Source organism: Staurois parvus, unplaced genomic scaffold, assembly GCF_062004578.1.
Source record: "Staurois parvus isolate SC_StPar_1 unplaced genomic scaffold, SC_StPar_1.0 ptg003777l, whole genome shotgun sequence".
NCBI classification, from domain to species: Eukaryota; Metazoa; Chordata; class Amphibia; order Anura; family Ranidae; genus Staurois; species Staurois parvus.
Window position 1 is genome coordinate 53,185 of NW_028321573.1, and position 66,534 is coordinate 119,718.

General features: G+C 53.8%; 1 protein-coding gene across 2 annotated transcripts; it reads left to right on the plus strand.

Moving 5' to 3' along the window:
* The first annotated feature begins 16,797 nt into the window (after window positions 1-16,797).
* On the plus strand, window positions 16,798-45,133 carry LOC149427424 (vitamin D3 hydroxylase-associated protein-like). 2 transcript variants are annotated; one of them, XM_089668053.1, is made up of 15 exons: window positions 16,798-17,100; window positions 18,895-19,008; window positions 21,549-21,692; window positions 21,929-22,062; window positions 27,317-27,523; window positions 28,302-28,342; window positions 31,017-31,141; window positions 33,625-33,852; window positions 33,957-34,054; window positions 34,411-34,510; window positions 35,671-35,714; window positions 36,020-36,059; window positions 36,517-36,625; window positions 37,965-38,110; window positions 44,811-45,133. In XM_089668053.1, exons 1-15 carry the CDS (start codon window positions 16,867-16,869, stop codon window positions 44,934-44,936), a joined length of 1,890 nt encoding a protein of 629 aa, XP_089524179.1. In that variant the 5' UTR covers window positions 16,798-16,866; the 3' UTR covers window positions 44,937-45,133. The 2 variants fall into 2 exon arrangements, with proteins under 2 accessions (XP_089524179.1, XP_089524180.1); XM_089668054.1 differs by having other exon boundaries at window positions 16,813-17,100; window positions 33,727-33,852.
* Window positions 45,134-66,534: the final 21,401 nt, after the last annotated feature.

Genomic DNA, 66,534 nt, shown 5'->3' on the forward strand with positions numbered 1-66,534 from the left:
ATTCCAGGTGAGTGCAGTGTGGGGTTGGGTTCCTCTGTGTATTCCAGGTGAGTGCAGTGTGGGGTTGGGTTCCTCTGTGTATTCCAGGTGAGTGCAGTGTAGGGTTTGGTTCCTCTGTGTATTCCAGGTGAGTGCAGTGTAGGGTTGGGTTCCTCGTTGTATTCCAGGTGAGTGCAGTGTGAGGTTGGATTCCTCTGTGTATTCCAGGTGAGTGCAGTGTAGGGTTGGGTTCCTCGTTGTATTCCAGGTGAGTGCAGTGTGAGGTTGGATTCCTCTGTGTATTCCAGGTGAGTGCAGTGTAGGGTTGGGTTCCTCGGTGTTTTCCAGGTGAGTGCAGTGTAGGGTTGGATTCCTCTGTGTATTCCAGGTGAGTGCAGTGTAGGATTGGGTTCCTCGTTGTATTCCAGGTGAGTGCAGTGTAGGGTTGGATTCCTCTGTGTATTCCAGGTGAGTGCAGTGTAGGGTTGGATTCCTCTGTGTATTCCAGGTGAGTGCAGTGTGAGGTTGGATTCCTCTGTGTATTCCAGGTGAGTGCAGTGTGGGGTTGGGTTCCTCTGTGTATTCCAGGTGAGTGCAGTGTGGGGTTGGATTCCTCTGTGTATTCCAGGTGAGTGCAGTGTGGGTTTGGGTTCCTCTGTGTATTCCAGGTGAGTGCAGTGTAGGGTTGGGTTCCTCTGTGTATTCCAGGTGAGTGCAGTGTAGGGTTGGGTTCCTCTGTGTATTCCAGGTGAGTGCAGTGTGGGTTTGCATTCCTCTGTGTATTCCAGGTGAGTGCAGTGTAGGATTGGATTCCTCTGTGTATTCCAGGTGAGTGCAGTGTAGGGTTGGGTTCCTCTGTGTTTTCCAGGTGAGTGCAGTGTAGGGTTGGGTTCCTCTGTGTTTTCCAGGTGAGTGCAGTGTAGGGTTGGGTTCCTCTGTGTATTCCAGGTGAGTGCAGTGTGGGGTTGGGTTCCTTTGTGTATTCCAGGTGAGTGCAGTGTAGGGTTGGGTTCCTCTGTGTATTCCAGGTGAGTGCAGTGTAGAGTTTGGTTCCTTGGTGTATTGCAGGTGAGTGCAGTGTAGGATTGGGTTCCTGGGTGTATTCCAGGTGAGCGCAGTGTGGGGTTGGGTTCCTTGGTGTATTCCAGGTGAGTGCAGTGTAGGGTTGGGTTCCTCTTTGTATTCCAGGTGAGTGCAGTGTAGGGTTGGGTTCCTCTATATATTCCAGGTGAGTGCAGTGTAGGGTTGGGTTCCTCTATATATTCCAGGTGAGTGCAGTGTAGGGTTGGGTTCTTCAGGGTATTCCAGGTGAGTGTGATGTAAGAGGTTGCTCAATGTCATCCAAGGTGAGTGCAGTGTAGGGTTGGATTCCTCGGTGTATTCCAGGTGAGTGCAGTGTAGGGTTGGGTTCCTTGGTGTATTCCAGGTGAGTGCAGTGTGGGGTTGGGTTCCTTGGTGTATTCCAGGTGAGTGCAGTGTAGGGTTGGGTTCCTCTGTGTATTCCAGGTGAGTGCAGTGTAGGGTTGGGTTCCTCTGTGTATTCCAGGTGAGTGCAGTGTAGGGTTGGGTTCCTCTGTGTATTCCAGGTGAGTGCAGTGTAGGGTTGGGTTCCTTGGTGTATTCCAGGTGAGTGCAGTGTGGGGTTGGGTTCCTCGGTGTATTCCAGGTGAGTGCAGTGTAGGGTTGGGTTCCTTGGTGTATTCCAGGTGAGTGCAGTGTAGGGTTGGATTCCTCGGTGTATTCCAGGTGAGTGCAGTGTGGGGTTGGATTCCTCTGTGTATTCCAGGTGAGTGCAGTGTGGGGTTGGGTTCCTCTGTGTATTCCAGGTGAGTGCAGTGTAGGGTTGGATTCCTCTGTGTATTCCAGGTGAGTGCAGTGTAGAGTTGGGTTCCTCTGTGTATTCCAGGTGAGTGCGGTGTGGGGTTGGGTTCCTCTATATATTCCAGGTGAGTGCAGTGTGGGGTTGGGTTCTTCAGGGTATTCCAGGTGAGTGTGATGTAAGAGGTTGCTCAATGACATCCAAGGTGAGTGCAGTGTAGGGTTGGATTCCTCTGTGTATTCCAGGTGAGTGCAGTGTGGGGTTGAGTTCCTCTGTGTATTCCAGGTGAGTGCAGTGTAGGGTTGGGTTCCTTGGTGTATTCCAGGTGAGTGCAGTGTAGAGTTTGGTTCCTTGGTGTATTCCAGGTGAGTGCAGTGTAGGGTTGGGTTCCTCGGTGTATTCCAGGTGAGCGCAGTGTGGGGTTGGATTCCTCTGTGTATTCCAGGTGAGTGCGGTGTGGGGTTGGATTCCTCTGTGTATTCCAGGTGAGTGCAGTGTGGGGTTGGGTTCCTCTGTATTCCAGGTGAGTGCAGTGTGGGGTTGGGTTCCTCGGTGTATTCCAGGTTAGTGCAGTGTGGGGTTGGGTTCCTCTGTGTATTCCAGGTGAGTGCAGTGTGGGGTTGGGTTCCTCTGTGTATTCCAGGTGAGTGCAGTGTAGGGTTTGGTTCCTCTGTGTATTCCAGGTGAGTGCAGTGTAGGGTTGGGTTCCTCGTTGTATTCCAGGTGAGTGCAGTGTGAGGTTGGATTCCTCTGTGTATTCCAGGTGAGTGCAGTGTAGGGTTGGGTTCCTCAGTGTTTTCCAGGTGAGTGCAGTGTAGGGTTGGATTCCTCTGTGTATTCCAGGTGAGTGCAGTGTAGGATTGGGTTCCTCGTTGTATTCCAGGTGAGTGCAGTGTAGGGTTGGATTCCTCTGTGTATTCCAGGTGAGTGCAGTGTAGGGTTGGATTCCTCTGTGTATTCCAGGTGAGTGCAGTGTGAGGTTGGGTTCCTCGTTGTATTCCAGGTGAGTGCAGTGTGGGGTTGGATTCCTCTGTGTATTCCAGGTGAGTGCAGTGTGGGTTTGGGTTCCTCTGTGTATTCCAGGTGAGTGCAGTGTAGGGTTGGGTTCCTCTGTGTATTCCAGGTGAGTGCAGTGTAGGGTTGGGTTCCTCTGTGTATTCCAGGTGAGTGCAGTGTGGGTTTGCATTCCTCTGTGTATTCCAGGTGAGTGCAGTGTAGGATTGGATTCCTCTGTGTATTCCAGGTGAGTGCAGTGTAGGGTTGGGTTCCTCTGTGTTTTCCAGGTGAGTGCAGTGTAGGGTTGGGTTCCTCTGTGTTTTCCAGGTGAGTGCAGTGTGGGGTTGGGTTCCTCTGTGTATTCCAGGTGAGTGCAGTGTGGGGTTGGGTTCCTCTGTGTTTTCCAGGTGAGTGCAGTGTAGGGTTGGGTTCCTCTGTGTATTCCAGGTGAGTGCAGTGTGGGGTTGGGTTCCTCTGTGTATTCCAGGTGAGTGCAGTGTAGAGTTTGGTTCCTTGGTGTATTGCAGGTGAGTGCAGTGTAGGATTGGGTTCCTGGGTGTATTCCAGGTGAGCGCAGTGTGGGGTTGGGTTCCTTGGTGTATTCCAGGTGAGTGCAGTGTAGGGTTGGGTTCCTCTTTGTATTCCAGGTGAGTGCAGTGTAGGGTTGGGTTCCTCTATATATTCCAGGTGAGTGCAGTGTAGGGTTGGGTTCCTCTATATATTCCAGGTGAGTGCAGTGTAGGGTTGGGTTCTTCAGGGTATTCCAGGTGAGTGTGATGTAAGAGGTTGCTCAATGTCATCCAAGGTGAGTGCAGTGTAGGGTTGGGTTCCTCTGTGTATTCCAGGTGAGTGCAGTGCAGTGTAGGGTTGGGTTCCTCTGTGTATTCCAGGTGAGTGCAGTGTAGAGTTTTGTTCCTTGGTGTATTCCAGGTGAGTGCAGTGTAGGATTGGGTTCCTCGGTGTATTCCAGGTGAGTGCAATGTAGGGTTGGGTTCCTCTGTGTATTCCAGGTGAGTGCAGTGTAGGGTTGGGTTCCTCTGTGTATTCCAGGTGAGTGCAGTGTAGAGTTTGGTTCCTTGGTGTATTCCAGGTGAGTGCAGTGTAGGATTGGGTTCCTCGGTGTATTCTAGGTGAGCGCAGTGTGGGGTTGGATTCCTCGGTGTATTCCAGGTGAGTGCAGTGTGGGGTTGGATTCCTCTGTGTATTCCAGGTGAGTGCAGTGTAGGGTTGGGTTCCTCGGTGTATTCCAGGTGAGTGCAGTGTGGGGTTGGGTTCCTCTGTGTATTCCAGGTGAGTGCGGTGTGGGGTTGGGTTCTTCAGGGCATTCCAGGTGAGTGCAGTGTAGAGTTTGGTTCCTTGGTGTATTCCAGGTGAGCGCAGTGTGGGGTTGGGTTCCTTGGTGTATTCCAGGTGAGCGCAGTGTGGGGTTGGGTTCCTTGGTGTATTCCAGGTGAGTGCAGTGTAGGGTTGGGTTCCTCGGTGTATTCCAGGTGAGTGCGGTGTGGGGTTGGGTTTCTCGGTGTATTCCAGGTGAGTGCAGTGTAGGGTTGGATTCCTCTGTGTATTCCAGGTGAGTGCAGTGTGGGGTTGGATTCCTCGGTGTATTCCAGGTGAGTGCAGTGTAGGGTTGGATTCCTCGGTGTATTCCAGGTGAGTGCAGTGTAGGGTTGGGTTCCTTGGTGTATTCCAGGTGAGTGCAGTGTGGGGTTGGGTTCCTTGGTGTATTCCAGGTGAGTGCAGTGTAGGGTTGGGTTCCTCTGTGTATTCCAGGTGAGTGCAGTGTAGGGTTGGGTTCCTCTGTGTATTCCAGGTGAGTGCAGTGTAGGGTTGGGTTCCTCGGTGTATTCCAGGTGAGTGCAGTGTAGGGTTGGATTCCTCGGTGTATTCCAGGTGAGTTCAGTGTAGGGTTGGGTTCCTTGGTGTATTCCAGGTGAGTGCAGTGTGGGGTTGGGTTCCTTGGTGTATTCCAGGTGAGTGCAGTGTAGGGTTGGGTTCCTCTGTGTATTCCAAGTGAGTGCAGTGTAGGGTTGGGTTCCTCTGTGTATTCCAGGTGAGTGCAGTGTAGGGTTGGGTTCCTTGGTGTATTCCAGGTGAGTGCAGTGTAGGGTTGGATTCCTCGGTGTATTCCAGGTGAGTGCAGTGTGGGGTTGGATTCCTCTGTGTATTCCAGGTGAGTGCAGTGTGGGGTTGGGTTCCTCTGTGTATTCCAGGTGAGTGCAGTGTAGGGTTGGATTCCTCTGTGTATTCCAGGTGAGTGCAGTGTAGAGTTGGGTTCCTCTGTGTATTCCAGGTGAGTGCAGTGTGGGGTTGGGTTCTTCAGGGTATTCCAGGTGAGTTTGATGTAAGAGGTTGCTCAATGACATCCAAGGTGAGTGCAGTGTAGGGTTGGATTCCTCTGTGTATTCCAGGTGAGTGCAGTGTGGGGTTGAGTTCCTCTGTGTATTCCAGGTGAGTGCAGTGTAGGGTTGGGTTCCTTGGTGTATTCCAGGTGAGTGCAGTGTAGAGTTTGGTTCCTTGGTGTATTCCAGGTGAGTGCAGTGTAGGGTTGGGTTCCTCGGTGTATTCCAGGTGAGCGCAGTGTGGGTTTGGGTTCCTTGGTGTATTCCAGGTGAGTGCAGTGTGGGGTTGGATTCCTCTGTGTATTCCAGGTGAGTGCGGTGTGGGGTTGGATTCCTCTGTGTATTCCAGGTGAGTGCAGTGTGGGGTTGGGTTCCTCTGTGTTCCAGGTGAGTGCAGTGTGGGGTTGGGTTCCTCGGTGTATTCCAGGTTAGTGCAGTGTGGGGTTGGGTTCCTCTGTGTATTCCAGGTGAGTGCAGTGTGGGGTTGGGTTCCTCTGTGTATTCCAGGTGAGTGCAGTGTAGGGTTTGGTTCCTCTGTGTATTCCAGGTGAGTGCAGTGTAGGGTTGGGTTCCTCGTTGTATTCCAGGTGAGTGCAGTGTAGGGTTGGATTCCTCTGTGTATTCCAGGTGAGTGCAGTGTAGGGTTGGGTTCCTCTGTGTTTTCCAGGTGAGTGCAGTGTAGGGTTGGATTCCTCTGTGTATTCCAGGTGAGTGCAGTGTAGGATTGGGTTCCTCGTTGTATTCCAGGTGAGTGCAGTGTAGGGTTGGATTCCTCTGTGTATTCCAGGTGAGTGCAGTGTAGGGTTGGATTCCTCTGTGTATTCCAGGTGAGTGCAGTGTGAGGTTGGATTCGTCTGTGTATTCCAGGTGAGTGCGGTGTGGGGTTGGGTTCCTCTGTGTATTCCAGGTGAGTGCAGTGTGGGGTTGGATTCCTCTGTGTATTCCAGGTGAGTGCAGTGTGGGTTTGGGTTCCTCTGTGTATTCCAGGTGAGTGCAGTGTAGGGTTGGGTTCCTCTGTGTATTCCAGGTGAGTGCAGTGTAGGGTTGGGTTCCTCTGTGTATTCCAGGTGAGTGCAGTGTGGGTTTGCATTCCTCTGTGTATTCCAGGTGAGTTCAGTGTAGGATTGGATTCCTCTGTGTATTCCAGGTGAGTGCAGTGTAGGGTTGGGTTCCTCTGTGTTTTCCAGGTGAGTGCAGTGTAGGGTTGGGTTCCTCTGTGTTTTCCAGGTGAGTGCAGTGTGGGGTTGGGTTCCTCTGTGTATTCCAGGTGAGTGCAGTGTGGGGTTGGGTTCCTCTGTGTTTTCCAGGTGAGTGCAGTGTAGGGTTGGGTTCCTCTGTGTATTCCAGGTGAGTGCAGTGTGGGGTTGGGTTCCTCTGTGTATTCCAGGTGAGTGCAGTGTAGGGTTGGGTTCCTCTGTGTATTCCAGGTGAGTGCAGTGTAGAGTTTGGTTCCTTGGTGTATTCCAGGTGAGTGCAGTGTAGGATTGGGTTCCTGGGTGTATTCCAGGTGAGCGCAGTGTGGGGTTGGGTTCCTTGGTGTATTCCAGGTGAGTGCAGTGTAGGGTTGGGTTCCTCTTTGTATTCCAGGTGAGTGCAGTGTAGGGTTGGGTTCCTCTATATATTCCAGGTGAGTGCAGTGTAGGGTTGGGTTCCTCTATATATTCCAGGTGAGTGCAGTGTAGGGTTGGGTTCTTCAGGGTATTCCAGGTGAGTGTGATGTAAGAGGTTGCTCAATGTCATCCAAGGTGAGTGCAGTGTAGGGTTGGATTCCTCTGTGTATTCCAGGTGAGTGCAGTGTAGGGTTGGGTTCCTCTGTGTATTCCAGGTGAGTGCAGTGTAGGGTTGGGTTCCTCTGTGTATTCCAGGTGAGTGCAGTGTAGAGTTTTGTTCCTTGGTGTATTCCAGGTGAGTGCAGTGTATGATTGGGTTCCGCGGTGTATTCCAGGTGAGCGCAGTGTGGGGTTGGATTCCTCTGTGTATTCCAGGTGAGCGCAGTGTGGGGTTGGATTCCTCTGTGTATTCCAGGTGAGTGCAGTGTGGGGTTGGGTTCCTCTGTGTATTCCAGGTGAGTGCAGTGTAGGGTTGGGTTCCTTGGTGTATTCCAGGTGAGTGCAGTGTCGAGTTTGGTTCCTTGGTGTATTCCAGGTGAGTGCAGTGTAGGGTTGGGTTCTTCGGTGTATTCCAGGTGAGCGCAGTGTGGGGTTGGGTTCCTCGGTGTATTCCAGGTGAGTGCAGTGTAGGGTTAGGTTCCTCGGTGTATTCCAGGTGAGTGCGGTGTGGGGTTGGGTTCCTCGGTGTATTCCAGGTGAGTGCAGTGTAGGGTTGGATTCCTCTGTGTATTCCAGGTGAGTGCAGTGTAGGGTTGGATTCCTCGGTGTATTCCAGGTGAGTGCAGTGTAGGGTTGGGTTCCTTGGTGTATTCCAGGTGAGTGCAGTGTAGGGTTGGGTTCCTTGGTGTATTCCAGGTGAGTGCAGTGTAGGGTTGGGTTCCTCTGTGTATTCCAGGTGAGTGCAGTGTAGGGTTGGGTTCCTCTGTGTATTCCAGGTGAGTGCAGTGTAGGGTTGGGTTCCTCGGTGTATTCCAGGTGAGTGCAGTGTAGGGTTGGGTTCCTCGGTGTATTCCAGGTGAGTGCAGTGTAGGGTTGGGTTCCTTGGTGTATTTCAGGTGAGTGCAGTGTAAGGTTGGGTTCCTCTGTGTATTCCAGGTGAGTGCAGTGTAGGGTTGGGTTCCTCTGTGTATTCCAGGTGAGTGCAGTGTAGGGTTGGGTTCCTCTGTGTATTCCAGGTGAGTGCAGTGTAGTGTTGGGTTCCTTGGTGTATTCCAGGTGAGTGCAGTGTGGGGTTGGGTTCCTTGGTGTATTCCAGGTGAGTGCAGTGTGGGGTTGGGTTCCTTGGTGTATTCCAGGTGAGTGCAGTGTGGGGTTTGGTTCCTTGGTGTATTCCAGGTGAGTGCAGTGTAGGGTTGGGTTCCTCTGTGTATTCCAGGTGAGTGCAGTGTAGGGTTGGGTTCCTCTGTGTATTCCAGGTGAGTGCAGTGTAGGGTTGGGTTCCTTGGTGTATTCCAGGTGAGTGCAGTGTGGGGTTGGGTTCCTTGGTGTATTCCAGGTGAGTGCAGTGTAGGGTTGGGTTCCTCTGTGTTTTCCAGGTGAGTGCAGTGTAGGGTTGGATTCCTCTGTGTATTCCAGGTGAGTGCAGTGTAGGGTTGGATTCCTCTGTGTATTCCAGGTGAGTGCAGTGTAGGGTTGGGTTCCTCTGTGTTTTCCAGGTGAGTGCAGTGTAGGGTTGGGTTCCTCTGTGTTTTCCAGGTGAGTGCAGTGTAGGGTTGGGTTCTTCTGTGTTTTCCAGGTGAGTGCAGTGTGGGGTTGGGTTCCTCTGTGTATTCCAGGTGAGTGAAGTGTGGGGTTGGGTTCCTCTGTGTTTTCCAGGTGAGTGCAGTGTAGGGTTGGGTTCCTCTGTGTATTCCAGGTGAGTGCAGTGTGGGGTTGGGTTCCTCTGTATATTCCAGGTGAGTGCAGTGTAGGGTTGGGTTCCTCTGTGTATTCCAGGTGAGTGCAGTGTAGAGTTTGGTTCCTTGGTGTATTCCAGGTGAGTGCAGTGTAGGATTGGGTTCCTCGGTGTATTCCAGGTGAGCGCAGTGTGGGGTTGGGTTCCTTGATGTATTCCAGGTGAGTGCAGTGTGGGGTTGGGTTCCTCTGTGTATTCCAGGTGAGTGCAGTGTAGGGTTGGGTTCTTCAGGGTATTCCAGGTGAGTGTGATGTAAGAGGTTGCTCAATGTCATCCAAGGTGAGTGCAGTGTAGGGTTGGATTCCTCTGTGTATTCCAGGTGAGTGCAGTGTAGGGTTGGGTTCCTCTGTGTATTCCAGGTGTGTGCAGTGTAGGGTTTGATTCCTCTGTGTATTCCAGGTGAGTGCAGTGTGGGGTTGGGTTCCTCGGTGTATTCCAGGTGAGTGCAGTGTAGGGTTGGGTTCCTCGGTGTATTCCAGGTAAGTGCAGTGTAGGGTTGGGTTCCTCTGTGTATTCCAGGTGAGTGCAGTGTAGGGTTGGGTTCCTTGGTGTATTTCAGGTGAGTGCAGTGTGGGGTTGGGTTCCTTGGTATATTCCAGGTGAGTGCAGTGTAAGGTTGGGTTCCTCTGTGTATTCCAGGTGAGTGCAGTGTAGGGTTGGGTTCCTTTGTGTATTCCAGGTGAGTGCAGTGTAGGGTTGGGTTCCTTGGTGTATTCCAGGTGAGTGCAGTGTGGGGTTGGGTTCCTTGGTGTATTCCAGGTGAGTGCAGTGTGGGGTTGGGTTCCTTGGTGTATTCCAGGTGAGTGCAGTGTAGGGTTGGGTTCCTCTGTGTATTCCAGGTGAGTGCAGTGTAGGGTTGGGTTCCTTGGTGTATTCCAGGTGAGTGCAGTGTAGGGTTGGATTCCTCGGTGTATTCCAGGTGAGTGCAGTGTAGGGTTGGGTTCCTCGGTGTATTCCAGGTGAGTGCAGTGTAGGGTTGGGTTCCTCGGTGTATTCCAGGTGAGTGCAGTGTAGGGTTGGATTCCTCTGTTTATTCCAGGTGAGTGCAGTGTAGGGTTGGATTCCTCTGTGTATTCCAGGTGAGTGCAGTGTAGGGTTGGGTTCCTTTGTGTATTCCAGGTGAGTGCAGTGTAGGGTTGGGTTCCTTGGTGTATTCCAGGTGAGTGCAGTGTGGGGTTGGGTTCCTTGGTGTATTCCAGGTGAGTGCAGTGTGGGGTTGGGTTCCTTGGTGTATTCCAGGTGAGTGCAGTGTAGGGTTGGGTTCCTCTGTGTATTCCAGGTGAGTGCAGTGTAGGGTTGGGTTCCTTGGTGTATTCCAGGTGAGTGCAGTGTAGGGTTGGATTCCTCGGTGTATTCCAGGTGAGTGCAGTGTAGGGTTGGGTTCCTCGGTGTATTCCAGGTGAGTGCAGTGTAGGGTTGGGTTCCTCTGTGTATTCCAGGTGAGTGCAGTGTAGGGTTGGATTCCTTTGTTTATTCCAGGTGAGTGCAGTGTGGGGTTGGGTTCCTTGGTGTATTCCAGGTGAGTGCAGTGTAGGGTTGGGTTCCTCGGTGTATTCCAGGTGAGTGCAGTGTAGGGTTGGGTTCCTCGGTGTATTCCAGGTGAGTGCAGTGTAGGGTTGGGTTCCTCGGTGTATTCCAGGTGAGTGCAGTGTGGGGTTGGATTCCTCTGTTTATTCCAGGTGAGTGCAGTGTAGGGTTGAGTCCCTCTCTGTATTCCAGGTGAGTGCAGTGTGGGGTTGGGTTCCTCAGGCTGTTGGGGGTCCCCGGGTGTCCTCAGGCTGTTGGGGGTCCCCGGGTGTCCTCAGGCTGTTGGGGGTCCCCGGGTGTCCTCAGGCTGTTGGGGGTCCCCGGGTGTCCTCAGGCTGTTGGGGGTCCCCGGGTGTCCTCAGGCTGTTGGGGGTCCCCGGGTGTCCTCTGGCTGTTAAGGGTCCCCGGTTGTCCTCAGGCTGTTGGGGGTCCCCGGGTGTCCTCAGGCTGTTGGGGGTCCCTTGGTGCCCTCAGGGGGTCCGGAGTATGTAGAAGGGAATTCGTTCAGCTCCAGTCATACTTTGTACATACATGGAATGGACATGCTGGTAGGACGATCCGTGTGGAATGTCGGGAGGCGCCATTGGAGGAAGATGTATGAGGGTCCCCCGTTTGAACCCCCAGAGATCCCTCCATGGTAGGGATGAGGTTCAGGTTCCCCTCACAGGTTGGTGGTTCCCGTCACATTTGTGTGCAGATTCCCCCCGGGTGAAATTCCCTGAATCTGCATCGTGGGCTTCAGTCTGCGACCAGCGGCCTCGGGTCACATGATGGCGGACGGTGGCTAAGGCACACCCCTCACTCAGGGGGCTCAGAGGGAGAGCCGGGCACACCACGCGGGGAGAGATCAGAGTCTGTCGGGAATTGTATTCCGATTGTCAGCTCTGTGGTCCAGCCAGCCCCTCTTTGTGGTCGTATGATTGGTGGATTCTCAGCTTTGATTTCAGTTTTTGGTTCTGAGGTCAGAGGTCACGCCGTGACGTCCATTACACGTGTGTTTGAACCCTTTGCTGTCAGAGCATTATTTACATGTATGTTAACAAATCATTGTGAGCCTGAAGGGGTCAGGAGTATGTAACATACTATGTAATGTACAGGGTGCGGGGGTGGGGAGTATGTAACATACTATGTAATGTACAGGGTGCGGGGGTCAGGAGTGTGTAACATACTATGTAATGTACAGGGTGCGGGGGTCAGGAGTGTGTAACATACTATGTAATGTACAGGGTGCGGGGGTCAGGAGTGTGTAACGTACTATGTAATGTACAGGGTGCGGGGGTCAGGAGTATGTAACATACTATGTAATGTGCGGGGGTCAGGAGTGTGTAACATACTATGTAATGTACAGGGTGCGGGGGTCAGGAGTGTGTAACATACTATGTAATGTACAGGGTGCGGGGGTGGGGAGTATGTAACATACTATGTAATGTACAGGGTGCGGGGGTGGGGAGTATGTAACATACTATGTAATGTACAGGGTGCGGGGGTCGGGAGTATGTAACATACTAGGTAATGTACAGGGTGCAGGGGTGGGGAGTATGTAACATACTATGTAATGTACAGGGTGCGGGGGTCAGGAGTGTGTAACGTACTATGTAATGTACAGGGTGCGGGGGTCAGGAGTGTGTAACTTACTATGTAATGTACAGGGTGCGGGGGTGGGGAGTGTGTAACATACTAGGTAATGTACAGGGTGCGGGGGTCAGGAGTGTGTAACGTACTATGTAATGTACAGGGTGCGGGGGTGGGGAGTGTGTAACATACTAGGTAATGTACAGGGTGCGGGGGTCAGGAGTGTGTAACATACTAGGTAATGTACAGGGTGCGGGGGTGGGGAGTATGTAACATACTATGTAATGTACAGGGTGCGGGGGTCAGGAGTGTGTAACGTACTATGTAATGTACAGGGTGCAGGGGTCAGGAGTATGTAACATACTATGTAATGTGCGGGGGTCAGGAGTGTGTAACATACTATGTAATGTACAGGGTGCGGGGGTCAGGAGTATGTAACATACTATGTAATGTACAGGGTGCGGGGGTCAGGAGTATGTAACATACTATGTAATGTGCGGGGGTCAGGAGTGTGTAACATACAACATACTGTAGAGTGCGGGGGTCATGAGTGTGTAACATACAACACAATGTAGAGTGCGGGGGTCAGGAGTGTGTAACATACAACACAATGTAGAGTGCGGGGGTCAGGAGTATGTAACATACAACACAATGTAGAGTGCGGGGGTCAGGAGTATGTAACATACAACATACTGTAGAGTGCGGGGGTCATGAGTGTGTAACATACAACACAATGTAGAGTGCGGGGGTCAGGAGTGTGTAACATACAACACAATGTAGAGTGCGGGGGTCAGGAGTATGTAACATACAACACAATGTAGAGTGCGGGGGTCAGGAGTATGTAACATACAACATACTGTAGAGTGCAGGGGTCAGGAGTATGTAACATACAACACAATGTAGAGTGCGGGGTCAGGAGTATGTAACATACAACACAATGTAGAGTGCGGGGTCAGGAGTGTGTAACATACAACACAATGTAGAGTGCGGGGTCAGGAGTGTGTAACATACAACACAATGTAGAGTGCGGGGGTCAGGAGTGTGTAACATACAACACAATGTAGAGTGCGGGGGTCAGGAGTATGTAACATACAACAGAATGTAGAGTGCGGGGGTCAGGAGTATGTAACATACAACACAATGTAGAGTGCGGGGTCAGGAGTATGTAACATACAACATACTGTAGAGTGCAGGGGTCAGGAGTATGTAACATACAACACAATGTAGAGTGCGGGGTCAGGAGTATGTAACATACAACACAATGTAGAGTGCGGGGGGTCAGGAGTGTGTAACACACAACATACTGTAGAGTGCGGGGGTCAGGAGTGTGTAACATACAACACAATGTAGGGTGCGGGGGTCAGGAGTATGTAACACACAACATACTGTAGAGTGCGGGGGTCAGGAGTGTGTAACATACAACACAATGTAGGGTGCGGGGGTCAGGAGTGTGTAACACACAACATACTGTAGAGTGCGGGGGTCAGGAGTGTGTAACATACAACACAATGTAGGGTGCGGGGGTCAGGAGTATGTAACACACAACATACTGTAGAGTGCGGGGGTCAGTAGTATGTAACACACAACATACTGTAGAGTGCGGGGGTCAGGAGTATGTAACATACAACATACTGTAGAGTGCGGGGGTCAGGAGTATGTAACATACAACATACTGTAGAGTGCGGGGGTCAGGAGTATGTAACATACTGTAGAGTGCGGGGGTCAGGAGTATGTAACATACAACATACTGTAGGGTGCGGGGGTCAGGAGTGTGTAACATACAACATACTGTAGAGTGCAGGGGTCAGGAGTATGTAACATACAACATACTGTAGGGTGCGGGGGGTCAGGAGTGTGTAACATACAACATACTGTAGAGTGCGGGGGTCAGGAGTATGTAACATACAACATACTGTAGAGTGCGGGGGTCAGGAGTGTGTAACATACAACATACTGTAGGGTGCGGGGTCAGGAATATGTAACATACAACATACTGTAGAGTGCGGGGGTCAGGAGTATGTAACATACAACATACTGTAGAGTGCGGGGGTCAGGAGTATGTAACATACAACATACTGTAGGGTGCGGGGGGTCAGGAGTGTGTAACATACAACATACTGTAGAGTGCGGGGGTCAGGAGTATGTAACATACAACATACTGTAGGGTGCGGGGGGTCAGGAGTGTGTAACATACAACATACTGTAGAGTGCGGGGGTCAGGAGTATGTAACATACAACATACTGTAGAGTGCGGGGGGTCAGGAGTATGTAACATACAACATACTGTAGAGTGCGGGGGTCAGGAGTATGTAACATACAACAGAATGTAGGGTGCGGGGGTCAGGAGTATGTAACATACAACATACTGTAGAGTGCGGGGGTCAGGAGTATGTAACATACAACATACTGTAGGGTGCGGGGGTCAGGAGTATGTAACATACAACATACTGTAGGGTGCGGGGGGTCAGGAGTGTGTAACATACAACATACTGTAGAGTGCGGGGGTCAGGAGTATGTAACATACAACATACTGTAGGGTGCGGGGGTCAGGAGTGTGTAACATACAACATACTGTAGAGTGCGGGGGTCAGGAGTATGTAACATACAACATACTGTAGAGTGCGGGGGTCAGGAGTATGTAACATACAACAGAATGTAGGGTGCGGGGGTCAGGAGTATGTAACATACAACATACTGTAGGGTGCGGGGGTCAGGAGTGTGTAACATACAACATACTGTAGGGTGCGGGGGTCAGGAGTATGTAACATACAACATACTGTAGAGTGCGGGGGTCAGGAGTATGTAACATACTGTAGGGTGCGGGGGTCAGGAGTATGTAACATACAACAGAATGTAGGGTGCGGGGGTCAGGAGTATGTAACATACAACATACTGTAGGGTGCGGGGGTCAGGAGTATGTAACATACAACATACTGTAGAGTGCGGGAGGTCAGGAGTATGTAACATACAACATACTGTGGAGTGCGGGGGTCAGGAGTGTGTAACATACAACACAATGTAGGGTGCGGGGGTCAGGAGTATGTAACATACAACATACTGTAGGGTGCGGGGTCGGGAGTATGTAACATACAACATACTGTAGAGTGCGGGGGTCAGGAGTATGTAACATACAACATACTGTAGGGTGCGGGGGTCAGGAGTATGTAACATACAACATACTGTAGAGTGCGGGGGTCAGGAGTATGTAACATACAACATACTGTAGAGTGCGGGGGTCAGGAGTATGTAACATACAACATACTGTAGAGTGCGGGGGTCAGGAGTATGTAACATACTGTAGGGTGCGGGGGGTCGGGAGTATGTAACATACAACATACTGTGGAGTGCGGGGGTCAGGAGTGTGTAACATACAACACAATGTAGAGTGCGGGGGTCAGGAGTATGTAACATACAACATACTGTAGAGTGCGGGGGTCAGGAGTGTGTAACATACAACATACTGTAGAGTGCGGGGGTCAGGAGTATGTAACATACAACATACTGTAGAGTGCGGGGGTCAGGAGTATGTAACATACAACATACTGTAGGGTGCGGGGGTCAGGAGTATGTAACATACAACATACTGTAGAGTGCGGGGGTCAGGAGTATGTAACATACAACATACTGTAGAGTGCGGGGGTCAGGAGTATGTAACATACAACATACTGTAGAGTGCGGGGGTCAGGAGTATGTAACATACAACATACTGTAGAGTGCGGGGGTCAGGAGTATGTAACATACAACAGAATGTAGGGTGCGGGGGTCAGGAGTATGTAACATACAACAGAATGTAGGGTGCGGGGGTCAGGAGTGTGTAACATACAACATACTGTAGGGTGCGGGGGTCAGGAGTATGTAACATACAACATACTGTAGAGTGCGGGGGTCAGGAGTATGTAACATACTGTAGGGTGCGGGGGTCAGGAGTATGTAACATACAACAGAATGTAGGGTGCGGGGGTCAGGAGTATGTAACATACAACATACTGTAGGGTGCGGGGGTCAGGAGTATGTAACATACAACATACTGTAGAGTGCGGGGGGTCAGGAGTATGTAACATACAACATACTGTGGAGTGCGGGGGTCAGGAGTGTGTAACATACAACACAATGTAGGGTGCGGGGGTCAGGAGTATGTAACATACAACATACTGTAGGGTGCGGGGTCGGGAGTATGTAACATACAACATACTGTAGAGTGCGGGGGTCAGGAGTATGTAACATACAACATACTGTAGGGTGCGGGGGTCAGGAGTATGTAACATACAACATACTGTAGAGTGCGGGGGTCAGGAGTATGTAACATACAACATACTGTAGAGTGCGGGGGTCAGGAGTATGTAACATACAACATACTGTAGAGTGCGGGGGTCAGGAGTATGTAACATACTGTAGGGTGCGGGGGGTCGGGAGTATGTAACATACAACATACTGTGGAGTGCGGGGGTCAGGAGTGTGTAACATACAACACAATGTAGAGTGCGGGGGTCAGGAGTATGTAACATACAACATACTGTAGAGTGCGGGGGTCAGGAGTGTGTAACATACAACATACTGTAGAGTGCGGGGGTCAGGAGTATGTAACATACAACATACTGTAGAGTGCGGGGGTCAGGAGTATGTAACATACAACATACTGTAGGGTGCGGGGGTCAGGAGTATGTAACATACAACATACTGTAGAGTGCGGGGGTCAGGAGTATGTAACATACAACATACTGTAGGGTGCGGGGGTCAGGAGTATGTAACATACAACATACTGTAGAGTGCGGGGGTCAGGAGTATGTAACATACAACATACTGTAGAGTGCGGGGGTCAGGAGTATGTAACATACAACATACTGTAGAGTGCGGGGGTCAGGAGTATGTAACATACAACATACTGTAGAGTGCGGGGGTCAGGAGTATGTAACATACAACATACTGTAGAGTGCGGGGGTCAGGAGTATGTAACATACAACATACTGTAGAGTGCGGGGGTCAGGAGTATGTAACATACAACATACTGTAGAGTGCGGGGGTCAGTCATATCTATCCTCACTGTGAATTTCTTGCAGATTACGGAGCGCCTTGTGGGATTGGTTCCCGGATCGAACATCTGACGTTCCAGTCTGCGTGATAGAAGAGTCGATGTCTCCCCTGCAGCAAATTGACGTCATGAAGGAGACGCTGGCCCATCTGCTCTCTGAGCGCTCATTAGAGTGCAAGCTCTTGGCCACCCTGGGGTGCCTCCTGGCTGCCTCGGCGTACGGCCTGAGATGGAGGAGGAGACGTGGGATCCGCAGGAGGATGGAGGAGGAGAGGACGAGGAGGGAGGACAGTGTGCGCCTCATGCAGGAGGCTCTGCGCACATTTCACCAGCAGGTACAGCAGCTCCCCTCCAATCAGATCACTGAACAGCCTCCCTGACAAGGCCCCGCCCCCGAATGTATACACTCATTATTATTGGACACAAACACAATCCTGCTAAATCTCTGTGTGTGGGCGGGGCCACGGGGCTCATTCACATGGGCACTGTGTCTTCTACAGTGTGATTCACCTGTCAGTTTATGTGGCTGGAGCTGTGGGGGCCACGGGTTCCAAACTGTACGAACACGGCCAGGGGGTCCTAATCTGTACCAACACGGCCGGGGGTCCTAATCTGTACCAACACGGCCGGGGGTCCTAATCTGTACCAACACGGCCAGGGGGTCCTAATCTGTACCAACACGGCCGGGGGTCCCGATCTGTACCAACACGGCCAGGGGGTCCCGATCTGTACCAACACGGCCGGGGGTCCCGATCTGTACCAACACGGCCAGGGGGTCCTAATCTGTACCAACACGGCCAGGGGGTCCTAATCTGTACCAACACGGCCGGGGGTCCCGATCTGTACCAACACGGCCAGGGGGTCCCGATCTGTACCAACACGGCCGGGGGTCCCGATCTGTACCAACACGGCCAGGGGGTCCTAATCTGTACCAACACGGCCGGGGGTCCTAATCTGTACCAACACGGCCGGGGGTCCTGATCTGTACCAACACGGCCGGGGGTCCCGATCTGTACCAACACGGCCGGGGGTCCTAATCTGTACCAACACGGCCAGGGGGTCCTAATCTGTACCAACACGGCCAGGGGGTCCTAATCTGTACCAACACGGCCGGGGGTCCCGATCTGTACCAACACGGCCGGGGGTCCTAATCTGTACCAACACGGCCGGGGGTCCTAATCTGTACCAACACGGCCGGGGGTCCCGATCTGTACCAACACGGCCGGGGGTCCCCATCTGTACCAACACGGCCGGGGGTCCCGATCTGTACGAACACGGCCGGGAGTCCCGATCTGTACCAACACGGCCGGGGGTCCCGATCTGCACCAACACGGCCGGGGGTCCCGATCTGTACCAACACGGCCGGGGGTCCCGATCTGTACCAACACGGCCGGGGGTCCCGATCTGTACCAACACGGCCGGGGGTCCCGATCTGTACCAACACGGCCGGGGGTCCCAATCTGTACGAACACGGCCGGGGGTCCCGATCTGTACCAACACGGCCGGGGGTCCCGATCTGTACCAACACGGCCGGGGGTCCCGATCTGTACCAACACGGCCGGGGGTCCCGATCTGTACCAACACGGCCGGGGGTCCCGATCTGTACCAACACGGCCGGGGGTCCTAATCTGTACGAACACGGCCGGGGGTCCCGATCTGTACCAACACGGCCGGGGGTCCCGATCTGTACCAACACGGCCGGGGGTCCCGATCTGTACCAACACGGCCGGGGGTCCCGATCTGTACCAACACGGCCGGGGGTCCCGATCTGTACCAACACGTCCACGAGGAGGGGGGGGGGGAGGAGGAGAGGGGGTGGAGCTAGAACCACAGGGGATGGGTTTCAGTAATGAAGCGGTGCCCCCGGCCCTCCTACTCATTAGATGTTGGACTGGAGGGGCCCCGGGATCCGTGTCCATGTCTATGATCATTCTGCATGGACTCTCCATGGACAATTGTCTTCCCGGGTGGGCCGGCACCGTTTGGGGGTCATATCATCCGTGTCATGTCCATGGAGGTTGGGTTCAGCTTCAGACTTGAGGACAGATCCTCGTAGACCCGGATCCTGTTATTGGTGGAGCAGTCAGTAGGGGTGTTCCCAGTCCTCACCGCTCCGTGTCTTCCTGTAGAACCCCGGCCTGGACCAGCAGAGGATTCTGGATCTGACGTTGGTGGAGTTGGCTGAGGAGCTGAAGGACGGCGCTCTGTCCCCGGAGACGGCGCTCTACGTCTATGTCCAGAAGGTGAGTGAGAACCATCAATATCTACACCCACGTGACCCCCAGTAGATGCAGGAGGTGGGACCCAGGTGACCCCCAGTAGATGCAGGAGGAGGGACCCACGTGACCCCCAGTAGATGCAGGAGGCGGGACCCAGGTGACCCCCAGTAGATGCAGGAGGAGGGACCCACGTGACCCCCAGTAGATGCAGGAGGAGGGACCCACGTGACCCCCAGTAGATGCAGGAGGCGGGACCCAGGTGATCCCCAGTAGATGCAGGAGGCGGGACCCAGGTGACCCCCAGTAGATGCAGGAGGCGGGACCCACGTGACCCCCAGTAGATGCAGGAGGAGGGACCCACGTGACCCCCAGTAGATGCAGGAGGAGGGACCCAGGTGACCCCCAGTAGATGCAGGAGGCGGGACCCACGTGACCCCCAGTAGATGCAGGAGGTGGGACCCACGTGACCCCCAGTAGATGCAGGAGGAGGGACCCACGTGACCCCCAGTAGATGCAGGAGGAGGGACCCACGTGACCCCCAGTAGATGCAGGAGGCGGGACCCAGGTGACCCCCAGTAGATGCAGGAGGCGGGACCGACGTGACTGGCAGTTCTGGGACTGGTGGCAGTTCTCGGAGGGCCGGGCGACAGTTCTTGGAGGGCGGCAGTTCTCATGGGGGCGGCAGTTCTGGGACGGGCGGCAGTTCTGGGACGGGCGGCAGTTCTCATGGGGGCGGCAGTTCTGGGACGGGCGGCAGTTCTCGGAGGGCGGCAGTTCTCATGGGGGCGGCAGTTCTGGGACGGGCGGCAGTTCTGGGACGGGCGGCAGTTCTCGGAGGGGCCGACAGTTCTCGGAGGGGCCGACAGTTCTGGGACGGGCGGCAGTTCTGGGACGGGCGGCAGTTCTGGGACGGGCGGCAGTTCTGGGACGGGCGGCAGTTCTGGGACGGGCCGACAGTTCTGGGACGGGTGGCAGTTCTCATGGGGGCGGCAGTTCTCATGGGGGCGGCAGTTCTGGGACAGGCGGCAGTTCTCATGGGGGCGGCAGTTCTCATGGGGGCGGCAGTTCTGGGACGGGCGGCAGTTCTCATGGGGGCGGCAGTTCTGGGACAGGAGGCAGTTCTCGGGGGGCCGGCAGTTCTCGGAGATCCTTCTTAATGTACGGCACAGCAGTAAACCAACCCTCTGGGTTGCCGGGATACCAGTCCCACCACTTGCTGGCTGTCAGGGGAAGATATGGAATATTATTGATGGATGTTTCATATTAATATGGCGCTGCCCCTTTAGGGGCCGCTCTGTGGTGCTGGTCCCTAGTGGTTGCCCTGACCTTGCAAGCCCAGCGGCACCTCTGACTCTCGGGGTTCAGTCGTATTTCAGTAGTACAGAATAAGCGGCACGATTCGTTCCTAACACCTCGATATTCGATTTGTCCAGCAGAGGAGAGCACAAGAACGTTGGGTTTGGGGTACAGAACCCCCCATCATGCATGGAAGCAGAACTTCGGTACGACAGGAACAGGCAACAGCAAAGCTGAACAGATAATACAGTCATTAGTAATACGCTTCAACTATATAAATCCAACCGGCAGTAAGAGGGGCAAGAGAAGACTTGTTGGCTTGTCGGCTCCCTCTGGGCCCCTCAGGGCCACCGGCGGTACAAGGGGTGGGCAGAGAATTCTGTCTGCTCCTGAATAAACATACGTACGTTCTCGGTTCGAGTAACAACGGCCTTAGAAAGGAAAAGGCCCCTTCAATCAGAGATTGCAGCATAAGTCCTTTGATTTTAGAAGGTCCTAAAATGATGGTATCCGCACTCTTCTGCTAGCAATGGTGGGGCCCATAAACATGAGTGAATACTGGTCATTCAATGACGATAACAGGCTGTGGTAAAGGTCAAAGCAAAGGTCTCCTGATACTGAGGTGTAAAGGTGTTGGCATGGAGTGTCTCTAGAGTGATGGCAGAGAGGTTGGGCATCCGCCGGCTCACCAATCCTATGGATAGAGTTCTCTCCCGGGCTCTTGACTGTCCGCATAGATGTGTAGAGTTACCACCACCCAGCCTGTCAGCATGGGGAGCAGCAATGTCCGAGCGAGGACCGGACAGAGACAGTCCCGGTGCAACGATCGGTGTCACCACTGTGCCGAACTACTGTGCAGAGTCCCTCCGCTTCCTCTGGAGGAGAACGGCAGTCGCCCTGTGTCCAGCTCTGGATCCCATGCCAAGAGAGCGAGCCAGTCCCATGCTCTGGAATATATCTGCTCTCCCAGCATCCTCCTCATTCCCCAGCTCTCTGGTAGTTGTAGTTCAGCCAGCACTCAGGAATACGGGATGTATTGGTTATAGGACTACAAGTCCCAGGATCCTCTGCTGTTATTAAAACTGGATCCACTCTGCTAACAGGAAGTGATGTAGCCGTCCTGGTACGGGGGGGGGGGGTGGAGGAGTAGCCAAAGTCTCATCCGTAAATGTCCCTCAATGGCAGAATGATAGAGCCGGCTACACTGCCCCCAAAAGCACACATACACCTTTACCAGGAGACTAACGGGAGTGCCATCCTCTCCGCAGGCTCTTGAAGTTCACAAGACTCTGAACTGCGTGACTGTTTTCCTGTCCGACTGTGAAGATCAACTGAAGAAACTACGAGAGAGTGAAGTGAAGGGCCCCTTGTATGGGGTCCCAGTGTCCATAAAGGAGCATGTTGGCTATCAGGTAATTATACTGATGTGTGTTTCAGATCTTTTATCTGGAGGTCCAATCGTCCAATCGTAGAGCCTCCAGGTCATGGACCGGGCCCTGGACTGGACATAGAGAGCCATTTATCCAACCGTCCAATCACAGCTCCATCCACTGGTGTTCAATTCAGAATCTGATTCCCGTATTCAAATATCCTCCTGACTGACCTCTCCTGGCATGGAGGGTCCTAACCGTCCTCTCTGGGATTCCAGGGTCACCCCTCCACATGTGGCCTGGCTCAGTATCTGGATGTTCTGGAGGAGGAGGACAGCGTCATCGTCAAAGTCTTGAAGAAACAAGGAGCCATTGTGTTCGCCAAGACCAACGTGCCGCAGAGCCTGATCTGGTGAGGACCCCTTCTTCCTCCACTCCATCCTCCACTCCATCCTCCACTCCATCCTCCATCTCACCACCCAACTCATCCTCCACTCCATCCTCCACCTCATCCTTCATCTCACCACCCAACTCATCCTCCACTCCATCCTCCACTCCATCCTCCACCTCATCCTTCATCTCACCACCCAACTCATCCTCCACTCCATCCTCCACCTCATCCTTCATCTCGCCCCCCCCCCCTCTTCCCCCACTCCATCCTCCACCTCATCCTTCATCTCACCACCCATCTCTTCCTCCACTCCATCCTCCACCTCATCCTTCATGACACCACTCATCTCTTCCTCCACTCCATCCTCCACCTCATCCTCCATCTCACCACCCACCTCTTTCCCCACTCCTTCCTCCACCTCATCCTTCATCTCGTCCCCCACCTCATCCTCCACTCCATCCTCCACCTCGTCCTTCATCTCACCCCCCACTTCATCCTCCACTCCATCCTCCACCTCGTCCTTCATCTCACCCCCCACCTCATCCTCCACCTCATCCTTCATCTCACCACCCACCTCATCCTCCACTCCATCCTCCACCTCAACCTTCATCTCACCCCCCACCTCTTCCCCCATTCCATCCTCCACTTCGTCCTCCATCTCTTACTTCACCCCACCCTCCACCCCATCATCCACCCTTCCTTCACCTCACCCCCCACCTCTTCCTCCACTCCATCCTCCACCTCTTTCCCCACTCCATCCTCCACCTCGTCCTTCATCTCACCCCCCACCTCTTCCCCCATTCCATCCTCCACTTCGTCCTCCATCTCTTACTTCACCCCACCCTCCACCCCATCATCCACCCTTCCTTCACCTCACCCCCCACCTCTTCCTCCACTCCATCCTCCACCTCTTTCCCCACTCCATCCTCCACCTCGTCCTTCATCTCACCCCCCACCTCATCCTCCACTCCATCCTCCACCTCATCCTCCACCTCATCCTTCATCTCACCACCCACCTCTTTCCCCACTCCTTCCTCCACCTCATCCTTCATCTCGTCCCCCACCTCATCCTCCACTCCATCCTCCACCTCGTCCTTCATCTCACCCCCCACCTCATCCTCCACTCCATCCTCCACCTCGTCCTTCATCTCACCCCCCACCTCATCCTCCACCTCATTCTTCATCTCACCACCCACCTCATCCTCCACTCCATCCTCCACCTCATCCTTCATCTCACCCCCCACCTCTTCCCCCATTCCATCCACCACTTCGTCCTCCATCTCTTACTTCACCCCACCCTCCACCCCATCATCCACCCTTCCTTCACCTCACCCCCCACCTCTTCCTCCACCCCTCGCTTCACTCCATCCCCCACCTCATCCTTCATCTCACCACCCACCTCTTCCTTCACCTTACCCCCCCCCCCTTCCTTCACCCCACCCTCCACCCTTCCTTCGCCTCACCCCCCCACCTCATCTTCCACTCCATCCTCCACATCTTCCTTCACCCCATCCTCCACCCTTCCTTCGCCTCACCCCTCCACCTACTCCTTCACCCCACCCTCCACCTCTTCCTGCACCTCCCCCCCCCCACCTCATCCTCAAGTCCATTCTGCACCTCTTCCTCCACCCCATCCTTCACCCCACCCTCCACCTCTTCCTTCACCCCACCCTTCCTTCGCCTCACCCCCCCACCTCATCTTCCACTCCATCCTCCACATCTTCCTTCACCCCATCCTCCACCCTTCCTTCGCCTCACCCCTCCACCTCTTCCTTCACCCCACCCTTCCTTCGCCTCACCCCCCCACCTCATCTTCCACTCCATCCTCCACATCTTCCTTCACCCCATCCTCCACCCTTCCTTCGCCTCACCCCTCCACCTCTTCCTTCACCCCATCCTCCACCCTTCCTTCGCCTCACCCCCCCCCCCTCATCCTCAAGTCCATCCTCCACCTCATCCTTCATCTCACCACCTACCTCTTCCTTCACCCCATCCTCCACCTCTTCCTTCACCCCATCCTCCACCTCTTCCTTCACCCCATCCACCACCTCTTCCTTCACCCTATCCTTCACCTTTTCCTTCACCCCACCCTCCTCCTCTTCCTTCACCTCTCCCCTGACCTCTTCCTCCACCCCACCCTCCACCTTTTTCTTCACCACATCCTCCACCTCTTCCTTCTCCCTACCTTCCACCTCTTCCTCCACCTCACCCCCCACCTCTTCCACAACCATACCCTCCACCACCTCTTCCTTCACCCCATCCTCCACCTCTTCCTTCACCCCATCCTCGTCCTCTTCCTTCACCCCATTCTCCACCTATTCTTTCACCCCATCCTCCACCTCTTCCTCCACCTCACCCATTACCTCTTCCTCCACCTCACCTCATCCTCCACGCCATCCTCCACCTCGTCCTTCACCCCATCCTCCACCTCGTCCTTCACCCCATCCTCCACCCCGTCCTCCACCTCGTCCTTCACCCCATCCTCCACCTCGTCCTTCACCCCATCCTCCACCTCTTCCTTCACCCCATCCTCCACCCCATCCTCCACCTCGTCCTTCACCTCATCCTCCACCTCATCCTCCACCTCGTCCTTCACCCCGTCCTCCACCTCGTCCTTCACCCCGTCCTCCACCTCGTCCTCCACCCCGTCCTCCACCCCGTCCTCCACCTCGTCCTTCACCCCATCCTCCACCTCGTCCTTCACCCCATCCTCCACCTCGTCCTGCACCCCATCCTCCACCTCTTCCTGCACCCCATCCTCGTCCTCTTCCTTCACCCCATCCTCGTCCTCTTCCTTCACCCCATCCTCGTCCTCTTCCTTCACCTCATCCTCCACCTCGTCCTTCACCCCATCCTCCACCTCGTCCTTCACCCCTTCCTCCACCTCGTCCTTCACCCCATCCTCCACCTCATCCTTCACCCCGTCCTCCACCCCGTCCTCCATCTCGTCCTTCACCCCATCCTCCACCTCGTCCTTCACCCCATCCTCCACCTCGTCCTTCACCCCATCCTCCACCTCGTCCTTCACCCCGTCCTCGTCCTCTTCCTTCACCCCATTCTCCACCTATTCTTTCACCCCATCCTCCACCTCTTCCTCCACCTCACCCATTACCTCTTCCTCCACCTCACCTCATCCTCCACGCCATCCTCCACCTCGTCCTTCACCCCATCCTCCACCCCGTCCTCCACCTCGTCCTTCACCCCATCCTCCACCTCGTCCTTCACCCCATCCTCCACCTCGTCCTTCACCCCATCCTCCACCCCGTCCTCCACCTCGTCCTTCACCCCATCCTCCACCTCGTCCTTCACCCCATCCTCCACCTCTTCCTTCACCCCATCCTCCACCCCATCCTCCACCTCGTCCTTCACCCCATCCTCCACCTCATCCTCCACCTCGTCCTTCACCCCATCCTCCACCTCGTCCTTCACCCCATCCTCCACGTCGTCCTTCACCCCGTCCTCCACCCCGTCCTCCACCTCGTCCTTCACCCCATCCTCCACCTCGTCCTTCACCCCATCCTCCACCTCGTCCTTCACCCCATCCTCCACCCCGTCCTCCACCTCGTCCTTCACCCCATCCTCCACCTCGTCCTTCACCCCATCCTCCACCTCTTCCTTCACCCCATCCTCCACCCCATCCTCCACCTCGTCCTTCACCCCATCCTCCACCTCATCCTCCACCTCGTCCTTCACCCCATCCTCCACCTCGTCCTCCACCTCGTCCTTCACCCCGTCCTCCACCCCGTCCTCCACCTCGTCCTTCACCCCATCCTCCACCTCGTCCTTCACCCCATCCTCCACCTCTTCCTTCACCCCATCCTCGTCCTCTTCCTTCACCCCATTCTCCACCTATTCTTTCACCCCATCCTCCACCTCTTCCTCCACCTCACCCATTACCTCTTCCTCCACCTCACCTCATCCTCCACGCCATCCTCCACCTCGTCCTTCACCCCATCCTCCACCCCGTCCTCCACCTCGTCCTTCACCCCATCCTCCACCTCGTCCTTCACCCCATCCTCCACCTCTTCCTTCACCCCATCCTCCACCCCATCCTCCACCTCGTCCTTCACCCCATCCTCCACCTCATCCTCCACCTCGTCCTTCACCCCGTCCTCCACCTCGTCCTTCACCCCGTCCTCCACCTCGTCCTCCACCCCGTCCTCCACCCCGTCCTCCACCTCGTCCTTCACCCCATCCTCCACCTCGTCCTTCACCCCATCCTCCACCTCGTCCTGCACCCCATCCTCCACCTCTTCCTGCACCCCATCCTCGTCCTCTTCCTTCACCCCATCCTCGTCCTCTTCCTTCACCCCATCCTCGTCCTCTTCCTTCACCTCATCCTCCACCTCGTCCTTCACCCCATCCTCCACCTCGTCCTTCACCCCGTCCTCCACCTCGTCCTCCACCCCGTCCTCCACCCCGTCCTCCACCTCGTCCTTCACCCCGTCCTCCACCTCGTCCTTCACCCCATCCTCCACCTCGTCCTGCACCCCATCCTCGTCCTCTTCCTTCACCCCATCCTCCATTTCTTCCTTCACTCCACCCCCCACCTCATCCTCCACCTCTTCCTTCACCCCACCCTCCACTGTGACAGACCCAACTAGGGGACTAGGGGCTAGCCTTCTACCACTGATTCTGGCCCATGCAGAGAGCAGATCATTCTGTAATGATGGACAACAACGTGATCTCTGGGAGGGAGGCTGGGATGACTTACAGACAAGACCGCTTCCCTTCTGGGTGGATGGAAGGTGTAATGTTCATCTTCTACGGGTTAATGGTCAGGAAATATGGTGGTCCTCCTGCAGACTGGGTTGGAGAAGGTTCAGGAGATGGAGCAGCCAGATGCAGTTCAAGGTCCCGGGAGATAAGGAAGCCCTCACTCCCCAGGCACAGATCCCAGAAAGCATTCCTTACCTTCTCCAATAACTATCTTTATCTGCCGATCATCACACTGCATGGCCAGGAGAGTGACCAATCAGGAACAATGGGGGGATAGAGATTGTGGAGGATGACTCTACCTCACCTCTGCCACACTGTATATCCAGGAGGTGACAACACTTTTTCCAGGTTCAGCTTCTTGTGGAGGTGGAGAGATGATGCTGCACCAGGAAGTGGTGGTGTCACCCTCTGGTAATGCGATGTATGGGATGAGATGGTGAGAGATATATTTATATATTTATTTCTTTGTTTGAAATTCAACTTTATGTGAATATCAAGTTTCAGATTCTCGATTATGATGCAGGAAAGCCATTATAATGTCTTCCGCTCTCCACAGCTATGAAACCAGCAACACAATCTACGGATACACAAGGAACCCACATAACACAGCCAAGGGGGCTTCGGGGTCCACAGGTGGAGAAGGTGCTCTGATTGGAGGTGGAGGTTCGATTCTGGGCTTCGGAACTGACCTCGGTGGCAGCATTCGTCTCCCATCCAGTTTTTGTGGGATTTCCGGGTTTAAGCCAACATCTCTACGGCTGAGGTGAGCAGTACATGCCCATGGTTCCTCCATTCTCCTGTCGCCCCCCATAGATTCACACCTGATTTAGGGTTGCCTAAGGTTTTGTCTGGTTAATGAGGCAGAATGTGTAATTTGTCTTTTATAACATTGTATTGTTCTGTAATATCTGAGAGGGGTCATCATTTAGACGTATTTAGAGAAAAGTCTCTTCTTTGAATGTGAAAACCTCCTGGGACTTGGTCTCTATGGAGAATGTGGCGGATGGTCTGACCAGACTAGGGGCGGACTGACCATTTGGAAACTCGGGCACTGCCCGAGGGCCCCGGGTCAGTAGGGGGCCCCATGAGATGCCCCTAGTACCTTTTTTCATAGGCTTTTTTGAGTTTGGGCAAGGACACAGGGGCCCCATGATCCTCTATTGCCTGGGGGCCCCATGAGTTGTCAGTCCGCCCCTGGACCAGACCTACAGCAGGAGATAACATGGGATTCGGTGTAGTATGCTGCAGGTCTTCAGCTCATGATGGATGATATTCTGGTCCTGAAATCCTAGTTTGTGTGCTCTCTGAGGGTGGGAAGTGGGTGGAGCAGGTCGGTACTGCGGGGGAGTGGCTATCATACAACAAAGTATAGGTAGGGGATTCGCAGAGGAACATTGCAGCTGTACAATATGACAACTGGCTGCTCTGACAACCCAGAAGGACATTTTCCTGTACCGCAGGACCATGTAAAGTACGTAATTGTCTTTCGGGGGGGAAATTGTCAGAATTAGGAAAATAACACATTTCTGTTTATTCCGCAGCATGCGTGGGGTCCGGCCCTGTATCGATGGGATGACTGCAGGTAAAATGGAGATGATTGAGGTCCCTTCATGTGAACTGACTTGAGTTGTGATCTTTTCTAAATGACCGAAAGCCAGAAGAGATCAAAAACGGGTTATTTGACTGAAGCCACCACAAATAGAACTGACAATCCCTGCCAATAGAGGACCCCGGGGTCTTTACATAAGGACCTTCTCTGAGGGGTCACATAACGATCTCTGATCTGGGGAGGTCACATGACCATCATCCATCGCATGACATGTAGCCCTCTCATCTGTCAGAATCTGTGAGATCAGATTTAGTGCAGATATCGGTCAATTTGCTCTGGAAAATCATTTGTGTCCTAAAAAACCTTTAAGCAGGTGGAATCTAGATCATCTTGATGTAAAGAATCTTCCCCATGAAGGTGAAGGAAGTATTGTGTATCTGGTAAAAGAAAGGGGTGCAGGGGTGACCTCTCTTGCTCCTCCTGCACTAGAGGTGAGACGGGAAGCTGCAGCTCAGGAGGCGAAGGAATGCTGAAAATGAATGTTGGTGATGGCTTGAGCCTCCAGCTTCAGCAGAGAAGAACTGGCCAGTGGCAGAATGATGATGGATGTCCAGCCATCCTCTGGAGGCTCTGTATCCCCAGAGCGCAACCCATGGAGTTCATGTGTAGAGGCTAAAGTGGAACTCTGGAACAACAGCAGGACTGTGGTGGGAGGCAAAGTCAGGGTCACTAGCAGATGAACAGGAGAAGACCTCATAGAATAGGTCAGCAGCGGGGTAGTGAAGTAGGCCAAGGTCATCTCTAGGTGGACAAGAAGGTACCAGGTTATCAGCAAAGGCAGAGTCTGGAGAAGACTGAGATCATCACTAGGTTTGCAGGAAGGTACTAGGTCATCAGTGGAGACAAAGTGTGGGACAGGTTGAAGTCATCACTAGGTGGGCAGGAAAGTACCAGGTCATTGATGGAGTCTGCAACAGGCTGAGGTCAGAAGTAGGGCAGAAGGTACATCAGCAGAGGCAGAGTCTGGAACAGGTCAAGCTAATCACTAGGTGGGCAAAAAGGTACCAAGTCATCAGGAGAGGGATGACTGGAACAGGTCAAGCTAATCACTAGGTGGACAGTAAGGTACCAGGTTATCAGGAAAGGGGGGTCTGGAACAGGCTGAGGTCCTCACTAGGTGGGTAGGAAGGTACCAGGTCATCAGGAGAGGGGGAAGTGGAACAGGCCAAGCTAATCACTGGATGGGCAGAAGGTACCAAGTCATCAAGAGAGGGGAGTTTGGAACAGGCCAAACTATTCAATAGGTGGGAAGGAAGGTATCAGGAAAGGGGGGTCTGGAACAGGCTGAGGTCCTCACTAGGTGGGTAGGAAGGTAGCAGGTCATCAGGAGAGGGGTCTGGAAAAGGCTGAGGTCATCACTAGGTTTGCAGGAAGGCAGAGTCTGCAGCAGGTTGGGGTCATCAACAGGCAGATGAACCAGCTAGTGACCAGATGAAATCAAAACCAGATCATCAAGAATCCAAGTCAAAGGTACATGAAAGCGCAAAGAGAGGGTCAGGAATGGAAGGTGGGTCAGTATAAACAATAAATCCACCAGATACAAGTCACTGAGAAGTAGCTGAAGATCTAGGAAATGGCAGGCCCTCTAGACATTTGGCACTACTGATACCAGGCGCATGAGCAAGAACTTACATCTAGAGGTCTTCCAACTGCAGAGCCACATGCCAGAAAATGCACACATGTGGATGTCCTTCTCAGTAAGCTCACAGGAATTCCCTGCCCAGTATAAAGCCAACCTCTCTGTATAATGATCAGTGCACACATGGGAAGACCTTCTCATCTCCTGCAGATGAGACACAACACACTCTCTGCAGTAATGATTGGTGGCCGGTGACCATCTGACCGACCCTGCCCAAGCTTTAGGTCACTGAGGGGGCTGGGAGAAGCGACCCTTGTACATGAGACCTTTAAAGTCAACGTTGGTAATAAGTGATTGGCCAACTAGGACTCAAGATCTCCAGGTTGAGTGTTCGGGCGTCCAAAGGATAATCTTTGGTATGAAATCCTGGAATCCACCAGCAGATTTGATCTGAACGATTCATCACTTTACTGTATATTGATTTGTATTTATTTAGAAAATCAAATCACCGATAATGAGTATGACAAGCCTTGTGTTAGTAGACATCACTGCAAATATCGGGGTGCCATCATCCTACTATAGGGGATTGAAGGGGAACGTACCCCCAATGAGGAATATGGACTCTCTTCACCTGAAGGACAACACAGTCATAAAAACAATGAATGTATTATTGATATACAGAAAAGGGTCCATTGTCCTCATTGGGGGTATGTTCCCCTTCATTCTCACCAATAATGGGGTATCTTTGTATATGAACATATAAACGTGGTGACAACAGACTAAACAAACATGATCCCTCCCGTCCGGCACTTTTTTATTTTTTTTGTCAGTATAGATCTGTTTGTCTAAAATGTGTTTAAATCCATTTCTTGTTGCCTGACTCCTCCTACAAGTTCTGAATCTTCCTCCTCTAGTTGGAGGTCTCCATGTTCTTCGTCTTCTCCTCATACTGAAAATCCTGCCATCCTGAACCTTCTTCACTTCCTTCATGTAATTGAAGGTTTCAGTCATGTCCATCCTTTCCCTTCTTTCCTCCAGAATGTATATACACTAATACTTTTCTTTCAGTGCCTCTTGTCATCGGTCCGATGGCACAAGATGTGGACGGTCTGGTTCTGGCTATGAGAGCTCTGCTGTGTGATGAGATGTTCCGCCTGGACCCCAATGTTCCCCCCATCTACTTCAATGAGGAGGTAAGGAGACACAACTATGCTGCTATCTACGCATCCCTCCTGCTGGGGCCTCTTCCCTGATCATTCCGGTCCTTGGCGACATTTCCTTGATCATTCCGATCCTTGGTGACATTTCCCTGATCATTCCCATCCTTGGTGACATTTCCCTGACAATTCTGTCTCTTGGCAACATTTCCCTGATCATTCCCATCCTTGGCAACATTTGCATGGCCATTATGATCATTGGCAACATTTCCCCGATCATTCCCGTCCTTGCCAACATTTCCCTGATTATTCCCATGCTTGCCGACATTTCCCTGGTCATTCCGGTCCTTGGCGACATTTCCCTGGTCATTCCGATCCTTGGCGACATTTCCCTGGTCATTCCGATCCTTGGCGACATTTCCCTGGTCATTCCGATCCTTGGCGACATTTCCCTGGTCATTCCGATCCTTGGCGACATTTCCCTGATCATTCCGATCCTTGGTGACATTTCCCTGATCATTCCCATCCTTGGCGACATTTCCCGGATCATTCCCATCCTTGGCGACATTTCCCGGATCATTCCCATCCTTGGCGACATTTCCCGGATCATTCCCATCCTTGGCGACATTTCCCTGACAATTCTGTCTCTTGGCAACATTTCCCTGATCATTCCCATCCTTGGCAACATTTGCATGGCCATTCTGATCCTTGGCAACATTTCCCCGATCATTCCCGTCCTTGCCGACATTTCCCTGATCATTCCCATGCTTGCCGACATTTCCCTGGTCATTCCGGTCCTTGGCGACATTTCCCTGATCATTCCGGTCCTTGGCGACATTTCCCTGGTCATTCCGGTCCTTGGCGACATTTCCCTGATCATTCCGGTCCTTGGCGACATTTCCCTGGTCATTCCGACCCTTGGCGACATTTCCCTGATCATTCCGACCCTTGGCGACATTTCCCTGGTCATTCCGATCCTTGGCTACATTTCCCTGGTCATTCCGATCCTTGGCGACATTTCCCTGGTCATTCCGACCCTTGGCGACATTTCCCTGATCATTCCGACCCTTGGCGACATTTCCCTGGTCATTCCGATCCTTGGCTACATTTCCCTGATCATTCCGACCCTTGGCGACATTTCCCTGATCATTCCGACCCTTGGCGACATTTCCCTGGTCATTCCGATCCTTGGCGACATTTCCCTGATCATTCCGATCCTTGGCGACATTTCCCTGATCATTCCGATCCTTGGCGACATTTCCCTGATCATTCCCATCCTTGGCGACATTTCCCGGATCATTCCGATCCTTGGCGACATTTCCCGGATCATTCTGGTCCTTGCTGACTCTGCTGCCCTGGGAAGTGGACTCTGCTTTGCCTTGAGATGTCGGTTTCTGGTGCCTGAGGTGACGATGATTCGGCGTGCCAGTGGCTTTGGATCAGTACATCTGGTTCTGGCACGGCATCATCCATGGCAATCACTTGGAGAACCCAACATTACAAGGTCCAGTACTGTGAGGACGGCAGCCTCTATTTGGACCTTATAGGACTTTTAACCCCTCCCCCAATCTTTCTAAAACTAAAAAATAAACGTTTTGGTTCTACGTGAACCTTAAGGTGGTCCCAGATATGGAAGAACAAAAGGATGATTGGATGATGATTGGATGATGATTGGATGACCTCTACAGGTCCCAGATATGGAAGAACAAAAGGATGATTGGATGATGATTGGATGATGATTGGATGACCTCTACAGGTCCTAGATATGGAAGAACAAAAGGATGATTGGATGATGATTGGATGATGATTGGATGACCTCTACAGGTCCCAGATATGGAAGAACAAAACGATGATTGGATGATGATTGGATGACCTCTACAGGTCCTAGATATGGAAGAACAAAAGGATGATTGGATGATGATTGGATGACCTCTACAGGTCCTAGATATGGAAGAACAAAAGGATGATTGGATGATGATTGGATGACCTCTACAGGTCCCAGATATGGAAGAACAAAAGGATGATTGGATGATGATTGGATGACCTCTACAGGTCCTAGATATGGAAGAACAAAAGGATGATTGGATGATGATTGGATGACCTCTACAGGTCCCAGATATGGAAGAACAAAAGGATGATTGGATGATGATTGGATGATGATTGGATGACCTCTACAGGTCCCAGATATAGAAGAACAATACGATGATTGGATGATGATTGGATGATGATTGGATGACCTCTACAGGTCCCAGATATGGAAGAACAAAACGATGATTGGATGATGATTGGATGATGATTGGATGACCTCTACAGGTCCTAGATATAGAAGAACAATATGATGATTGGATGATGATTGGATGACCTCTACAGGTCCTAGATATGGAAGAACAATATGATGATTGGATGACCTCTACAGGTCCTAGATATGGAAGAACAATATGATGATTGGATGATGATTGGATGACCTCTACAGGTCCTAGATATGGAAGAACAATACGATGATTGGATGACCTCTACAGGTCCTAGATATGGAAGAACAATACCATGATTGGATGACCTCTACAGGTCCTGCCGCCATATCACGTCTGCCCAATGAAATGTCTTCTCCTGGCCTCTTCCAGCTCTACTCCAGCCATACACCTCTTCGTATCGGATACTATGAGGAGGACGGCTTCTTCCTTCCTGGTCCTGGAATGAGACGTGTACTGCTGGAGACCAAGCAGCTTCTAGCAGAGGCTGGACACCAGGTAAGGGGGAATCTCTACTGTCTCCTGGGAGAGGGGTAAACGCCCATCTACTCCCCTAATAAACAGAGCCGGACTCCTGAAGGAGACATTATTTATCCTTTCAGCTCATCCCATTCCAACCACCTCGAGTAGATCATGCCTATGAGATGTTTCTGAAAACGGCACTCTTTGGTGATGGAGGGAAGACGTTGGCAGACAAGTTGTAAGTTGAAGGTCCCATTAGTGAGGGAGAACTTTGCATGGACCACCTTCATATATTGGAACTCGATTTCAAAGTGAACCGGGCTTAGCGTATAATGAAGCGAATCTGCTGACGCTCAGATTCGTTGTCGTCAGAATTTGTAATAATGCCGAGACTCAAATGGTGAATTTATTTGGTGCAAATTGTAACAAATGGGTAGAAGAATTTTGGATATTTACTGCGAATTACTAAGATTTTGCATTTGTTCTCCTTTATGCTCTTTTCTTTGAACATCAGTCCAATAGTTGGCCAACTGACCAGTTTGCATGGAGTTCCCTCCAGAGGACTGATGTTTTGTCTCTTCTGTTTGTTTCCAGTGAGGAGAACGTTGTGGACATCCACTTGGCTGAAAGTGTTTCCCGGTACAGCTTCCCATCTACGCTGACCAGGACCTACTCCTCCCTCCTCTGGCCCATAGTAAGCAGACAATCCATGGAGGAGCCCGTGGCTTTCAGCTTGGCTCTCATCACATACTGATTCATTCATTCTTTCATTCCTTCATTCTTCCATGCTGTGCCTCCCATCATTTTCTTTTGCTTAACATCCTAAATATCGAATATCCCGACCTAGAGAGCATTATCCAGTGTCAACGCTCTAACCTAGGAAGCGGTAAAAGCCACGAATTGTATGAAATGTTCAGAAGGACGACTTATAGTGATAGGAAGTTGCAGCAAAAGCAGAGAAGTTCGGCTGGAAGTCGTTGGGTGACATCTGCCGGGACAAGGCCACAGAGGCCCATGTGGGCCCCAAAATGCCACAGTGATGTCCCCCCTTTATAACGGGATTGGATCAGAGAACTTCAGAGAGCCAGTTGAAGCGATGGAACGCCCTGGATATCAGGAGAGTATGGAGCCGTCTACTTCCTCCGGTGACGCAGATATCCCACCTCTTAGAGATTCCTATTATTTCTGAGTGTGCAGATAATGGGAGTGTGAGAAATGAGAGACATGGGGAGGAAGGGAAGGGAGGAGGGGAGAGAAGGAGGGGAGGGAGGGAAGGAGGGAGAGAAGGAAGGAAGGGAAGGAGGGGAGGAAGGGAAGGAGGGGAGGGAGGGAAGGAAGGGAAGGGAAGGAGGGGAGGGAAGGAAGGGAAGGGAAGGAGGGGAGGGAAGGAAGGGGAGGGAGGGAAGGGAGGGAAGGAAGGGAGGGAAGGAAGGGAGGGAAGGAAGGAAGGAAGGAAGGGAAGGAAGGGAGGGAAGGAGGGGAGGGAAGGAAGGGAAGGGAAGGAGGGGAGGGAAGGGAAGGAAGGGAGGAAAGGAAGGAAGGGAAGGAGGGGAGGGAAGGAAGGGAAGGAGGGGAGGGAAGGAAGGGAAGGAGGGGAGGGAAGGAAAGGAAAGGAAGGGAAGGGGAGGGAAGGGAAGGAAGGAAGGAGTCTGAGGTGGTGGGATGTGAATATAAGAACTCTCTAATTACTAATATTTGAATAAACCACCTCAAGCAGCACCACCAGCAACCCCATACAGTGTCCTTTCCTCACCATTGATCACACTGGGGGCCCCTTTGGGCCCTTTGATAGCTGGGTCTCCTCCCCATAATTTGCTCCTGATGATGATGATCTCTTATTGAAATGTTTTGCAGGCTCCAAGGATCTCTAAAGTCACCCACTCCACTGCCGGACCCAGGTGAGACTCCCACCTCTATGATTGGTCAGACATGGGATGTGGGAGGAGTCTGTAGACCTCAGGACAACTGAAGGGACGGTTCCAGAAATGTTTAATAAGGAATCTCTGATTTCCTCTTTATAGTGAAGGAAACAGATAATCACCTCTAGACACCCCATGGAGGTCACTCTCTGGGGGCCCATTCTGTTCTGGGGTCCCTTCCTCAGGGATGGGGGGTTACTGGGGATGAAAATGGTAGAGAGGAGGCAGGGGGACAATCTGAAGATTTGTGTCTGCAGTGACTCCTCTGTGCTTCCTCCATGCAGATCTATACAGGAACACTGGATGGACCATGTGGCCCTGGAGGTAACGTTGCCGGGTCTGGAGAGCAGAGATTTGGTCACACGAGATCGGTTATGATTCATATCTGTCATTTCTCCATTTTCTTCACCTCATCGTTCGTTCTGTCCGCCGATTCTCAGACATCACATTATGAAGGTGCAACATGCAGGAATATGTCTGTGTTGTCCACAGCAACCAATCACAGCCTGGAGGAATGGAAGCCGGATCTGATTGGTTGCTGGGGACATTTTTCTCTCAGGGTTTAATCGATCAAATGAGCTGTTTCCAGCAAGTGAGCGTTCTTCTCACTGTCTAGTATACGATTGGCCATACATCCAGAGATATTATCACCGACATATTGCCCCCATCCAGGTCAGTGACCATCTCTGCCCTTTTGTAGAGTGTCAGTTCCTGCAGTCGGCTGTTGTGGTGAGTGCTAGCTCCTGTGGCAAGCTTCATCTTCTTGTGTTGTTTCCTCCAGGAATATCAGGCGGAGTTCATCAGGGAATGGAAGAAGCTGAAGCTGGACGTGGTCCTTTGTCCCATGTTAGGTCCGGCCTTCAACGTCGGATACCCAGTGAAACTTCTAGGTAGACTCCATGTCATGGCTGTGTGGATGGGGGATGGGCTGGTAGGCATTACATCTCATCACACACATTGCAATCTGACAGTACGATCTTCTTTAGATCTACCGACAATTATATAGTGGAAGGGCCTTCCTGATTGGGTACAAAACTGAAGCAGTCATTTTGGTTGGCCTTCATATTACATAGAGATGGAGATTGCAGGGTCAGAGGTCATCTTTAGAATGATAATGGACCAGGTAAAGGGGGTGATGGGAGCTCTGAAGTATGGTGACCTTCCTCCTCCTCAGGTTCCATCAGACCCTTGTAGTCCTTGGGTGGCCGTCTCGTAATCCAGCAACCTAACGAGTATTAGGGAGCTGCAGACACCGCGGCTCCTGGCCAAGAGTATTGGCTGATTGGGATAGAAGACCCAGTCTGATTGGTTCTGGTTTCCCTCTGATCAGTATATAAGTAGGGGGAAATGGCACCATTTGGGGGGAATACATTGCAGTCAATAGGAATGGTGGAACTGAGGTGGTTTTCGTGGTCATTAAGGGTACAATAGATTTTAATGTCTCCCGTGGGTTTTGGAGGCTCCTTTCACCTATCCTGGGACGGTTCCTGTGCCACAAATTGCCCATCATTGGTCTGATCATTTTAAACTTTAAAAGACAAAATACAACCCCCCCCCCCACCAAAAATCACCCTCTAAATGAAGGAAAACGTGGAGGTTCTTCTAAGCTGAGCATCTCAGGGGACTGAAATGGAGGGTCTTGGCTTTGGGGGAAGGTTGTCTCCACTGATAAGTCCAAATATGAATGGTCACCAGTGTGCTCGCCCTCATGTCCTCTGTCAGCCAATGTGGTGGAGACCAGTAGAGGGACGTAGAGGCGGTCACATGACTCCACATGAGAGTACCTGAGGCCAGTAGTGGGACGTAGAGGCGGTCACATGACTCCACATGAGTGTACCGGAGACCAGTAGTGGGACATAGAGGCGGTCACATGACTTCACATGAGTGTACCGGAGACCAGTAGTGGGACATAGAGGCGGTCACATGACTCCACATGAATGTACCGGAGACCAGTAGTGGGACATAGAGGCGGTCACATGACTCCACATGAGTGTACTGGAGACCAGTAGTGGGACATAGAGGCGGTCACATGACTCCACATGAGTGTACTGGAGACCAGTAGTGGGACATAGAGGCGGTCACATGACTCCACATGAGTGTACTGGAGACCAGTAGTGGGACATAGAGGCGGTCACATGACTCCACATGAGTGTACTGGAGACCAGTAGTGGGACATAGAGGCGGTCACATGACTCTCAATGACTCCATCTATAATGTCCTCTCTTGCAGCTGCTATCAGCTACACTGTTCTGTACAACGTGCTCCAGTTCCCGGCCGGGGTGGTTCCTGTTGGTTTTGTCACCAAAGAAGATGAGGAGGCCCTGAGACATTACACCGGATACAATGATGACTTCTGGGACAAATGCTTCAAAAAGGTGTGTAGCTGTGTTTTGGGGGAGGCGGGGATATGAGAAATGGCCCTCCCACACAGGATATTGTGCTACACCTATTGGTCGATAAGAGAACCAGACCCTTCATGAAATGGAAGCATGGGATTGATAATAAAGGTGGCAGGGCCTCCATCCAAAATAGGGCCCCCACCCAGGACAGGGGCCCCACCCAGGAAAGGACCCCCACCCAGGACAGGACCCCCACCCAGGACAGGGCCTCCACTAAGGACAGGACCCCCACCCATGACAAAGCCTCCATCCAGGACAGGGCCTCAACCCAGGACAAGATCTCAACCCAGGACAGGGCCTCAACCCAGGACAGGGCCCCCACCCAGGACAGGACCCCCACCCAGGACAGGACCCCCACCCAGAACAGGGCCTCAACTAAGGAAAGGACCCCCACCTAGGACACAGCCTCCAGCTAGGACAGGGCCTCCACCCAGGACAGTATTTCCACCCAGGACAGGACCTCAACCCAGGACAGGGTCTCCACCCATTACCCCTCCCAGGACAGGGCCTCCACCAAAGACAGGGTCTCCATCCAGTACAGGGCCTCCACCCAGGACAGGGCCTCCACCCAGGATAGGATCCCCACCCAGGATAGGATCCCCACCCAGGATAGGACCCCCACCCAGGACAGAGTCTCCACCCAGGACAGGGTCTCGATCCAGGACAGGGCTTCCACCCATAACAGGGTCTCCACCCAGGACAATGCCTCCACTATATATACCCGGGTATATATAGTGATTAATAGAGATCCCTCCAGTTGGATGTTACAGTCCAGTTGCAGGGCCCCTGACGTGATGTGGCGTTTGTGTCAGGGACCTGAAGACAAGATCAGCGGTGATGGGAAGACCCTCCAGCCAATGTCCAACTAGCTTGGAAAGGAGCTTCTCACTGACAGTAAGTGGAGCTCAGAGTCGGCCTATCTGCTCGTAGTCCCATTCTAGAAGCATCCAGACCTCTAATTACCAGAAGTGGCCATCAGGTGCCCAACCTGCCTGTCGCCATTGCTGGTTATTGAACCCTAATCTAGAAGCAGCTATAGAACCCCGGCCCAGGAGGGAGAGAGTTCACTAAAATGAACTCTGTTAACCCCTTAAAGCCCGTGCCTCCCACCCCTTCAAGAGATTTCTGATGCTGGGAGGTGGGGCGAGGTTTATGATCATGTGACCGCCGTGATTGGCTGTCACAAGATCGGAAAGCCCCCCACAAGCAGCGAATAGGAGCTTTCTGCTAGGGGTTGGTAACTGCCGGGAGGGGCAGGGTGTGCACACTCAGCACAGGTTTCTTTACAATTCGGTACACAGATATGTGACCTCTCGGGGTCAAGGTCCACCCGCCGGGAGGCTGCATATTCCTGTACTCTCAGGAGTTAGAGGTTCCCCTACCAATATACCGGAGGGCGACCACTACACACCTAGAGGAGCACACACCGACCTACCTGCCACCGCACATGTCAGACAAGAGCAATAGATACTCACTATGGCCGCTGCAGGCAAACAAGCAGAAGACAGGAATACTTGCATAGTAGTCTCGTCTTCTGGTCTGGGTGAAAATACCACAACAGCAACTCCCAGAGACAGGACAGGTGACTGAGACCTTCTCTCTCTCTATACTTCCCCCTTCTGGGGTTTTCACCCAACATCCCAGAGACAGGACAGGTGACTGAGACCTTCTCTCTTTCTATACTTCCCCCTTCCGGGGTTTTCACCCAACATCCCGGAGACAGGACAGGTGACTGAGACCTTCTCTCTCTCTATACTTCCCCCTTCCGGGGTTTTCACCCAACATCCCAGAGACAGGACAGGTGACTGAGACCTTCTCTCTCTCTATACTTCCTCCTTCTGGGGTTTTCACCCAACATCCCGGAGACAGGACAGGTGACTAAGACCTTCTCTCTCTCTATACTTCCTCCTTCTGGGGTTTTCACCCAACATCCAGGAGACAGGACAGGTGACTGAGACCTTCTCTTTCTCTATACTTCCCCCTTCCGGGGTTTTCACCCAACATCCCAGAGACAGGACAGGGGACTGAGACCTTCTCTTTCTCTATACTTCCCCCTTCCGGGGTTTTCACCCAACATCCCGGAGACAGGACAGGTGACTGAGACCTTCTCTCTTTCTATACTTCCCCCTTCCGGGGTTTTCACCCAACATCCCGGAGACAGGACAGGTGACTGAGACCTTCTCTTTCTCTATACTTCCCCCTTCTGGGGTTTTCACCCAACATCCCGGAGACAGGACAGGTGACTGAGACCTTCTCTCTTTCTATACTTCCCCCTTCCGGGGTTTTCACCCAACATCCCGGAGACAGGACAGGTGACTGAGACCTTCTCTTTCTCTATACTTCCCCCTTCTGGGGTTTTCACCCAACATCCCGGAGACAGGACAGGTGACTAAGACCTTCTCTCTCTCTATACTTCCTCCTTCTGGGGTTTTCACCCAACATCCAGGAGACAGGACAGGTGACTGAGACCTTCTCTTTCTCTATACTTCCCCCTTCCGGGGTTTTCACCCAACATCCCAGAGACAGGACAGGGGACTGAGACCTTCTCTTTCTCTATACTTCCCCCTTCCGGGGTTTTCACCCAACATCCCGGAGACAGGACAGGTGACTGAGACCTTCTCTCTTTCTATACTTCCCCCTTCCGGGGTTTTCACCCAACATCCCGGAGACAGGACAGGTGACTGAGACCTTCTCTCTTTCTATACTTCCTCCTTCCGGGGTTTTCACCCAACATCCCGGAGACAGGACAGGTGACTGAGACCTTCTCTCTCTCTATACTTCCCCCTTCCGGGGTTTTCACCCAACATCCCGGAGACAGGACAGGTGACTGAGACCTTCTCTCTTTCTATACTTCCTCCTGGGGTTTTCACCCAACATCCCGGAGACAGGACAAGTGACTGAGACCTTCTCTCTTTCTATACTTCCCCCTTCCGGGGTTTTCACCCAACATCCCGGAGACAGGACAGGTGACTGAGACCTTCTCTCTCTCTATACTTCCCCCTTCCGGGGTTTTCACCCAACATCCCGGAGACAGGACAGGTGACTGAGACCTTCTCTCTTTCTATACTTCCCCCTTCCGGGGTTTTCACCCAACATCCCGGAGACAGGACAGGTGACTGAGACCTTCTCTCTTTCTATACTTCCTCCTGGGGTTTTCACCCAACATCCCGGAGACAGGACAAGTGACTGAGACCTTCTCTCTTTCTATACTTCCCCCTTCTGGGGTTTTCACCCAACATCCCGGAGACAGGACAGGTGACTGAGACCTTCTCTTTCTCTATACTTCCCCCTTCTGGGGTTTTCACCCAACATCCCGGAGACAGGACAGGTGACTGAGACCTTCTCTCTTTCTATACTTCCCCCTTCCGGGGTTTTCACCCAACATCCCGGAGACAGGCAGTGCGCACATCGCAGAGACAGGAAGTAGAGGGCAGAAGATGTCTAGAGGTGAATAGAATGTATTCTTACAGGTCCCCTTACCCCTGGGGAGGCAGTTCGGGCCCCGTGGGAAGCTCAGTGGGCATCTTGCACCTGCAGGCAGAATCTTTGACCCTTTGTAGGGTCGTATAAATTGTCTCCTCCAAGTGGTGCCACTGAGAGACCTTTGGGTGGTCGAGGTTCCCCCTCCCCCCTGGGGTCATTGCTAGGACTGATGGGACCAGAGAAGAGTTGTCGTGGACATGTATGAAGGGGGCGTGGACCCGACTCCCTGAGAGTCTCGGACACACCTACACCTCTTCCACCATCACCAGTGTTTTCTGCCCACAGAATGGAGACGTTGGTTGGAGGAGACACGGCACCAGCAGCCGGAGGAGACAATAAACGCCCCAGTACAGAGGCCAGGAGATGACCATGTGACCTCCCCCTTCCTGAACCACACCAGACCGTGTGCTCCTAACATGGGGGGAACCTTGCCGTGATGATGATGAAAAGAACACCCCCCCCCCCCACACACACCTGTCCGGGTGGTTGTAGGGGTCTGTGGGTGGGGCCAGATGCCACCGCCCCCCCATGTAATAAATAAGGGGGGCCCTTATTGTTCAAATGGGCTTCCAGATTATAGTAACATACATAGTAATGGAAGAGCGCAGGGGTCGGGGGTGTGTAATGTACAGAGTGCAGGGGTCGGGGGTGTGTAATGTACAGAGTGCAGGGATAAGGAGTGTGTAATGTACAGAGTGCAGGGGTCAGGGGTGTGTAATGTACAGAGTGCAGGGGTCGGGGGGGTGTAATGTACAGAGTGCAGGGGTCGGGGGGTGTAATGTACAGGGTGCAGGGGTCGGGGGGGTGTATTGTACAGAGTGCAGGGGTCAGGAGTGTGTAATGTACAGAGTGCAGGGGTCAGGAGTGTGTAATGTACAGAGTGCAGGGGTCGGGAGTGTGTAATGTACAGAGTGCAGGGGTCGGGGGGGTGTAATGTACAGGGGTCAGGGGGGTGTAATGTACAGGGTGCAGGGGTCAGGAGGGTGTAATGTACAGAGTGCAGGGGTCGGGGGGGGGTGTATTGTACAGAGTGCAGGGGTCGGGGGGGTGTATTGTACAGGGTGCAGGGGTCGGGGGGGGTGTAATGTACAGAGTGCAGGGGTCGGGGGGGTGTATTGTACAGGGTGCAGGGGTCGGGGGGGTGTAATGTACAGGGTGCAGGGGTCAGGAGGGTGTAATGTACAGAGTGCAGGGGTCGGGGGGGGTGTATTGTACAGAGTGCAGGGGTCGGGGGGGTGTATTGTACAGGGTGCAGGGGTCGGGGGGGGTGTAATGTACAGAGTGCAGGGGTCGGGGGGGTGTATTGTACAGGGTGCAGGGGTCGGGGGGGGTGTAATGTACAGGGTGCAGGGGTCGGGGGGTGTGTAATGTACAGAGCGCAGGGGTCGGGAGGGTGTAATGTACAGGGCGCAGGGGTCGGGGGGGTGTAATGTACAGGGTGCAGGGTCGGGAGTGTGTAATGTACAGGGTGCAGGGGTCGGGGGGGTGTAATGTACAGGGTGCAGGGGTCAGGGGGGTGTAATGTACAGGGTTGGGAGTGTGTAATGTACAGAGTGCAGGGGTCAGGAGTGTGTAATGTACAGAGTGCAGGGGTCAGGGGGGTGTAATGTACAGAGTGCAGGGGTCGGGAGTGTGTAATGTACAGGGTGCAGGGGTCGGGGGTGTGTAATGTACAGGGTGCAGGGGTTGGGGGTGTGTAATGTACAGAGTGCAGGGGTCGGGGGTGTGTAATGTACAGAGTGCAGGGGTCGGGGGTGTGTAATGTACAGAGTGCAGGGGTCGGGGGTGTGTAATGTACAGAGTGCAGGGGTCGGGAGTTTGTAATGTACAGGGTGCAGGGTCGGGGGTGTGTAATGTACAGGGTGCAGGGGTCGGGGGTGTGTAATGTACAGAGTGCAGGGGTGGGGGGGGTGTAATGTACAGAGTGCAGGGGTGGGGAGGGTGTAATGTACAGAGTGCAGGGGTGGGGAGGGTGTAATGTACAGAGTGCAGGGGTGGGGGGGTGTAATGTACAGAGGCAGGGGTCAGGAGCATGTAATTACACAGCGCAGGGGTCAGACGCGTGTCAGGTACAAAGCGCAGGGGTCAGGGGCGTGTCAGGTACAGAGCGCAGGGGTCAGGGGCGTGTCAGGTACAGAGCGCAGGGGTCAGGAGCGTGTCAAGTACACAGCGCAGGGGTCAGGAGCGTGTCACGTACAGAGCCTCGGGGGTCGGGGGCGTGTCACGTACAGAGTGCGGGGGTCGGGGGCGTGTCACGTACACAGCGCGGGGGTCGGGGGCGTGTCACGTACAGAGCCTCGGGGGTCGGGAGTGTGTAATGTACAGAGTACGGGGATCAGGGGTGTGTAATGTACAGAGCGCGGGGGTCAGACGCGTGTTGTAGAGCACAGCTCTGTGGGAAGAATGCCCCGGCACTGATGTTGGTGGGAGGAGCGGTGCCGTGTCAGGAGGGGAATGCTTGTTTCTGGTGAAGTGGTTTATTCGTCCTCTCATTGCGTGTCTCTGCAGGCGGTGGCGGATGGGGTGGGATTGTGGAGGGGAGGAGGGGAAGGTGTTCTGTAGTATTGGGGGGGGAGGGGAGTTGTAGTCCCTCATGTCCTCCCCTCACCCGTGTCCTCTCATTGCGTGTCTCTGCAGGCGGTGGCGGATGGGGTGGGATTGTGGAGGGGAGGAGGGGAAGGTGTTCTGTAGTATTGGGGGGGAGGGGAGTTGTAGTCCCTCATGTCCTCCCCTCACCCGTGTCCTCTCATTGCATGTCTCTGCAGGCGGTGGCGGATGGGGTGGGATTGTGGAGGGGAGGAGGGGAAGGTGTTCTGTAGTATTGGGGGGGAGGGGAGTTGTAGTCCCTCATGTCCTCTCATTGCGTGTCTCTGCAGGCGGTGGCGGATGGGGTGGGATTGTGGAGGGGAAGGTGTTCTGTAGTATTGGGGGGGAGGGGAGTTGTAGTCCCTCATGTCCTCTCATTGCGTGTCTCTGCAGGCGGTGGCGGATGGGGTGGGATTGTGGAGGGGAAGGTGTTCTGTAGTATTGGGGGGGAGGGGAGTTGTAGTCCCTCATGTCCTCTCATTGCGTGTCTCTGCAGGCGGTGGCGGATGGGGTGGGATTGTGGAGGGGAGGAGGGGAAGGTGTTCTGTAGTATTGGGGGGGAGGGGAGTTGTAGTCCCTCATGTCCTCTCATTGCGTGTCTCTGCAGGCGGTGGCGGATGGGGTGGGATTGCCGCTGTCGGTACAGTGTGTGGCGTTGCCGTATCGGGACGAGCTCTGCCTGCGTCTCATGAAGGAAGTCCAGACCCTCCACAGGCGGCAGACGAGGAGATGAGAAGAGGACCTGTCTACACTCTCCCTGCTGATCGATTTGTATTCGATCGATGTCCCCTCCCCCTCCTCCATGCAGCAGTGACTCCAGATCCTTCTTTCTTCCATGATTCCCGGTGATGGCGGCGGCGCTCCATCTCTCCTGCCTGAGCCGCGGACGCTGCGTTTTGATTGGTGTTGGCAATAAAGTGAATGGTTGCAGTTGGGTCTCCTGTGGTGTGAATGGGGGGTCTGTATTTTCCGGTGTCCTCTCACGTCCTGCGCGAGGACGTCGGGGATATTAGTCGTCATCTGCCGGTCCCGCCCTCGGCCTGGATTGGGCCTCTCAGTGCAGATAGGATCCTCCAGATGGTTTCCTTCGCTCGGCCACATCAGCCAATCAGCTGCCATTCCACCGAGCCCATCCCCCGCTGATAGCAGGATTTCCATGATAGCGGGAGATATTTCCAGGTGGAGCACCTCAGCCATGTGGGGGCCACATTACACCAGACAAAAGTGGCAGCAATAGGGCCCCAGAAGGGGAATCCAGGGGCCCCTGGACAGGTCATGGAGTCCATCTGTGTGCAGGGAGAGAATGAAGGCGCAGTTTCATGAGCGATTATAAAGCTCAGCGAATGCGAAAATTGTGTGCGTTGCATCGCCCGGCGCCGCCCACAGGATGACATCAGCGTTGCATCAAAACTGATCCACCATTGGCCTCTTCACCAAAAACGCATCACAATCGCTGCTACGGCGTCTACATCGCGTCTAAAATGCGTTTGGCGGCGTCACTAGCCGAGGTGATCATTCTGAATCCAAACGGACAACATGGGGGGGGATGGGGGTCGGACAACATGGGGGGGGATGGGGGTCGGACAACATGGGGGGGGGGATGGGGGTCGGACAACATGGGGGGGGATGGGATTCGGACAAACGTTTATTAATGTGTTCCAAACGCATCAAAACCACATCGGCTGCATTAGTGATCGACCTCATCTAAATGAGCCCCAAAGTTGTGTGAACTACAGATTGATGACAGGTCCTCTTCACTGGGGTCCCTGTGGTGTCTTTGGTGGGGTCCCTGTGGTGTCTTTGGTGGGGTCCCAGTGGGGTCTCCGGTGGGGTCCCTGTGGTGTCTTTGGTGGGGTCCCAGTGGGGTCCCTGTGGTGTCTCCGGTGGGGTCCCTGTGGTGTCTTTGGTGGGGTCCCTGTGGTGTCTTTGGTGGGGTCCCAGTGGGGTCTCCGGTGGGGTCCCTGTGGTGTCTTTGGTGGGGTCCCAGTGGGGTCTCCGGTGGGGTCCCTGTGGTGTCTTTGGTGGGGTCCCAGTGGGGTCTCCGGTGGGGTCCCTGTGGTGTCTTTGGTGGGGTCCCAGTGGGGTCTCCGGTGGGGTCCCTGTGGTGTCTTTGGTGGGGTCCCAGTGGGGTCTCCGGTGGGGTCCCTGTGGTGTCTTTGGTGGGGTCCCAGTGGGGTCTCCGGTGGGGTCCCTGTGGTGTCTTTGGTGGGGTCCCTGTGGTGTCTCCGGTGGGGTCCCTGTGGTGTCTTTGGTGGGGTCCCAGTGGGGTCCCTGTGGTGTCTCCGGTGGGGTCCCTGTGGTGTCTTTGGTGGGGTCCCTGTGGTGTCTTTGGTGGGGTCCCAGTGGGGTCCCTGTGGTGTCTCCGGTGGGGTCCCTGTGGTGTCTTTGGTGGGGTCCCTGTGGTGTCTTTGGTGGGGTCCCAGTGGGGTCTCCGGTGGGGTCCCTGTGGTGTCTTTGGTGGGGTCCCAGTGGGGTCTCCGGTGGGGTCCCTGTGGTGTCTTTGGTGGGGTCCCAGTGGGGTCTCCGGTGGGGTCCCTGTGGTGTCTTTGGTGGGGTCCCAGTGGGGTCTCCGGTGGGGTCCCTGTGGTGTCTTTGGTGGGGTCCCTGTGGTGTCTCCGGTGGGGTCCCTGTGGTGTCTTTGGTGGGGTCCCAGTGGGGTCCCTGTGGTGTCTCCGGTGGGGTCCCTGTGGTGTCTTTGGTGGGGTCCCTGTGGTGTCTTTGGTGGGGTCCCAGTGGGGTCCCTGTGGTGTCTCCGGTGGGGTCCCTGTGGTGTCTTTGGTGGGGTCCCTGTGGTGTCTTTGGTGGGGTCCCAGTGGGGTCTCCGGTGGGGTCCCTGTGGTGTCTTTGGTGGGGTCCCAGTGGGGTCTCCGGTGGGGTCCCTGTGGTGTCTTTGGTGGGGTCCCAGTGGGGTCTCCGGTGGGGTCCTTGTGGTGTCTTTGGTGGGGTCCCAGTGGGGTCTCTGTGTTGTCTCCGGTGGGGTCCCAGTGGGGTCTCTGTGTTGTCTCCGGTGGGGTCCCTGCGGTGTCTTTAGTGGTGTCTTCGGTGGGCTTCCTGTGTTGTCTTTGTTGGGGTCCCTGTGGTGTCTCCGGTGGGGTCCCTGTGGTGTCTTTGGTGGGCTCCCTGTGTTGTCTTCAGTGAAGTCCCTGTAGTGTCTTTGGTGGGGTCCCTGTGGGGTCTTCGGTGGGGTCCCTGTGGTGTCTTCAGTGGGGTCCCGGTGGGGTCCCTGTGGTGTCTTCGGTGGGGTCTCTGTGGTGTCTTCAGTGGGGTCCCTGTGGGGTCTTCGGTGGGGTCCCTGTGGTGTCTTCGGTGGGGTCTCGGGTGGGGTCTCTGTGGTGTCTTCAGTGGGGTCCCTGTGGTGTCTTCGGTGGGGTCCCTGTGGTGTCTTCAGTAGGGTCTCTGTGGTGCCTTCGGTGGGCTCCCTGTGGTGTCTTCGGTGGGGTCTCTGTGGTGCCTTCGGTGGGGTCTCGGGTGGGGTCTCGGGTGGGGTCCCTGTGGTGCCTTCGGTGGGCTCCCTGTGGTGTCTTCGGTGGGGTCTCGGGTGGGGTCTCGGGTGGGGTCCCTGTGGTGCCTTCGGTGGGCTCCCTGTGGTGTCTTCGGTGGGGTCTCGGGTGGGGTCTCGGGTGGGCTCCCTGTGTTGTCTTCAGTGAAGTCCCTGTAGTGTCTTTGGTGGGGTCTTCGGTGGGGTCCCTGTGGTGTCTTCGGTGGGGTCTCGGGTGGGGTCTCGGGTGGGGTCTCTGTGGTGCCTTCGGTGGGCTCCCTGTGGTGTCATATGACTGGGTACATTTCTCTGCGGACTCTGACACATGACAAGTGACGTGTGCGGACACGGAGGGCCCCGGAACATGTATGATGTATGAGGTCTCAGTATACAGAATGTGATATATGGGGGGAGGGGCACTGCCTCCTAGTGACTGCCATTTCCTGATCCCGCAGTCAGGCTGCTGTCCCATGAACGCTGACAATGGCAGTTGTGTATTTGTAGTTCCATGAGTTCCCCAGCAGAGGGCGGAGTCGGCCCGCTCTCTGTAATATCTGCCTCCGGGTGCGTCCATCCACACAATGACACCGCGACTGATGGCAATACATGGAGGGTGTCACTCCGGGAGAAGAGATGGAGGAGTGCAGCTCAGGGGAGGAGGAGACCTTCCACTCGGCACAGAACACCCAATCAGGTGCCGGGAAAGAAGAGCGCTCAGTTCTGCTGCACATGGAAAAGTGACATCAGGAAAACACCACGAGGTCCCCCGAATCCATCGAGTCCATCGAATCCACCGAATCCACCGAATCCACCGAATCTCCCGAGTCCACCGAGTCCACCGAGTCCATCGAATCCATCGAGTCCATCGAGTCCATCGAGTCCATCGAATCCATCGAATCCACCGAATCCACCGAGTCCACCGAGTCCACCGAGTCCACCGAGTCCATCGAATCCATCGAATCCATCGAGTCCATCGAGTCCATCGAGTCCATCGAGTCCATCGAATCCATCGAATCCACCGAATCCATCGAGTCCCCCGAGTCCATCGAATCCACCGAATCCATCGAATCCACCGAATCCACCGAGTCCACTGAATCCATCGAGTCCCCCGAGTCCATCGAGTCCATCGAATCCAACGAATCCACCGAATCCATCGAGTCCCCCGAGTCCATCGAATCCACCGAATCCATCGAATCCACCGAATCCACCGAATCCACCGAGTCCATCGAGTCCCCCGAGTCCACCGAGTCCATCGAGTCCACCGAGTCCACCGAATCCATCGAATCCATCGAGTCCATCGAATCCATCGAGTCCACCGAGTCCATCGAATCCATCGAGTCCATCGAATCCATCGAGTCCACCGAGCCCACCGAATCCACCGAGTCCACCGAATCCACCGAGTCCACCGAATCCACCGAATCCACCGAGTCCATCGAATCCACCGAGTCCACCGAATCCACCGAGTCCACCGAATCCATCGAGTCCACCGAATCCCCCGAGTCCACCGAGTCCACCGAGTCCACCGAGTCCACCGAATCCACCGAGTCCATCGAGTCCATCGAATCCATCGAGTCCATCGAATCCATCGAGTCCACCGAGTCCACCGAGTCCATCGAGTCCACCGAATCCACCGAGTCCATCGAATCCATCGAGTCCACCGAGTCCACCGAGTCCATCGAGTCCACCGAATCCACCGAGTCCATCGAGTCCATCGAATCCATCGAGTCCACCGAGTCCATCGAATCCACCAAATCCATCGAGTCCACCGAATCCATCGAGTCCACCGAATCCATCGAATCCATCGAGTCCCCCGAGTCCATCAAATCCATCGAATCCATCGAGTCCCCCGAATCCATCGAGTCCACCGAGTCCACCGAGTCCACCGAATCCACTGAGTCCCCCGAATCCACCAAATCCATCGAGTCCCCCGAATCCATCAAGTCCCCCGAATCCACCGAGTCCATCGAGTCCCCCGAATCCCCCGAGTCCACAGAGTCTGGATCACTTGTTTTCTGATCGATTTTGTTTTTTTTTCTGGTTTTACTCGTTGTCGGAGTACAGATGGATGTTTGTCCCACAAGTCTGAGGCCATTTACTGCTCCCGCCTCCCTCTGCTGGGCGATTGTTCCCGGCATCTACTACTCCTTCAGTACAATAATACTTTCTGGGAGGAGTTCTGAGTTTCCTCCAGTCAGTGGGAGGTCCCGTCCTCGGGTGCAAATCCTCCAGAACCGTCTTCACCCCCTTCATGTATGTAAAGGTTCCAGTCATGTGTCCTCCTTCCATTCTCTCCTCCAGGCTGGACATGGGCGGTTCCTGAAGTCTCCTGATACGTTTTACCGCCCCCCAGACCTTCCACCATTTGTGTTCCCATCTCTAGACTCCAGAACTGCACACATAAATGAGGTCCAACTAAAGGTCTGTATAGAGGAATCAGGACCTCCTTCCTCCCACCAGGGACCCCTCTAGTGATAGGATCTATATAGAGGAATCGGGACCTCCTTCCTCCTGCCGGTGACCCCTCTAGTGATAGGATCTATATAGAGGAATCGGGACCTCCTTCCTCCCGCCGGTGACCCCTCTAGTGATAGATCTATATAGAGGAATCAGGACCTCCTTCCTCCTGCCGGTGACCCCTCTAGTGATAGATCTATATAGAGGAATCAGGACCTCCTTCCTCCCACCAGTGACCCCTCTAGTGATAGGATCTATATAGAGGAATCGGGACCTCCTTCCTCCTGCCGGTGACCCCTCTAGTGATAGGATCTATATAGAGGAATCAGGACCTCCTTCCTCCCGCCGGTGACCCCTCTAGTGATAGGATCTATATAGAGGAATCAGGACCTCCTTCCTCCCGCCGGTGACCCCTCTAGTGATAGGATCTATATAGAGGAATCGGGACCTCCTTCCTCCTGCTGGTGACCCCTCTAGTGATAGATCTATATAGAGGAATCAGGACCTCCTTCCTCCTGCCGGTGACCCCTCTAGTGATAGATCTATATAGAGGAATCAGGACCTCCTTCCTCCTGCCGGTGACCCCTCTAGTGATAGATCTATATAGAAGAATCGGGACCTCCTTCCTCCCGCCGGTGACCCCTCTAGTGATAGATCTATATAGAGGAATCAGGACCTCCTTCCTCCTGCCGGTGACCCCTCTAGTGATAGATCTATATAGAGGAATCAGGACCTCCTTCCTCCTGCCGGTGACCCCTCTAGTGATAGATCTATATAGAAGAATCGGGACCTCCTTCCTCCTGCCGGTGACCCCTCTAGTGATAGGATCTATATTGAGGAATCGGGACCTCCTTCCTCCTGCCGGTGACCCCTCTAGTGATAGGATCTATATAGAGGAATCGGGACCTCCTTCCTCCTGCCGGTGATCCCTCTAGTGATAGGATCTACATAGAGGAATCAGGACCTCCTTCCTCCTGCCGGTGACCCCTCTAGTGATAGATCTATATAGAGGAATCGGGACCTCCTTCCTCCTGCCGGTGACCCCTCTAGTGATAGGATCTATATAGAGGAATCGGGACCTCCTTCCTCCTGCCGGTGACCCCTCTAGTGATAGGATCTATATAGAGGAATCGGGACCTCCTTCCTCCTGCCGGTGACCCCTCTAGTGATAGGATCTATATAGAGGAATCGGGACCTCCTTCCTCCTGCCGGTGACCCCTCTAGTGATAGGATCTATATAGAGGAATCGGGACCTCCTTCCTCCTGCCGGTGACCCCTCTAGTGATAGGATCTATATAGAGGAATCGGGACCTCCTTCCTCCTGCCGGTGACCCCTCTAGTGATAGGATCTATACAGAGGAATCGGGACCTCCTTCCTCCTGCCGGTGACCCCTCTAGTGATAGGATCTGTATAGAGGAATCGGGACCTCCTTCCTCCTGCCGGTGACCCCTCTAGTGATAGGATCTATATAGAGGAATCGGGACCTCCTTCCTCCTGCCGGTGACCCCTCTAGTGATAGGATCTATATAGAGGAATCGGGACCTCCTTCCTCCTGCCGGTGACCCCTCTAGTGATAGATCTATATAGAGGAATCGGGACCTCCTTCCTCCTGCCGGTGACCCCTCTAGTGATAGGATCTATATAGAGGAATCGGGACCTCCTTCCTCCTGCCGGTGACCCCTCTAGTGATAGGATCTATATAGAGGAATCGGGACCTCCTTCCTCCTGCCGGTGACCCCTCTAGTGATAGGATCTATATAGAGGAATCGGGACCTCCTTCCTCCTGCCGGTGACCCCTCTAGTGATAGGATCTATATAGAGGAATCGGGACCTCCTTCCTCCTGCCGGTGACCCCTCTAGTGATCTATATAGAGGAATCAGGACCTCCTTCCTCCTGCCGGTGACCCCTCTAGTGATAGGATCTATATAGAGGAATCGGGACCTCCTTCCTCCTGCCGGTGACCCCTCTAGTGATAGGATCTATATAGAGGAATCGGGACCTCCTTCCTCCTGCCGGTGACCCCTCTAGTGATAGATCTATATAGAGGAATCAGGACCTCCTTCCTCCTGCCGGTGACCCCTCTAGTGATAGGATCTATATAGAGGAATCGGGACCTCCTTCCTCCTGCCGTTGACCCCTCTAGTGATAGATCTATATAGAGGAATCGGGACCTCCTTCTTCCTGCCGGTGACCCCTCTAGTGATATATAGATCTATATAGAGGAATCAGGACCTCCTTCCTCCTGCCGGTGACCCCTCTAGTGATAGGATCTATATAGAGGAATCAGGACCTCCTTCCTCCTGCCGGTGACTCCTCTAGTGATAGGATCTATATAGAGGAATCAGGACCTCCTTCCTCCTGCCGTTGACCCCTCTAGTGATAGATCTATATAGAGGAATCAGGACCTCCTTCCTCCTGCCGGTGACCCCTCTAGTGATAGATCTATATAGAGGAATCGGGACCTCCTTCCTCCTGCCGGTGACCCCTCTAGTGATATATAGATCTATATAGAGGAATCAGGACCTCCTTCCTCCTGCCGGTGACCCCTCTAGTGATAGATCTATATAGAGGAATCAGGACCTCCTTCCTCCTGCCGGGGACCCAATGTTGCTCTCTCAGGGTTCTGTTTCCGGAGGTGCATTATTTTACATTTAGGAACATTGAACGTGATTGGATGATGGAAGTCAGCAGAGTTCTCCTCCTTTTCTAAGCTCTATGTCCCTGCAGGGGGCGCCGTCTGTCTGTCCTTAGTGAAGTCACCGGCAGGAGGAAGGATGTCGGAGGAGTTTTATCTCGGCAGGCAGGAGGCTGAATCCACTGATCTGGAAATACGGGACAGCTAAACTGAAGACATACGGAACGATATAATATGATTGGCTGTGACTGATTGGTACCGGCAATGTGGGCCCTTCTGCAAGTGACCCCAATTATCGCCTGTCCTTCAGGGGCCCCTGACATGTGATTGGCTGTCCAGTGTATGGGGGGGAGGGGGGAGGGGGGGGCATTCCTCATTTCAGGTTTATAAGAATCACAAACTGATTTCCATTTCATTGTCAACATTAAAATGTAAACGGATGGAGACGGCGATGGTGGCAAAGGGGATGGTGGGACAGCGGTGATGGCGGGGATAGCAGCAATGGTGGCAATGGCGGCGATGGCGAGGATGGTGGAGATGGTGGAGATGGTGGGATAGCGGTGATGGTGGCAATGGCGGCGATGGCGAGGATGGTGGAGATGGTGGAGATGGTCGGGATGGCAGAGATTGCGGAGATGGCGGCAAAGGGAATGGTGGCAATGGCGGAGATGGCGGGATAACGGCGATGGCGGAGATGGTGGGATGGCGGAGATGGCGGCAAAGGGAATGGTGGCAATGGCGGAGATGGCAGTGATGGTGGCAATGGTGGAGATGGCGGGATGGCGATGATAGCAGTAATGGCGGGATGGCGGGGATGGCAGAGATGGCGGCAAAGGGAATGGTGGCAATGGCGATGATAGCAATAATGGCGGCAATGGCGGAGATGGCGGGATGGCGGAGATGGAGGAGATGGCGGCGATGGCGGGATAGCGGCGATGGCGGAGATGGTGGGATGGCGGAGATGGCAGCGATGGCGGAGATGGTGGGGATGGCGGAGATGGCGGCAAAGGGAATGGTGGCAATGGTGGAGATGGCGGGATGGCGATGATAGCAGTAATGGCGGCAATGGCGGAGATGGCGGGATAGCGGTGATGGCGGAGATGGCGGGATGGCAGAGATGGCAGCGATAGCGGTAACGGCGGAGATGGCGGCACGGATGAGCGGCTCTGATTGGACGGGAGATGTGAGTGATTACGGCATTATCTGCACTCACACACACTTATTGGGAATATTAGAGGAATTAATGAGACATAAAACCACTTCCAGCCATCTTGCCGCCTCAGCATTTCTCTGCCGCCTTGTGATTACCGCCAGAGATCAGACCCTCCGCATACATTACACACCGCGCCATTCCCACCCCGTCCAATCACCACACACCTTCCCGCCCTCAACCATGTCACATGACCGTCATTGGACAGAAGGGGGCCGCAACCTACTGCTTGTTACATCAATCATACAAGTCAGGGTCAGGACGGCACAGAGCGAACATACACCGCAGAGTAATACAGAGCAGGGTCAGGACGGCACAGAGCGCGCATACACCGCAGAGTAATACAGAGCGGGGTCAGGACGGCACAGAGCGAGCATACACCGCAGAGTAATACAGAGCAGGGTCAGGACGGCACAGAGCGCGCATACACCGCAGAGTAATACAGAGCAGGGTCAGGACGGCACAGAGCGCGCATACACCGCAGAGTAATACAGAGCGGGGTCAGGACGGCACAGAGCGAGCATACACCGCAGAGTAATACAGAGCGGGGTCAGGACGGCACAGAGCGAGCATACGCCGCAGAGTAATACAGAGCAGGGTCAGGACGGCACAGAGCGTGCATACACCGCAGAGTAATACAGAGCGGGGTCAGGACGGCACAGAGCGCGCATACACCGCAGAGTAACACAGAGCGGGGTCAGGACGGCACAGAGCGAGCATACACCGCAGAGTAACACAGAGCAGGGTCAGGACGGCACAGAGCGAGCATACACCGCAGAGTAATACAGAGCAGGGTCAGGACGGTACAGAGCGAACATACACCGCAGAGTAATACAGAGCAGGGTCAGGACGGCACAGAGCGAGCATACACCACAGAGCAATACAGAGCAGGGTCAGGACGGCACAGAGCGTGCATACACCACAGAGTAATACAGAGCAGGGTCAGGACGGCACAGAGCGAGCATACACCGCAGAGTAATACAGAGCAGGGTCAGGACAGCACAGAGCGAACATACACCGCAGAGTAACACAGAGCGGGGTCAGGACGGCACAGAGCAAGCATACGCCGCAGAGTAATACAGAGCGGGGTCAGGACGGCACAGAGCGCGCATACACCGCAGAGTAATACAGAGCAGGGTCAGGACGGCACAGAGCGAGCATACGCCGCAGAGTAATACAGAGCAGGGTCAGGACGGCACAGAGCGTGCATACGCCGCAGAGTAATACAGAGCAGGGTCAGGACGGCACAGAGCGTGCATACACCGCAGAGTAATACAGAGCAGGGTCAGGACGGCACAGAGCGCGCATACACCGCAGAGTAATACAGAGCAGGGTCAGGACGGCACAGAGCGAGCATACACCGCAGAGTAATACAGAGCGGGGTCAGGACGGCACAGAGCGAGCATACACCGCAGAGTAATACAGAGCAGGGTCAGGACGGCACAGAGCGTGCATACACCGCAGAGTAATACAGAGCAGGGTCAGGACGGCACAGAGCGTGCATACACCGCAGAGTAGTGCCTCTGTGACCCGGTCAGGGTAGGACGTGGCTGTATAGCAGCAGACCCGAATATATATAGGTGATGCTCCTCGTAGACAGCGCCCCCCTCAGTGAAGTCCAGGCTTAGCTCTGGTGACACAGGAGAGCGGCTGGAGGGATCCCAGATCTGAGGACAAAGTGCCACCTACTGGACCATGGCAGTGATGATGGAGGAGACCTGACTACACTGGTGAGCACTGTAACGGAACCGACCCCGACTGCGCTGAGTACTTCCATCCGAACACCGACCACTGACACCACCGCTGACCATACAAGACTGGACGACACCAATCTGTCCGAACACCGACCACTGACACCACAGAGACCATACAGGACTAGACGACACCAATCTGTCCGAACACCGACCACTGACACCACAGAGACCATACAAGACTAGACGACACCAATCTGTCCGAACACCGACCACTGACACCACAGAGACCATACAAGACTAGACGACACCAATCTGTCCGATCACCGACCACTGACACCACCGCTGACCATACAGGACTAGACGACACCAATCTGTCCGAACACCGACCACTGACACCACCGCTGACCATACAAGACTAGACGACACCAATCTGTCCGAACACCGACCACTGACACCACAGAGACCATACAGGACTAGACGACACCAATCTGTCCGATCACTGACCACTGACACCACAGAGACCATACAAGACTAGACGACACCAATCTGTCCGAACACCGACCACTGACACCACAGAGACCATACAGGACTAGACGACACCAATCTGTCCGAACACCGACCACTGACACCACCGCTGACCATACAAGACTAGACGACACCAATCTGTCCGAACACCGACCACTGACACCACCGCTGACCATACAAGACTAGACGACACCAATCTGTCCGAACACCGACCACTGACACCACAGAGACCATACAGGACTAGACGACACCAATCTGTCCGAACACCGACCACTGACACCACCGCTGACCATACAAGACTAGACGACACCAATCTGTCCGAACACCGACCACTGACACCACAGAGACCATACAGGACTAGACGACACCAATCTGTCCGATCACTGACCACTGACACCACAGAGACCATACAAGACTAGACGACACCAATCTGTCCGAACACCGACCACTGACACCACAGAGACCATACAGGACTAGACGACACCAATCTGTCCGAACACCGACCACTGACACCACCGCTGACCATACAAGACTAGACGACACCAATCTGTCCGAACACCGACCACTGACACCACCGCTGACCATACAAGACTAGACGACACCAATCTGTCCGAACACCGACCACTGACACCACAGAGACCATACAAGACTAGACGACACCAATATGTCTGAACACCGACCACTGACACCACCGCTGACCATACAAGACTAGACGACACCAATCTGTCCGAACACCGACCACTGACACCACCGCCGACCATACAGGACTAGACGACACCAGTCTGTCCGAACACCGACCACTGACACCACAGAGACCATACAGGACTAGACGACACCAATCTGTCCGAACACCGACCACTGACACCACAGAGACCATACAGGACTAGACGACACCAATCTGTCTGAACACCGACCACTGACACCACAGAGACCATACAGGACTAGACGACACCAATCTGTCCGAACACCGACCACTGACACCACAGAGACCATACAAGACTAGATGACACCAATCTGTCCGAACACCGACCACTGACACCACCGCTGACCATACAAGACTAGACGACACCAATCTGTCCGAACACCGACCACTGACACCACAGAGACCATACAAGACTAGACGACACCAATCTGTCCGAACACCGACCACTGACACCACAGAGACCATACAGGACTAGACGACACCAATCTGTCCGAACACCGACCACTGACACCACAGAGACCATACAAGATGAGACGACACCAATCTGTCCGAACACCGACCACTGACACCACAGAGACCATACAAGACTAGACGACACCAATCTGTCCGATCACCGACCACTGACACCACAGAGACCATACAGGACTAGACGACACCAATCTGTCCGAACACCGACCACTGACACCACAGAGACCATACAGGACTAGACGACACCAATCTGTCCGAACACCGACCACTGACACCACAGAGACCATACAAGACTAGACGACACCAATCTGTCCGATCACCGACCACTGACACCACCGCTGACCATACAGGACTAGACGACACCAATCTGTCCGAACACCGACCACTGACACCACCGCTGACCATACAAGACTAGACGACACCAATCTGTCCGAACACCGACCACTGACACCACAGAGACCATACAGGACTAGACGACACCAGTCTGTCCGAACACCGACCACTGACACCACAGAGACCATACAGGACTAGACGACACCAATCTGTCCGAACACCGACCACTGACACCACAGAGACCATACAGGACTAGACGACACCAATCTGTCTGAACACCGACCACTGACACCACAGAGACCATACAGGACTAGACGACACCAATCTGTCCGAACACCGACCACTGACACCACAGAGACCATACAAGACTAGATGACACCAATCTGTCCGAACACCGACCACTGACACCACCGCTGACCATACAAGACTAGACGACACCAATCTGTCCGAACACCGACCACTGACACCACAGAGACCATACAAGACTAGACGACACCAATCTGTCCGAACACCGACCACTGACACCACAGAGACCATACAGGACTAGACGACACCAATCTGTCCGAACACCGACCACTGACACCACAGAGACCATACAAGATGAGACGACACCAATCTGTCCGAACACCGACCACTGACACCACAGAGACCATACAAGACTAGACGACACCAATCTGTCCGATCACCGACCACTGACACCACAGAGACCATACAGGACTAGACGACACCAATCTGTCCGAACACCGACCACTGACACCACAGAGACCATACAGGACTAGACGACACCAATCTGTCCGAACACCGACCACTGACACCACAGAGACCATACAAGACTAGACGACACCAATCTGTCCGATCACCGACCACTGACACCACCGCTGACCATACAGGACTAGACGACACCAATCTGTCCGAACACCGACCACTGACACCACCGCTGACCATACAAGACTAGACGACACCAATCTGTCCGAACACCGACCACTGACACCACAGAGACCATACAGGACTAGACGACACCAATCTGTCCGATCACTGACCACTGACACCACAGAGACCATACAAGACTAGACGACACCAATCTGTCCGAACACCGACCACTGACACCACAGAGACCATACAGGACTAGACGACACCAATCTGTCCGAACACCAACCACTGACACCACCGCTGACCATACAAGACTAGACGACACCAATCTGTCCGAACACCGACCACTGACACCACCGCCGACCATACAGGACTAGACGACACCAGTCTGTCCGAACACCGACCACTGACACCACAGAGACCATACAGGACTAGACGACACCAGTCTGTCCGAACACCGACCACTGACACCACAGAGACCATACAGGACTAGACGACACCAATCTGTCTGAACACCGACCACTGACACCACAGAGACCATACAGGACTAGACGACACCAATCTGTCCGAACACCGACCACTGACACCACAGAGACCATACAAGACTAGATGACACCAATCTGTCCGAACACCGACCACTGACACCACAGAGACCATACAAGACTAGACGACACCAATCTGTCCGAACACCGACCACTGACACCACAGAGACCATACAAGACTAGACGACACCAATCTGTCCGAACACCGACCACTGACACCACAGAGACCATACAAGATGAGACGACACCAATCTGTCCGAACACCGACCACTGACACCACAGAGACCATACAAGACTAGACGACACCAATCTGTCCGAACACCGACCACTGACACCACAGAGACCATACAAGACTAGACGACACCAATCTGTCCGAACACCGACCACTGACACCACAGAGACCATACAAGACTAGACGACACCAATCTGTCCGAACACCGACCACTGACACCACAGAGACCATACAAGACTAGACGACACCAATCTGTCCGAACACCGACCACTGACACCACAGAGACCATACAGGACTAGACGACACCAATCTGTCCGAACACCGACCACTGACACCACAGAGACCATACAAGATGAGACGACACCAATCTGTCCGAACACCGACCACTGACACCACAGAGACCATACAAGACTAGACGACACCAATCTGTCCGAACACCGACCACTGACACCACCGCTGACCATACAGGACTAGACGACACCAATCTGTCCGATCACCGACCACTGACACCACAGAGACCATACAGGACTAGACGACACCAATCTGTCCGAACACCGACCACTGACACCACAGAGACCATACAAGACTAGACGACACCAATCTGTCCGAACACCGACCACTGACACCACAGAGACCATACAGGACTAGACGACACCAATCTGTCCGAACACCGACCACTGACACCACCGCTGACCATACAAGACTAGACGACACCAATCTGTCCGAACACCGACCACTGACACCACAGAGACCATACAAGACTAGACGACACCAATCTGTCCGAACACCGACCACTGACACCACCGCTGACCATACAGGACTAGACGACACCAATCTGTCCGAACACCGACCACTGACACCACAGAGACCATACAGGACTAGACGACACCAGACTTGAAGTAAACCAGGAGGTAGTCTAGTTTGTATGAACACAGATACAAGATATACACTCAGAGGACAATCCCCCCCCCTGCATAATGACACAGGGCGGGGCAGTCCCCCCTCCCTGCATAATGACACAGGGCGGGGCAGTCCCCCCTCCCTGCATAATGACACAGGGCGGGGCAATCCCCCCTCCCTGCATAATGACACAGGGCGGGGCAATCTACATTTAGTAACAAGAGACACACCAACAGACAGTCCCATCAGGGGGGAGGGCTGCTGGAGACACCCCCAACCAAGCCAATACACAAACACATACACCCCATAATAGTTTGCTCCCAAGCCAGACACACAATAGAACAATGGGATGCACCACATGACACCAAACAATCCACAACCCCCCCCTAATATTAGGACAGATCCCCCTGTACCCCTAACAGGCACAGGGGGACTTACACATAAGAGGGATATGGGGAGCTGAGACAGGGGTTTCCCCACCTCTCCAAAGGGGGATGTGTTCCATGGGCCCCCTACCCAATGTGACTTCCGTCATACCCTCATAATGGGCACAGCAGGTGTACAGGGATGGTGGGAACCCCTCATAATGGGCACGGCGGGCGTACAGGGATGGTGGGAACCCCTCATAATGGGCACGGCGGGCGTACAGGGATGGTGGGAACCCTCATAATGGGCACGGCGGGCGTACAGGGATGGTGGGAACCCCTCATAATGGGCACGGCGGGCGTACAGGGATGGTGGGAACCCCTCATAATGGGCACGGTGGGTGTACAGGGATGGTGGGAACCCCTCATAATGGGCACAGTGGGTGTACAGGGATGGTGGGAACCCCTCATAATGGGTACAGCAGTTATGGGCACATTGCCACTCGCGCTCGTTTAGTGGGATTTCCACGTGTCTGCGTGTCATGGATAGGGGAGCCCATTATTCATTAGTGGCCCTCTGTGTGTTTCTCCTGCACCATTATTGGGGAATTTTGAGCATTATCATGTTTCATTTTTAGCACAATTTGGAAACTCGAGTGAAATCATCCGGATTCTGTATTCCGGATTCTGGATTCTGGACTCTGGATTCTGGTTGGGCGGTGAGGTCGGCCATCATGGGTGGAGCTTCTCTGCTCTCAGTAAGACCGGCTATTTAAGGTCAGTATTTGGTGGGATGTAGTCAGCCTGGACTGGATTGGAGGTTCCATTTTCTTGGGTCTCTCCCAGGGGCGGACTGACCATTTGGAAACTTGGGCACTGCCCGAGGGCCCGGGGTCAGTAGGGGGCCCCATGAGATGCCCCTGGTACCTTTTCATAGGCTATTTTGAGTTTGGGCAAGGACACAGGGGCCCCATGATCCCCTATTGCCCGGGGCCCCATGAGTTGTCAGTCCGCCCCTGGTCTCTCCTGGCTCTAGTCATGGCTTGATTCTATCTGCTACTGGGCATGTCCCAGATAATATTTACATGCTAGCCTACAGGGCACTTCTACCCCCTTCCTGCCCCCTGGGCACTTCTACCCCCTTCCTGCCTACCGGGCACTTCTACCCCCTTCCTGCCTACCGGGCACTTCTACCCCCTTCCTGCCTACCGGGCACTTCTACCCCCTTCCTGCCCCCTGGGCACTTCTACCCCCTTCCTGCCCCCCGGGCACTTCTACCCCCTTCCTGCCTACAGGGCACTTCTACTCCCTTCCTGCCTACCGGGCACTTCTACCCCCTTCCTGCCCCCCGGGCACTTCTACCCCCTTCCTGCCTACAGGGCACTTCTACCCCCTTCCTGCCCACCGGGCACTTCTACCCCCTTCCTGCCTACCGGAGACTTCTATCCCCTTCCTGCCTACAGGGCACTTCTACCCCCTTCCTGCCTACAGGGACACTTCTACCCCCTTCCTGCCTACAGGGCACTTCTACCCCCTTCCTGCCTACAGGACACTTCTACCCCCTTCCTGCCTACAGGGCACTTCTACCCCCTTCATGCCTACAGGGCACTTCTACCCCCTTCCTGCCTACCGGGCACTTCTACCCCCTTCCTGCCTACAGGACACTTCTACCCCCTTCCTGCCCCCCGGGCACTTCTACCCCCTTCCTGCCTACAGGACACTTCTACCCCCTTCCTGCCTACAGGACACTTCTACCCCCTTCCTGCCTACCGGACACTTCTACCCCCTTCCTGCCTACAGGACACTTCTACCCCCTTCCTGCCCCCCGGGCACTTCTACCCCCTTCCTGCCTACAGGACACTTCTACCCCCTTCCTGCCTACCGGACACTTCTACCCCCTTCCTTTCCTGGCCAATATCCAGCTTTCAGCGCTGTCACACTTTGAATGCCAATTGCGCGGTCATGCAACACTGTACCCAGATGACATTTTTATCATTTTTTGCGACAGAGCTTTATTTTGGTGGTATTTCATCACCTCGGGGTTTTATTTTTTTCTTAAACAAACCAAAAACCACAGAAAATTTTGGAAAAAAAAATTTTTTTCTTAGTTTTTGTTATAAAATTTTGTAAATAAGTGATTTTTCCCCTTCACTGATGTGCGCTAATGAGGCTGCACTGATAGGTTGCACTGAAAGGCAGCTCAGATGGGCACTGATATGCGGCATTGATGAGGCACTGATGGGTACTGGCACGAGGCACTGCTGGGGCTACACTGATGATCAGTGTAGATGTCCCCTCCGAGGAATGCCGATTACCAGCTCTCCGCTCCTCTCCTCTGTCAGCGTGACGGCTCGTGAGGAGAAAATGCAGATAATCGGCATTTCCCTGTTTACATGTGATCACTGTGATTGGACACAGCTGATCACATGACCGAGCTGACATCTTTGGCTCTGTCCGTGATCGGTGATCCGCTGTGTCCGAAGGACACAGCGCACCGCTGATCGCCGCGCTGCGTGCTCCCTGAGCCGCGCATGCGCAGTGAGAATGGGAGGATGTCATATGACGTCCTCCCAGAACAAGAGAACCACCTTGCGCCCGTCATTGGATTATATGGCGGGTGGGAGGTGGTTAAAGGCTGCACCAATCAGAAGTAGGGATATTTGTACTTCTCTGGCCAACCACTAGGAGTTTTATTGGTGGTGCTGGAGGCTGGGAGAAGATATAAATACTTCAGAGTGACCTTGGGAAGTCCTCCAGCTTGTGGGGAGATGTGTAGGTGTCTATTGGATCCTCTCAGGCCCACTTCCTGCAGAATGTGACCACATGCCTGGATAAAGGCCTCGGTTAGGGTCCTACTATGCTGAACATGGGGATGGAAGAACCATGGAAGACATGCAGACGAGGTGAAACCTGGACCTTCACTGAAGTGTGGTGGTCTCTCCTAGAAGTTGGTGGTCTTTCTGAGAAGTCTGTGGTCTTTCCAAAGAGATGGCAGTCTTTATGAGGAGTTGATGGTCTTTTCGAGGAGTCATCGGTCTGACCAATCAGTCAGTGGTCTCCTGGAGAAGTCATCGGTCCGACCAATCAGTCAGTGGTCTCCTGGAGAAGTCATCAGTCTGACCAATCAATCAGTGGTCTCCTGGAGAAGTCATCAGTCTGACCAATCAGTCAGTGGTCTCCTGGAGAAGTCATCGGTCTGTCCAATCAGTCAGTGGTCTCCTGGAGAAGTCATCGGTCTGACCAATCAGTCAGTGGTCTCTTGGAGAAGTCATCGTTCTTACCAATCAGTCAGTGGTCTCCTGGAGAAGTCATCAGTCTGACCAATCAGTCAGTGGTCTCCTGGAGAAGTCATCGGTCTGTCCAATCAGTCAGTGGTCTCCTGGAGAAGTCATCGGTCTGACCAATCAGTCAGTGGTCTCTTGGAGAAGTCATCGGTCTGACCAATCAGTCAGTGGTCTCTTGGAGAAGTCATCGTTCTTACCAATCAGTCAGTGGTCTCTTGGAGAAGTCATCGGTCTGCCCAGTCAGTGGTCTCTTGGAGAAGTCATCGGTCTGACCAATCAGTCAGTGGTCTCTTGGAGAAGTCATCGGTCTGACCAATCAGTCAGTGGTCTCTTGGAGAAGTCATCGGTCTGACCAATCAGTCAGTGGTCTCCTGGAGAAGTCATCGGTCTGACCAATCAGTCAGTGGTCTCCTGGAGAAGTCATCGGTCTGCCCAGTCAGTGGTCTCCTGGAGAAGTCATCGGTCTTACCAATCAGTCAGTGGTCTCTTGGAGAAGTCATCGGTCTGACCAATCAATCAGTGGTCTCCTGGAGAAGTCATCAGTCTGACCAATCAGTCAGTGGTCTCCTGGAGAAGTCATCGGTCTGACCAATCAGTCAGTGGTCTCCTGGAGAAGTCATCGGTCTGCCCAGTCAGTGGTCTCTTGGAGAAGTCATCGGTCTGACCAATCAGTCAGTGGTCTCTTGGAGAAGTCATCGGTCTGACCAATCAGTCAGTGGTCTCTTGGAGAAGTCATCGGTCTGACCAATCAGTCAGTGGTCTCCTGGAGAAGTCATCGGTCTTACCAATCAGTCAGTGGTCTCTTGGAGAAGTCATCGGTCTGCCCAGTCAGTGGTCTCTTGGAGAAGTCATCGGTCTGACCAATCAGTCAGTGGTCTCTTGGAGAAGTCATCGGTCTGACCAATCAGTCAGTGGTCTCTTGGAGAAGTCATCGTCTGACCAATCAGTCAGTGGTCTCCTGGAGAAGTCATCGGTCTTACCAATCAGTCAGTGGTCTCCTGGAGAAGTCATCGGTCTGACCAATCAGTCAGTGGTCTCCTGGAGAAGTCATCGGTCTGACCAATCAGTCAGTGGTCTCCTGGAGAAGTCATCGGTCTGACCAATCAGTCAGTGGTCTCCTGGAGAAGTCATCGGTCTGACCAATCAGTCAGTGGTCTACTGGAGAAGTCATCGGTCTGTCCAATCAGTCAGTGGTCTCCTGGAGAATTCATCGGTCTGACCAATCAGTCAGTGGTCTCTTGGAGAAGTCATCGGTCTGACCAATCAGTCAGTGGTCTCCTGGAGAAGTCATCGGTCTTACCAATCAGTCAGTGGTCTCCTGGAGAAGTCATCGGTCTGACCATCAGTCAGTGGTCTCCTGGAGAAGTCATCGGTCTGACCAATCAGTCAGTGGTCTCCTGGAGAAGTCATCGGTCTTACCAATCAGTCAGTGGTCTCCTGGAGAAGTCATCGGTCTGACCAATCAGTCAGTGGTCTCCTGGAGAAGTCATCGGTCTTACCAATCAGTCAGTGGTCTCCTGGAGAAGTCATCGGTCTGACCAATCAGTCAGTGGTCTCCTGGAGAAGTCATCGGTCTTACCAATCAGTCAGTGGTCTACTGGAGAAGTCATCGGTCTGTCCAATCAGTCAGTGGTCTCCTGGAGAATTCATCGGTCTGACCAATCAGTCAGTGGTCTCTTGGAGAAGTCATCGGTCTGACTAATCAGTCAGTGGTCTCCTGGAGAAGTCATCGGTCTGACCAATCAGTCAGTGGTCTCTTGGAGAAGTCATCGGTCTGACCAATCAGTCAGTGGTCTCTTGGAGAAGTCATCGGTCTGACCAATCAGTCAGTGGTCTCTTGGAGAAGTCATCGGTCTGCCCAGTCAGTGGTCTCTTGGAGAAGTCATCGGTCTGACCATCAGTCAGTGGTCTCTTGGAGAAGTCATCGGTCTGCCCAGTCAGTGGTCTCTTGGAGAAGTCATCGGTCTGACCAATCAGTCAGTGGTCTCTTGGAGAAGTCATCGGTCTGACCAATCAGTCAGTGGTCTCCTGGAGAAGTCATCGGTCTGACCAATCAGTCAGTGGTCTCCTGGAGAAGTCATCGGTCTGACCAATCAGTCAGTGGTCTCTTGGAGAAGTCATCGGTCTGACCAATCAGTCAGTGGTCTCCTGGAGAAGTCATCGGTCTGCCCAGTCAGTGGTCTCTTGGAGAAGTCATCGGTCTGCCCAGTCAGTGGTCTCTTGGAGAAGTCATCGGTCTGCCCAGTCAGTGGTCTCTTGGAGAAGTCATCGGTCTGACCAATCAGTCAGTGGTCTCTTGGAGAAGTCATCGGTCTGACCAGTCAATCAGTGATGTCTTTGAGGAGTCATTGGTCTCTCTGAGGACTTGGTGGTCCCTTCGAGGAGTGTCCTGCAGTTGTGAGATGTTTCACGGATTGGCAGGCCGATGGACGGTTCTCGGTCTCTGAGTATGTCAGGACTTTTTGTCCCTCATCAGGAGTCCACCATAGATATGGGTGTCCTGAGACCCGACCCCGTCTCGTTGGAGTGAGAGTCTATAAACTCCATTTCTTACATTGGGGTACCTCACAGGCTTTGGGGGTCAGTGGGGCTCTACATGGAGCCTCAGCTGCTTCTCCACTTATCTGTGGTCTAAG

Bases quoted from the DNA above. Each gene is read 5' to 3' on its own strand.
- LOC149427424 (XM_089668053.1), top strand. From the start codon at position 16,867: ATGTCTCCCCTGCAGCAAATTGACGTCATGAAGGAGACGCTGGCCCAT. The intron at 33,853-33,956 runs GTAAGGGGGAAT...TTATCCTTTCAG, and splicing joins TAGCAGAGGCTGGACACCAG to CTCATCCCATTCCAACCACC. The intron at 36,060-36,516 runs GTAACGTTGCCG...TGTTTCCTCCAG, and splicing joins TGGACCATGTGGCCCTGGAG to GAATATCAGGCGGAGTTCAT.